The sequence below is a fragment of the Heterodontus francisci genome, chromosome 27 (assembly GCF_036365525.1).
Source record: "Heterodontus francisci isolate sHetFra1 chromosome 27, sHetFra1.hap1, whole genome shotgun sequence".
Classification (NCBI taxonomy): domain Eukaryota; kingdom Metazoa; phylum Chordata; class Chondrichthyes; order Heterodontiformes; family Heterodontidae; genus Heterodontus; species Heterodontus francisci.
Genome location: NC_090397.1, coordinates 5,245,135 through 5,304,800, shown reverse-complemented (window position 1 = coordinate 5,304,800; position 59,666 = coordinate 5,245,135). Strand labels below are relative to the sequence as shown.

Below are 59,666 nucleotides of genomic sequence, written 5' to 3'. Positions count from 1 at the left end.
CTGCTATGCTCCAATCCTGGTCTGCCTCGTACTGCTCTGCTCCGATCCCGGTCTGCCTCGTGCTGCTCTGCTCTGCTCCGATCCCGGTCTGCCTCGTGCTGCTCTGCTCTGCTCCGATCCCGGTCTGCCTCGCCCTGCTCTGCTCCGATCCCCGTCTGCCTCGTGCTGCTCTGCTCTGATCCCCGTCTGCCTCGTGCTGCTCTGCTCTGATCCCCGTCTGCCTCACGCTGCTCTGCTATGCTCAGATCCCTGTCTGCCTCGCGCTGCTCTGCTCCGATCCCCGTCTGCCTCGCGCTGCTCTGCTCTGCTCCGATCCCCATCTGCCTCACGCTGCTCTGCTCTGCTCTGATCCCCTTCTGCCTCACGCTGCTCTGCTCTGCTCTGATCCCCGTCTGCTTCACGCTTCTCTGCTCCGATCCCCGTCTGCCTCGTGCTGCTCTGCTGTGCTCCGATCCCCGTCTGCCTCGCGCTGCTCTGCTCCGATCCCGGTCTGCCTCGCGCTGCTCTGCTCTGCTCCGATCCCGGTCTGCCTCGCGCTGCTATGCTTCGATCCCGGTCTGCCTCGTGCTGCTCTGCTCCAATCCCGGTCTGCCTCGTGCTGCTCTGCTCTGCTCCGATCCCGGTCTGCCTTGCGCTGCTCTGCTCCGATCCCCGTCTGCCTTGCGCTGCTCTGCTCTGCTCCGATCCCCGTCCAGCTCACGCTGCTCTGCTCTGCTCCGATCCCCGTCTGCCTCACGCTGCTCTGCTCTCCTCCGATCCCCGTCTGCTTCACGCTTCTCTGCTCCGATCCCCGTCTGTCTCACGCTGCTCTGCTCCGATCCCGGTCTGCCTCGCGCTGCTCTGCTCTGCTCCGATCCCGGTCTGCCTCGCGATGCTATGCTCCAATCCTGGTCTGCCTCGTGCTGCTCTGCTCCGATCCCGGTCTGCCTCGTGCTGCTCTGCTCTGCTCCGATCCCGGTCTGCCTCGTGCTGCTCTGCTCTGCTCCGATCCCGGTCTGCCTCGCCCTGCTCTGCTCCGATCCCCGTCTGCCTCGTGCTGCTGTGCTCTGATCCCCGTCTGCCTCGTGCTGCTCTGCTCTGCTCCGATCCCCGTCTGCCTCACGCTGCTCTGCTCTGCTCCGATCCCCGTCTGCCTCACGCTGCTCTGCTCTGCTCCGATCCCCGTCAGCCTTGCGCTGCTCTGCTCTGCTCCGATCGCCGTTTGCCTCGTGCTGCTCTGCTCTGCTCTGATCCCGGTCTGCCTCACGCTTCTCTGCTCTGCTCTAATCCCCGTCTGCCTCACGCTGCTCTGCTCTGCTCTGCTCCGAACCCGGTCTGCCTCACGCCGCTCTGCTCTGCTCTGATCCCCGTCTGCCTCACGCTGCGCTGCTCTGCTCTGCTCCGATCCCGGTCTGCCTCACGCTGCTCTCCTCTGCACCGATTCTCGTCGTGCTTCGTGCTGCTCTGCTCTGCTCTGCTCCGATCCCTGTCTTCCTCGTGCTGCTCTGCTCTGCTCCGATCCCTGTCTTCCTCGTGCTGCTCTGCTCTGCTCCGATCCCGGTCTGCCTCTAGCTGCTCTGCTCTTCTCCGATCCCGGTCTGCCTCTAGCTGCTCTGCTCTTCTCCGATCCCGGTCTGCCTCGAGCTGCTCTGCTCTGCTCCGATCCCGCTCTGCCACGCGCTGCTCTGCTCTGCTCCGATCCCTGTCTGCCTCACGCTGCTCTGCTCTGCTCCGATCCCGCTCTGCCTCAGGCTGCTCTGCTCTGCTCCGATCCCGGTCTGCCTCGCGCTGCTATGCTCCGATCCCGGTCTGCCTCGTGCTGCTCTGCTCCGATCCCGGTCTGCCTCGTGCTGCTCTGCTCTGCTCCGATCCCGGTCTGCCTCGCCCTGCTCTGCTCCGATCCCCGTCTGCCTTGCGCTGCTCTGCTCTGCTCCGATCCCCGTCTGCCTCACACTGCTCTGCTATGCTCCGATCCCCGTCTGCCTCGCGCTGCTCTGCTCTGCTCCGATCCCCGTCTGCCTCGCGCTGCTCTGCTCTGCTCCGATCACCGTCTGCCTCACGCTGCTCTGCTCTGCTCTGATCCCCTTCTGCCTCACGCTGCTCTGCTCTGCTCTGATCCCCGTCTGCTTCACGCTTCTCTGCTCCGATCCCTGTCTGCCTCGTGCTGCTCTGCTGTGCTCCGATCCCCGTCTGCCTCGCGCTGCTCTGCTCCGATCCCGGTCTGCCTCGTGCTGCTCTGCTCTGCTCCGATCCCGGTCTGCCTCGCGCTGCTATGCTCCAATCCCAGTCTGCCTCGTGCTGCTCTGCTCTGCTCTGCTCCGATCCCGGTCTGCCTTGCGCTGCTCTGCTCCGATTCCCGTCTGCCTTGCGCTGCTCTGCTCTGCTCCGATCCCCGTCTGCCTCGCGCTGCTCTGCTCCGATCCCCTTCTGCCTCGCGCTGCTCTGCTCTGCTCCGATCCCCGTCTGCCTCGCGCTGCTCTGCTCTGCTCCGATCCCCGTCTGCCTCACGCTGCTCTGCTCTGCTCCGATCCCCGTCTACCTCACGCATCTCTGCTCCGATCCCCGTCTGTCTCGCGCTGCTCTGCTCCGATCCCGGTCTGCCTCGCGCTGCTCTGCTCTGCTCCGATCCCGGTCTGTCTCGCGCTGCTATGCTCCAATCCTGGTCTGCCTCGTGCTGCTCTGCTCCGATCCCGGTCTGCCTCGTGCTGCTCTGCTCTGCTCCGATCCCGGTCTGCCTCGTGCTGCTCTGCTCTGCTCCGATCCCGGTCTGCCTCGCCCTGCTCTGCTGCGATCCCCGTCTGCCTCGTGCTGCTCTGCTCTGATCCCCGTCTGCCTCGTGCTGCTCTGCTCTGCTCCGATCCCCGTCTGCCTCACGCTGCTCTGCTATGCTCCGATCCCCGTCTGCCTCGCGCTGCTCTGCTCAGCTCTGCTCCGATCCCCGTCTGCCTCGCGCTGCTCTGCTCTGCTCCGATCCCCGTCTGCCTCACGCTGCTCTGCTCTGCTTTGCTCTGATCCCCTTCTGCCTCACGCTGCTCTGCTCTGCTCTGATCCCCGTCTGCTTCACGCTTCTCTGCTCCGATCCCCGTCTGCCTCGTGCTGCTCTGCTGTGCTCCGATCCCCGTCTGCCTCGCGCTGCTCTGCTCCGATCCCGGTCTGCCTCGCGCTGCTCTGCTCTGCTCCGATCCCGGTCTGCCTCGCGCTGCTTTGCTTCGATCCTGGTCTGCCTCGCGCTGCTCTGCTCTGCTCCGATCCCGGTCTGCCTTGCGCTGCTCTGCTCCGATCCCCGTCTGCCTTACGCTGCTCTGCTCTGCTCCGATCCCCGTCTGCCTCGCGCTGCTCTGCTCCGATCCCCGTCTGCCTCGCGCTGCTCTGCTCTGCTCCGATCCCCGTCTGCCTCACGCGGCTCTGCTCTGCTCTGATCCCCGTCTGCCTCACGCTGCTCTGCTCTGCTCCGATCCCCGTCCAGCTCACGCTGCTCTGCTCTGCTCCGATCCCCGTCTGCCTCACGCTGCTCTGCTCTGCTCCGATCCCCGTCTGCTTCACGCTTCTCTGCTCCGATCCCCGTCTGTCTCGCGCTGCTCTGCTCCGATCCCGGTCTGCCTCACGCTGCTCTGCTCTGCTCCGATCCCGGTCTGCCTCGCGCTGCTATGCTCCAATCCTGGTCTGCCTCGTGCTGCTCTGCTCCGATCCCGGTCTGCCTCGTGCTGCTCTGCTCTGCTACGATCCCCGTCTGCCTTGCGCTGCTCTGCTCTGCTCCGATCCCCGTCTGCCTCACACTGCTCTGCTATGCTCCGATCCCCGTCTGCCTCGCGCTGCTCTGCTCTGCTCCGATCCCCGTCTGCCTCGCGCTGCTCTGCTCTGCTCCTTTCCCCGTCTGCCTCACGCTGCTCTGCTCTGCTCTGATCCCCTTCTGCCTCACGCTGCTCTGCTCTGCTCTGATCCCCGTCTGCTTCACGCTTCTCTGCTCCGATCCCTGTCTGCCTCGTGCTGCTCTGCTGTGCTCCGATCCCGGTCTGCCTCGCGCTGCTATGCTCCAATCCTGGTCTGCCTCGTGCTGCTCTGCTCCGATCCCGGTCTGCCTCGAGCTGCTCTGCTCTGCTATGATCCCCGTCTGCCTTGCGCTGCTCTGCTCTGCTCCGATCCCCGTCTGCCTCACACTGCTCTGCTATGCTCCGATCCCCGTCTGCCTCACACTGCTCTGCTCTGCTCCGATCCCCGTCTGCCTCGCGCTACTCTGCTCTGCTCCTTTCCCCGTCTGCCTCACGCTGCTCTGCTCTGCTCTGATCCCCTTCTGCCTCACGCTGCTCTGCTCTGCTCTGATCCCCGTCTGCTTCACGCTTCTCTGCTCCGATCCCTGTCTGCCTCGTGCTGCTCTGCTGTGCTCCGATCCCCGTCTGCCTCGCGCTGCTCTGCTCCGATCCCTGTCTGCCTCGCGCTGCTCTGCTCTGCTCCGATCCCGGTCTGCCTCGCGCTGCTATGCTCCGATCCCGGTCTGCCTCGTGCTGCTCTGCTCCAATCCCGGTCTGCCTCGTGCTGCTCTGCTCTGCTCTGCTCCGATCCCGGTCTGCCTTGCGCTGCTCTGCTCCGATTCCCGTCTGCCTTGCACTGCTCTGCTCTGCTCCGATCCCCGTCTGCCTCGCACTGCTCTGCTCCGATCCCCGTCTGCCTCGCGCTGCTATGCTCTGCTCCGATCCCCGTCTGCCTCGCGCTGCTCTGCTCTGCTCCGATCCCCGTCTGCCTCACGCTGCTCTGCTCTGCTCCGATCCCCGTCTACCTCACGCTGCTCTGCTCTGCTCCGATCCCCGTCTGCCTCACGCTGCTCTGCTCTGCTCCGATCCCCGTCTGCTTCACGCTTCTCTGCTCCGATCCCCGTCTGTCTCGCGCTGCTCTGCTCCGATCCCGGTCTGCCTCGCGCTGCTCTGCTCTGCTCCGATCCCGGTCTGTCTCGCGCTGCTATGCTCCGATCCCCGTCTGTCTCGTGCTGCTCTGCTCCGATCCCGGTCTGCATCGCGCTGCTCTGCTCTGCTCCGATCCCGGTCTGTCTCGCGCTGCTATGCTCCAATCCTGGTCTGCCTCGTGCTGCTCTGCTCCGATCCCGGACTGCCTCGTGCTGCTCTGCTCTGCTCCGATCCCGGTCTGCCTCGTGCTGCTCTGCTCTGCTCCGATCCCGGTCTGCCTCGCCCTGCTCTGCTCCGATCCCCGTCTGCCTCGTGCTGCTCTGCTCTGATCCCCGTCTGCCTCGTGCTGCTCTGCTCTGATCCCCGTCTGCCTCACGCTGCTCTGCTATGCTCAGATCCCCGTCTGCCTCGCGCTGCTCTGCTCCGATCTCCGTCTGCCTCGCGCTGCTCTGCTCTGCTCCGATCCCCATCTGCCTCACGCTGCTCTGCTCTGCTCTGATCCCCTTCTGCCTCACGCAGCTCTGCTCTGCTCTGATCCCCGTCTGCTTCACGCTTCTCTGCTCCGATCCCCGTCTGCCTCGTGCTGCTCTGCTGTGCTCCGATCCCCGTCTGCCTCGCGCTGCTCTGCTCCGATCCCGGTCTGCCTCGCGCTGCTCTGCTCTGCTCCGATCCCCGTCTGCTTCACGCTTCTCTGCTCCGATCCCCGTCTGTCTCGCGCTGCTCTGCTCCGATCCCGGTCTGCCTCGCGCTGCTCTGCTCTGCTCCGATCCCGGTCTGTCTCGCGCTGCTATGCTCCAATCCTGGTCTGCCTCGTGCTGCTCTGCTCCGATCCCGGACTGCCTCATGCTGCTCTGCTCTGCTCCGATCCCGGTCTGCCTCGTGCTGCTCTGCTCTGCTCCGATCCCGGTCTGCCTCGCCCTGCTCTGCTCCGATCCCCGTCTGCCTCGTGCTGCTCTGCTCTGATCCCCGTCTGCCTCGTGCTGCTCTGCTCTGATCCCCGTCTGCCTCACGCTGCTCTGCTATGCTCAGATCCCCGTCTGCCTCGCGCTGCTCTGCTCCGATCCCCGTCTGCCTCGCGCTGCTCTGCTCTGCTCCGATCCCCATCTGCCTCACGCTGCTCTGCTCTGCTCTGATCCCCTTCTGCCTCACGCTGCTCTGCTCTGCTCTGATCCCCGTCTGCTTCACGCTTCTCTGCTCCGATCCCCGTCTGCCTCGTGCTGCTCTGCTGTGCTCCGATCCCCGTCTGCCTCGCGCTGCTCTGCTCCGATCCCGGTCTGCCTCGCGCTGCTCTGCTCTGCTCCGATCCCGGTCTGCCTCGCGCTGCTATGCTTCGATCCCGGTCTGCCTCGTGCTGCTCTGCTCTGCTCCGATCCCCGTCTGCCTCGCGCTGCTCTGCTCTGCTCCGATCCCCGTCTGCCTCACGCTGCTCTGCTCTGCTCCGATCCCCGTCCAGCTCACGCTGCTCTGCTCTGCTCCGATCCCCGTCTGCCTCACGCTGCTCTGCTCTGCTCCGATCCCCGTCTGCTTCACGCTTCTCTGCTCCGATCCCCGTCTGTCTCGCGCTGCTCTGCTCCGATCCCTGTCTGCCTCGCGCTGCTCTGCTCCGATCCCGGTCTGCCTCGTGCTGCTCTGCTCTGCTCCGATCCCGGTCTGCCTCGTGCTGCTCTGCTCTGCTCCGATCCCGGTCTGCCTCGCCCTGCTCTGCTCCGATCCCCGTCTGCCTCGTGCTGCTGTGCTCTGATCCCCGTCTGCCTCGTGCTGCTCTGCTCTGCTCCGATCCCCGTCTGCCTTGCGCTGCTCTGCTCTGCTCCGATCCCCGTCTGCCTCGTGCTGCTCTGCTCTGCTCCGATCCCCGTCTGCCTCGCGCTGCTCTGCTCTGCTCCGATCCCGGTCTGCCTCACGCTGCTCTGCTCTGCTCTGATCCCCGTCTGCTTCACACTTCTCTGCTGCAATCCCTGTCTGCCTCGCGCTGCTCTGCTCTGCTCCGATCCCCGTCTGCCTCACGCTGGTCTGCTCTGCTCCGATCCCGGTCAGCCTTGCGCTGCTCTGCTCTGCCACGAACCCGGTCTGCCTCACGCCGCTCTGCTCTGCTCTGATCCCCGTCTGCCTCACGCTGCTCTGCTCTGCTCTGCTCCGATCCCAGGCTGCCTCACGCTGCTCTCCTCTGCACCGATCCCCGTCGTGCTTCGTGCTGCTCTGCTCTGCTCTGCTCCGATCCCTGTCTTCCTCGTGCTGCTCTGCTCTGCTCCGATCACGGTCTGCCTCTAGCTGCTCTGCTCTGCTCCAATCCCGCTCTGCCTCAGGCTGCTCTGCTCTGCTCCGATCCCGGTCTGCCTCGCGCTGCTATGCTCCGATCCCGGTCTGCCTCGTGCTGCTCTGCTCCGATCCCGGTCTGCCTCGTGCTGCTCTGCTCTGCTCCGATCCCGGTCTGCCTCGCCCTGCTCTGCTCCGAACCCGTCTGCCTCGCGCTGCTCTGCTCTGCTCCGATCCCCGTCTGCTTCACACTTCTCTGCTCCGATCCCTGTCTGCCTCGCGCTGCTCTGCTCTGCTCCGATCCCCGTCTGCCTCGTGCTGCTCTGCTCTGCTCCGATCCCGGTCTGCCTCGCGCTGCTCTGTTCTGCTTCGATCCTGGTCAGCCTCGCGCTGCTCTGCTCCGATCCCGGTCTGCCTCGCGCTGCTCTGTTCTGCTCCGATCCCCGTCTGCCTCACGCTGCTCTGCTCTGCTCCGATCCCCGTCTGCCTCACGCTGCTCTGCTCTGCTCCGATCCCCGTCTGCCTCACGCTGCTCTGCTCTGCTCCGATCCTTGTCTGCCTCACGCTGCTCTGTTCTGCTCCGATCCCGGTCTGCCTCGCGCTGCTCTGCTCTGCTCCGATCCCTGTCTGCCTCACGCTGCTCTACTCTGCTCCGATCCCTGTTTGCCTCACGCTGCTCTGCTCTGCTCCGATCCCTGTCTGCCTCACGCTGGTCCACTCTAATCCCGGCCTGCTTCGCACTGCTCCACTTTAAACCTAGCGTGCTTCGCACTGCTGCGTTCCGAACCGATCCTGGCCTGCTTCACACTGATACATTCTCACATTGAACTCCACTTGCTTCAGTTTTTCCTGTTCATCAGACTACCATCTACACTATTTACTGTGCCACCTAACATGCTGTTGTCAGCAAACCTGGATATACAGCTCTCTATTATTTCATCTAAGTCATTGATAAATCTAGTGAAAAGTGACTGCCCAGTACGGATCCCTGGGGACACCATTTGTCACATCAGCCAATTTGAGTGCATATCCATTATCCCTACTCTTGTGTTTCCTATCTTTTATTCATTTCCATATGCTTCCTATATTGCTAATGGTCCCTTGTGTGGAAACTTGCTGAATGCCTTCACGAAGTTCATACTCCCTTATCTACCATGTTAGTGACCTCAGAAAACGTCAACTAGATTAGTTAGACATGATTTGCCATTTTAAATCCATGCTGCCTCTCAGATCATATTTGTCCAAGTGCTCAGTCACTCTGTCCCGAACAGCAAATTCCCGTAACTTTCCCACAGCTGAGTGTAGACTAATTAGCCTATAATTTCCTGATTCAATTCTCCTATCCTTCTTAAATAATAGAGTTAACATTGGCAATTTCTCAAACCAAGGGGCCAACTCCTAAATTGACAGTCTTGTGGAAAATCATGACTAAAGCACTTGCAATTCCCTTACTTTTTAGTATCCTGAGGTGGAATCCATTAGGTCCCGGAGATTTGTCTATCTTCAGTCGTGTTATTTTCCCCATCACTATATTTTTTACTTGGACTGAACCTAGTTAGTTCCGCCCCTTGACTAATTTTTATTTTTCCTTGTATCTCTGGCACTTTATCCTTTTCCTCTACTGTGAAGACTCATACAAAGTAATTATTTAGCAAGAGTGTCATTTCCTTATTTACATTTATATTTCATTTACAATATTGCCTGCTTCTGTCTTTAAGGAGTCCAAATTAGCCTCCCTCTTTTCCTCAAAATACATGTGAAAACTTTTTGCAGCCCTTTGTCTCCCTTTGCTGTTCTTTATTTCTGTCCCTGTCCTAATGGTCATTTTTTGCTTCCTGCCTTCAAAATCAGCATTATGTAAATTTTTAAACCTTGGTTTGTGGCCTGCCCTTCTTCCTCTCGGATCCAATATTGAATTCTGCAGTATTATCACTGTTAACTAGGTGTTTCCTTAACATTAGATTATTGATTAATTCTAGCTCTTTATTCATCATTAAATCTAACATGGTCTGTTCTCCTGTTGGGTCAAGAACATTGTGCCAGAAATCAGTCTAAATACACTCAAGAAATTCACAGCCTTTGAGACGCAAGTTATTGTGCTTGCCCCAGTCTGTGAAAATTAGTCTTCTATTAATGCCACACTGCTTTTGCAACAAGCTTGTCTGATCTCTGCATCCCACTACTTTATCACTCCTATCAGGAGCTTTGAACACAACTCTCACTCAGCTCTTGTATCTTATCTATTCCTCACTTCTAGCCAGAAAGTTCCTACTGCCTGTTAAACCATACGGATACACGCTCTTCCTTAAACAGCACGATATCTGCAGCAGTAAAACAAATGCAAGGAAAAATCTGGAGGTGGAGGGGGTGGGTAACATCACAACCTGAAAAAGTGACATCAGAACCGCAAGAGGAACATTGGAACCTGAGGACTGGCATTTGTGTTTGATTTTATTATATAATCGCAGACTTTGTTCCCAATTACATATCCTCTTGATAACTAAGACCGCCTACTTCCATCTCTGTAACATCACCCGGCTCCGCCACTGCCTCAGCTGCTCCGCTGCTGAAGCCCTCATCCATGCTTTTCTTGCCTCTAGACTCAACTATTCCAGTTCTTTCCTGGCTGGACTCCCATATTCTACCTGCATAAATTTGAGCAAATCCAAAACTCTGTGGCCTGTATCTGAACTCGCACCAAGATCCGTTCAGCCACCACTCCGCTGGCTGACTCACATTGGCTCTTGGTTAAGCCACACCTTGTTTTTTAAATTCTTATCCTTGATTTTAAATCCCTCCATGGCCTCGCCACTCCATATCTCTGTAATCTCCAGCCCTACAACCCTCAAGGTATCCGAGCTCCTCTAAGTCTAGCCTTTCGAGAAACCCATTTTAATTGCTCCACCTTTGGTAGTCATACCTTCAGCTGCCTAGGCCCTAAGCTCTGGAATTCCCACCATAAACCCCTCCATCTCTTTCTTTTTAGTCTAGAGTGTTACGACCGTGGCAGGAACAATGCACAATCAGTTCAATCCTGTCACTCCACAGCTCGCAGCATATTATTTAAAGTTTTCCACCCAACCGGAAAACAGCCAAATTAAACCCTCTAGTAACCCCTGGTATAAAGCAGACCAAACCAGGTATTTTTAGACAATAACAAATTAACTATTTCTTTTTTTAAAAAACTAAATCTTAACACTATTAGGATAAACCTATCCTAAGGGCTACCATTGACCAGAAACTGAACTGGAATAGCCATATAAATACTGTGGCTACAAGAGCAGGTCAGAGGCTAGGAATCCTGAGGCGAGTAACTCACCTCCTGACTCCCCAAAGCCTGTCCACCATTTACAAGGCACAAGTCAGGAGTGTGATGGAATACTCTCCACTTGCCTGGATGGGTGCAGCTCCAACAACGCTCAAGAAGCTCGACACCATCCAGGACAAAGCGGCCCGCTTGATTGGCACCCCATCCACCACCTTCAACATTCACTCCCTCCACCACCGATGCACAGTGGCAGCAGTGTGTACCATCTACAAGATGCACTGCAGCAATGCACCAAGGCTCCTTAGACAGCACTTTCCAAACCCGTGACCTTTACCAACTAGAAGGACAAGGGCAGCAAATACATGGGAATACCACCACCTGCAAGTTCCCCTCCAAGTCACACACCATCCTGACTTGGAACTATATCGCCGTTCCTTCACTGTCGCTGGGTCAAAATCCTGGAACTCCCTTCCTCACAGCACTGTGGGTATACCTACCCCAAATGGACTGCAGCGGTTCAAGAAGGCAGCTCACCACCACCTTCTCAAGGGCAATTAGGGATGGGCAATAAATGCTGGCATAGCCAGTGACGCCCACATCCCATGAATGAATTTTAAAAAACCTATGTCGAAAGACCTTATAACTTCTTGTTTTAATCTAACTTCCCCATTCACATACACACACACACACTCAAAAACTAACAAGAGGAAACCAGTTTTAAAAAGTGGTGTTTTTTAAAAATTAGTTGTTTCTTAATAATAAATAAATAAGTGAATCTTTGTGGGTTATGTTAGAAGCCTGCTTTAGGTCGGGAAAAAGAACAAGACCAATGAAATATCTTTAGCAAACAGGGTTAAGGAAAATCCCAAAGCCTTTTATTCATATATAAGGAGCAAGAGGGTAACCAGAGAAAGGATTGGCCCACTCAAGGACAAAGGAGGAAAGTTATGCGTGGAGTCAGAGAAAATGGGTGAGATTCTAAACGAGTACTTTGCATCGGTATTCACCGAGGAGAGGAACATGACGGATGTTGAGGTTAGGGACAGATGTTTGATTACTCTAGGTCAAGTCGGCATAAGGAGGGAGGAAGTGTTGGGTGTTCTAAAAGGCATTAAGGTGGACAAGTCCCCAGGTCCGGATGGGATCTATCCCAGGTTACTGAGGGAAGCGAGAGAGGAAATAGCTGAGGCCTTAACAGATATCTTTGCAGCATCCTTAAACACGGGTGAGGTCCCGGAGGACTGGAGAATTGCTAATGTTGTCCCCTTGTCTAAGAAGGGTAGCAGGGATAATCCAGGTAATTATAGACCGGTGAGCCTGACGTCAGTGGTAGGGAAGCTGCTGGAGAAGATACTGAGGGATAGGATCTATTCCCATTTGGAAGAAAATGGGCTTATCAGTGATAGGCAACATGGTTTTGTGCAGGGAAGGTCATGTCTTACCAACTTAATAGAATTCTTTGAGGAAGTGACAAAGTTGATTGATGAGGGAAGGGCTGCAGATGTCATATACATGGACTTCAGTAAGGCGTTTGATAAGGTTCCCCATGGTAGGCTGATGGAGAAAGTGAAGTCGCATGGGATCCAGGGTGTACTAGCTAGATGGATAAAGAACTGGCTGGGCAACAGGAGACAGAGAGTAGCAGTGGAAGGGAGTTTCTCAAAATGGAGACGTGTGACCAGTGGTGTTCCACAGGGATCCGTGCTGGGACCACTGTTGTTTGTGATATACAGAAATGATTTGGAGGAAAGTATAGGTGGTCTGATTAGCAAGTTTGCAGACGACACTAAGATTGGTGGAGTAGCAGATAGTGAAGGGGACTGTCAGAGAATACAGCAGAATATAGATAGATTGGAGAGTTGGGCAGAGAAATGGCAGATGGAGTTCAATCAGGGCAAATGCGAGGTGATGCATTTTGGAAGATCCAATTCAAGAGTGAACTATACAGTAAATGGAAAAGTCCTGGGGAAAATTGATGTACAGAGAGATTTGGGTGTTCAGGTCCATTGTTCCTTGAAGGTGGCAACGCAGGTAAATAGAGTGGTCAAGAAGGCATACGGCATGCTTTCCTTCATCAGACGGGGTATTGAGTACAAGAGTTGGCAGGTCATGTTACAGTTGTATAGGACTTTGGTTCGGCCACATTTGGAATACTGCGTGCAGTTCTGGTCGCCACATTACCAAAAGGATGTAGATGCTTTGGAGAGGGTGCAGAGGAGGTTCACCAGGATGTTGCCTGGTATGGAGGGCGCTAGCTATGAAGAGAGGTTGAGTAGATTAGGATTATTTTCATTAGAAAGGCAGAGGTTAAGGGGGGACCTGATTGAGGTGTACAAAATCATGAGAGGTATAGACAGGGTGGATAGCAAGAAGCTTTTCCCCCCCCCAGAGTGGGGGATTCAAATACTAGGGGTCACGAGTTCAAAGTGAGAGGGGAAAAGTTTAGGGGGGATATGCGTGGAAAGTTCTTTACGCAGAGGGTGGTGGGTGCCTGGAACGCGTTGCCAGCGGAGGTGGTAGACGCGAACACGATAGCGTCTTTTAAGATGTATCTAGACAGATACATGAATGGGCAGGAAGCAAAGAGATACAGACCCTTAGAAAATAGGCGACATGTTTAGGTAGAGGATCTGGATCGGCGCAGGCTTGGAGGGCCGAAGGGCCTTTTCCTGTGCTGTAATTTTCTTTGTTCTTTGTTCTTTCTTTAAGACCCGAACCCAATCGAACCACAGCGGGTCCGGGCCTGACCCGGCCAGAACCAGCCACTACTCAGCCCGACCCGACCATCCGTTTACTTACCTTCCTGACATCAAACCTGCAAGAAGCTGCAGCACATGCGCAAGACGTCATAGTAATGTCACTCGCTCACTGCGCAGACTCAGTTTCGTCCCGGACTCCTAGCTCAGGTAAGTTTTTTTTCATTTTTAATACTTACACACTTACCGTGTGTGTCCGGCCCAGCCCGACCCGACCCGAACCCGAGACGTCGTCGGTTTCCATCGGGTTCGGGTTGGGTAGCAGACCTCTAGGTTACGTTCCTGATGGATCAGGCATTCTAATGTGAAAATAATCAAAGGCTACTGGAAGTCTTCACTTGGATTTGATGAAGCAGTCTGTGTTTGATAGGGTCATGCAGGCCCCCACCTGCCAAGAATGAGGCATCTTAATTTCGTTGCATGGACATTCAATTTCAAATTGTCGCTGGGAAGAAGAGAAGTCCTGTGACAAGGGGTTGCCAGGCTCCTAGCTGGAAAGACATATTTACATATTAACAGACAGTGCTTGTAGAGAAAAGAGCTACTCCGTGCTCCAATTCAATCCACAAACAGACGTGGTTAGACCAGTTAGTCACATGACTAACTGGCTGTTGCAGTTTGACTGAGAGCCTGAAGAAAGCTGTTTGCTCCTGGATTGAAAAGACCTCTCCTGGCTGGCTCACCACAGCCTCTCCTGTCTGCTCCCATCTCTTTCTCACGCAACTCCAAAACCCACTGAAGACACATGAACCCCAAGAGAGAAAAGTCTCCTACAGTGAACAAGATTTAAGAAGAATACTGGGCCCCAACGAAAAGCAAGACCTACCTCAATCAAGGACTCTGCAACGAGCTTGAAGCACAGTAACAAAAAACCTTCCTCAGAGATTGCCTCAAACTTTTCCACTTTATTTTTCTTCTCTTTCTGTCCCTGTCTGCATGTGTGTATTGTGTATGCATGCTAGCATGGGTGCATCTTGTATCCTTGGGCGTTAACTGAATTAGAGTTTAAGTTTAATAAATTTAAACTTTTCTTCTTTAAACCTGAGAAAGCCTGTTTGTGCTGGTTTCTTTGCCTTGTAATTGGAAAGTGGTGAACAAGGATTCACCAAGGGGGAGCTAAAAACACAGTCTTTAAAATTAAACCCTGTTACAGTAAGACCAGGTGAAGGTTGAAAGGGAACCCTAGACCTCTTTCTCACCTGGTCCTAACAGAAATTTGGGTGCTAGCGTCCAGAATTGACCCACAGCCAAACGAGAGAAATTGGAAGTGGGAAGCCAAATTGTTCCCAAGCAAAAAAAAAGAAGATTTTAATACAGGTTTCCTTGTCGTTGTGTGTGGTTGAATACTAACATGTCTGCAACTGAAGCTAGTAGTTCTCCAGCAAACCGGGGTGAAGTAACTTGGGATAAGTTAAAAGCACTGTCTATGGAGGAGTTGAGGAAAATGGCTGAGCAGTGTGGGATCACTGTACAGGGCAAGGCTAGGAAGTCTGAACTGCTAAGGCTAGTGGCCAACCATTTTTCCCTTGAATCTGAAGAGGCATAAACAGGGTTAGAAGCAGACCAAGATAGGGTATTGTTAGCAAAGATACAATTGGAACGGAGGGAACTTGAATTTGAGGAGAGGGAAAGAGAGAGAGAGTCAGGAGAGGGAGCCTTCCAGAAGGAACATGAAGAAAATGAAAGACAGGAGAAGGAAAAAGAGAGGAGAGAGAAAGGATATTCCAGAAGGAGTGCAAAGAAAGAGAGCTGAAACGGCTTGAGTTAACTAGGGGGAGACAGAGTAACCCTAGTGAAAGAATGGCCAATATGAAGGAGCATAATTCAGGGCTGAGTACAAAATTGTTAAAACTAGCTTAATTAATTCCAAAATTCAATGAGGAAGATGTGGAGGAATCTTTGGTGTCCTTTGAGAAACTGGCAAGGCAGCTAAAATGGCCAGCTGAGACCTGGTCTCTTTTACTACAAAGCAAGCTAACTGGAAAAGCCCATGAGGTTTATTCCCTGTTGCCCGTTGAGAGTTCATCAAATTATGAACAGACAAAAAATGCTATCCTTGGGGCATATGAATTAGTACCCGAAGCCTATTGCCAAAAGTTTGGAACCCTCAAGAAGCAAGCTAATCAAACTTATCTGGAGTTTGAAAGAAGTAAGCAGTGGCTGAGGGCTCTTAAAGTACTGCTCAGCTGTGAGAATCTCAGAGAAGTAATTCTGTTAGAGGAATTTAAACACTCTCTCCCACTCTCCATAAAGAAACATGTAGAGGAGCAGCGGGTCCAGAGAGCCTGGCAAACGGCCATTCTGGACGATGAGTTTGCTTTAATTTATAAGTCAGTTTCCCAGGGGAGAACTTTTCCTCGTCACCACCACAAATCTGAAAAGGACATAGGGTGGGAAGGTGATAGAAGCCCAGGTAGTCCTGGGAGAAAAAGGAAAGTCGGAGACACAGGGGGCCCTCCTCCCGCCAAAAAGGAAGGTGCTGTGAGCAAGAGTGAGACCCGGAGACCTGTGTGCTTCTATTGTAATAAAGCAGGGCATTTAAAAGCTGACTGCTGGAAACTAAAGGGAAAACCTGTAGGGTTAATCAAGGCACACCCGCTCAGTGAAGAAGGGAACTTGATGGAAAGCACAGCAGAACAAGCTATGGCTTTAACCGCAGTAGCAGTAAGACCCAGGGAAACTGCTACTGTGAGTATGGGCAAAAGTACTAAAATCCCTGAAGGTTATCAGGGTTTTGTGTCTCAAGGGAGGGTAACCCCATACCCCTCGAGTTGGGCCAGCAAAACCATAATTATACTCTGGAACACAGTACCACGCAATTCCTTCTATGGGGAAAAGGCTGACCTTTCCCTCTGAGAGTGCTGTGAAGGCCAGGGTGTTAGTGAACAATATCGGAGGGCAATGTCAGCCCGTACCTTTACACCGGGTGCACCTGGAATGCGATCTAAGTTTGGGACTAGTGGCCATAGGTATTGTCCCTAGTTTGCCTGTGGACGGGGTGGACCTGTTCCTGGGTAATGATCTGGCAGGGGTGAAGGTAGTAGCTTCCCCAGTAGTGTTAGAAAGACCGAAAGAAGTCGGGGAGACCGAACAATTACAGGAGAAGCTCCCAGGCATCTTCCCTGATTGTGAGGTAACTCGGTCCATAGACAAATCAGCTCCCCCAGGAGAGACTGAACCTACAGACAGATGACCCTCCCGTCTGGTTGTCTGAAACATTTTTTGGGGAATTAGATAACCCAAAGGATGGACGAGACATGTCCACCCTAGTTGAGGCTCAGCAAGCCGACCCTGTATTAAGGAAATTAACACAAACTGCCCTAACCGAAAAAGCAGCAGAGGGAGTCCCTGAGGGCTACGATATGAGGAATGAGATTCTGATGAGGAAATGGAGACGCCCTCATAGACCAGCCAACAAGGAGTGGGCAGTCGTTCATCAAATAGTGGTGCCCCCAAGGTACCGAAATGAAATACTAAGACTGGCTCACGAGCTTCCCATGGCAGAACATGTCGGGCTACGGAAAACCCAAGCCCGCATTAGGCAGCATTTTGACTGGCCAAAGCTCCACAAAGACGTGGTGGAATTCTGTAAAAACTGCCACGTGGTGGGGAAACCCCAATCTGCAATAAAACCTGCCCCCTAATTCCCATCCCTACTTTTGGGGAACTCTTCAGCTGATTGCTGGTGGACTGTGTGCGACCCCTCCCGAAAATCAAAGGGGGGCCACCAGTATCTTCTCTCCATCATGGAGATCCCTACCCGATTCCCAGAGGCCATTGCCCTATCTCTGCAAAGGTGATGGTTGATGGGCTAACCCAATTCTTCACTCGCTATGGCCTACCGGTCGAAATCCAGACAGATCAGGGCACGAATTTCATGTCTGGAGTCTTTCAAAAAGTCATGGGCAACCTGGGCATAACCCAACTAAAGGCCTAAGCCTACCACCCCCAGTCCCAAGGGGCATTAGAATGGTACCACCAGACCCTAAAGACAATGATCAGGGCCTACTGCTATGAGTACCCCCATGACTGGGACAAAAGGCTGGGACTCCTCCTGTTTGCCACTAGGGATTCGCCAAATGAGTCCACCGGTTTTAGCCCCTTTGAACTAGTTTATGGACAAGAGGTGAAAGGCCCCCTGAAACTAGTCAAAGAGAGGTTTTTTGGGGCACAGGGGCAAGTTGCTTATGTTGGACTACATTTCCACGTTCCGGGAGCGGCTTACGAGGGCCTGCGCAGTGACTCAGGAGCACCTCAAGGCCTCCCAGGCAGCTATGAAAAGGCAAGCCGATAAACATGCCAAAGACCATGACCCTTCAGCCTGGGAACCACGTACTGTTATTACTCCCGATTCAGGGTGAACCCCTGAAAGCCCGGTTCAGTGGCCCATACCAAGTGGCAAAAAGAATTATCCAGATAAATTATTTAATCGACACTCCAGATCAAAGGAAAAAACAGAGGCTGTGCCACATTAACATGTTAAAGTAATATCACAGCCGGGTATGGAACAGACGGGCACAGTTCTGTCAGATAGAAGAAGGGAACGATCAGAGCCATGAGGGCGAGCTTGCAGAAGGCTTGGAGAACCCCCCCTCCTGCCCAGTTGACCAATACCGAAGTGTTAAATAACCTGGACACCACACTCTCCTATTTAGAGGTATAACAGAGAGGAGCTCTGGCCAGGCTGCTCACTGCCTATAAGGAAGCCTGCAAGGACACACCAGGGTGTACAACTTTAGCCCTACATGATGTGGAGGTGGGAGAGACCCTCCCCACCCCCCCACCCCCCCCATTTAAACAGAACCCTAACCGCATGGGCCCCCAGAAACTGGCCCAAGTTCAGGAGGAAATCAGATACATGCTAGACAACAACCTGATTGAGCCCAGCCAGAGCAGCTGGAGTTCTCCAGTGGTGCCAACGCCCAAGCCCGATGGCTTTACCCAGCTTGGATTGATTACAGGAAAGTCAATGCAGTGACCAGAGCGGACTCTTATCCCATTCCCCACCTGGAGGACTGCATTGATAGAGTGGGGAATGCCACCTACATCACAAAACTAGATTTACTGAGGGGGTATTGACAAATTCCCTTAACCCCCGAGCCAAGGAAATATCCGCGTTTATCACCCCAGACACCAATTTCAGTGCCGACTAATGCCTTTTGGGCTAAAGAATGCCCCAGCCACCTTCCAAAGACTGATGACCCCTCTACATTGGGGAGACCAAACGTAGATTGGATGACTGCTTTGTGGAACAGCTTCGCTCAATTCGATAACATGACCCTGAGCTTCCTGTCGCTTGCCATTTCAACACATCCCCCTGCTCTCATGCCCACATCTCTGTCCTGGGATTGCTGCAGTTTTCTAGTGAACATCAATGCAAGCTCGGGGAACAGCACCTCATTTTCCGATTAGGCATGCTACAGCCAACCAGACTGAACATTGAGTTTAATAATTTCAGAACATGACTGGCCGCCCCTTTTTATTTTTTATTTTTATTTTATTTCAGTTTGTTTCATCATTTTTTTACCAGAGTGCCTGCCCACTGTTTTTTTTTCATGTTTGTGCTTTTGGCCAGGGCTGTTCATTATTCTGACATTTAACACCCTCTCTGCACTAACACTTTGTATTTCACCATTAATACACCCTTAGCCTTTGCTCCATGGCCTTCTCGTCAGTTATTCTCTGTGGCCGTGTCCTATCAACACCTTCCCTTTAGTTATCTTCTGTTCCATCCCCGCTTTATTTGCTTAAAACCTATTACATTTTTAACCTTTGCCAGCTCTAATGAAAGGTCACTGACCTGATACATTAACTCTGCTTCTCTCTCCACAGATGCTGCCAGACCTGCTGAATATTTACAGCACTTTTTGTTTTTATCGTAAAGGTTCTTAAAAAAAAACAGCATTTTAATCCGAGGAGAAAAATAATACAAGTCCGTGACAAGAGATAAATACTATATTAATGTAAATACAAGTTGTATTTCCTGTAGAAATAAAAGCAAAATACTGCGGATGCTGGAAATCTGAAATAAAAACAGGAAGTGCTGGAAATACTCAGCCGGTCTGGCAGCATCGGTGGAGCGAGAAACAGAGTTAACGTTTCAGATCTGTGACCTTTCATCCTTTGTATTTCCTATACTTTTTTTCTGAACTCAAGTATTTATATTACCTTTAATACTATTGATGATCTGGTCTTTACTCTCATCCCTTTTTAGGCAATGTTTGGTTTTATCAGTCTGCCTGAGCCCTCTCCTCTTTATTAGTTTAAAGTCCTTTCTACGCCCTATTTATCCTTGGTCCTTTCTACGCCCTATTTATCCTTGGTCCTTTCTATGCCCTATTTATCCTAGGTCCTTTCTACGCCCTATTTATCCTAGGTCCTTTCTACGCCCTATTTATCCTAGGTCCTTTCTACGCCCTATTTATCCTTGGTCCTTTCTATGCCCTATTTATCCTAGGTCCTTTCTACACGCTATTTATCCTTGGTCCTTTCTACGCCCTATTTATCCTAAGTCCTTTCTACGCCCTATTTATCCTTGGTCCCAGTCGCATTAAGGTGCAGCCAGTCCCAGCGGTACAGCAGTATAATACTGCAGTTTCTGGAATTTCTCTTTCAGGAATGCCCAGCCTGAAGAAGTTCTGCTCTTTGACAGTATTTCCATTTGTCTCTTCCAACATGTTCACCTTCACTGCTTTCTATTTCCCTTCGTAGGATCAGATGCCTACCAAAACTAGCTTTCACAGTCACATCTCCTTCCTTAGCAACCGTCTCTGGCTCAGACTTATTCCACATGGATTCCAACTGAAATTCCACCCTTCATGATTCGCATCCAACCACGATGACAGATATCTCCAAAACATTCAGCATTCCCTGAACCTCTGTTCTCTCCACATTGTAAGATCCACTCTCAACGTCATGGGCTGCCACTTAGACACTTTTAACCTCTCTCTTAAGCAGCACCAACTCACTATATCTCAAAGCTGTCCTGGTCTGCAGTTTCATTTCATCCTCCATCTCATCAGACGCTTTAACAAAACACTTTTTAATCTTCCTTTCAGGTGTGAAGGATTGCAAGTTTCAGCAACTCATGGATACTAACACCCCTCTGGATCCTTCTTCCCCTTCCCTTCCCTCTGATCTTCCCATCTCAGACCCTGAATGATCTGTTCTTAGTAAAGGCCTCAGCTTCATCCCCTTATGCCACCGCCTCAAGTGTGACTCTTCCGATGCCCTCCGTCACTTTAACAGTTTCCAGTTTCCTGTCCCTAATCGTCTCTTCTTCGCCATGGATGTCCAATTCCTCTAAATCTCCATCCCCCACCAAGATGGCCTGAGGGCTCTCCTCCTCTTTCTTGAATAGAGGCCCAACCAGTCTCCATCCACCACCACCACCCTCCTCCGCCTGGCTGAACTTGTTCGCACATTGATCAATTTCTCCTTCAACTGCACTCACTTCCTCCAGGTGTTTTGATGAAAGCTCACAGACCTGAAAAATTAACTTTGTTTCTCTCTCTACAGATACTGCCAGACCTGCTCAGTATACCCAATGGTTCAGCTCTGTCCTATCCCAGTACTGCTGCTAGAGTTCCATGAAATATTCCCCCAGAATACTGAGGGAGGCAAGGGAGGAAATTGCTGGGGCCTTGACAGAAATCTTTGTATCCTCATTGGCTATAGGTGAGGTCACAGAGGACTGGAGAATAGCCAATGTTGTTCCTTTGTTTAAGAAGGGTAGCAAGGATAATCCAGGAAATTATAGGCCGGTGAGCCTTACATCAGTGGTAGGGAAATTATTAGAGAGGATTCTTTGGGACAGAATTTACTCCCATTTGGAAACAAATGAACTTATTAGCGAGAGGCAGCATGGTTTTGTGAAGGGGAGGTCGTGTCTCACTAACTTGATAGAGTTTTTTGAGGAGTGACGACGATAATTGACAAAGGAAGGGCAGTGGATGTTGTCTACATGGACTTCAGTAAAGCCTTTGACAAGGTCCCTCATGGCAGACTGGTACAAAAGGTGAAGTCACACGGGATCAGAGGTGAGCTGGCAAGTTGGATACAGAACTGGCTCAGTCATAGAAGGCAGAGGGTAGCAGTGGAAGGGTGCTTTTCTGTATGGAGGGCTGTGACTAGTGGTGTTCTGCCGGGATCAGTGCTGGGACCTTTGCTGTTTGTATTATATATAAATGATCTGGAGGAAAATGTAGCTGGTCTGATTAGTAAGTTTGCGGATGACACAAAGGTTGGTGGAGTTGCGGATAGTGATGAGGATTGTCAGAGGATGCAGCAGGATATAGATCGGTTGGAGACTTGAGTGGAGAAATGGCAGATGGAGTTTAATCCAGACAAATGTGAGGTAATGCATTTTGGAAGATCTAATACAGGTGGGAAGTATACAGTAAATGGCAGAAGCCTTAGGAGTATTGACAGGCAGAGAGATCTGGGCATACAGGTCCACAGATCACTGAAAGTGGCAACGCAGGTGGATAAGGTAGTCAAGAAGGCATACGGCATGCTTGCCTTCATCGGTCGGGGCATAGAGTATAAAAATTGGCAAGTCATGCTGCAGCTGTACAGAACTTTAGTTAGGCCACACTTGGACTATTGCGTGCAATTCTGGTCTTTCCAGCACCTGTCTCGCCCAAACTGCTATGACCATGACTATTGTGCATATCCATCCTCATCCTCCTCAACCTCTGTGCAGCTTGTGTCAGTGGGTCAGCAGTGACTGAGTTGGTCGCACGCTTGCCTCTGAGTCTGAAGGTTCTGGGCTCCAAGTCCCACTGCAGGACTTGAACACAAAAATCAAGGCTGACACTCCAGTGCAGTACTGAGGGTGTGCTGCATTGCTGGATTGCACTGCTGCCTTTCTGATAAGACTTTAATTCGAGACTCTGTCTGCACTCACAAATGGATGGAAAAGAGCCCATGACACTATTTCGAGGAAGAGCAGGGTTATTAACCCTCAATCAACATCACAAAACTGATTATCTGGTCATTATTTCATTGCTGTTTGTGGTGTGCAAATTGGCTGCCATGTTTCCTACATTACAACAGTGGCTACACTTCCAAAGTACTTCATTGGCTGTAAAGCTTTTTGAGATGTCTGATGGTCATGAAAAGCTGTATAAATGCAATTTTTTTTCTTTTTTGATTTGTTCATCATAGAATCATATAAATTTACAGCATAAAAGGAGGACATATGGCTCATCATGTCCACAGCTGAATCCCACTTTCCAGCTCTTGGTCCGTAGCCTCCTAGGTTACAGCACTTCGAGTACTTTTTAAATGCTGTGAGGGTTTCTGCCTTTCTTTTCTCCCCCCAACTTTTTCAGATCCTAGTGTTTCCCCTCCCCACGCCCCCCCCCCACCAACACTTCAGACCCCAGCGTTCCTTCCCCCCGCACTCTTTTCGGACCCTGGTGTCCACCTCCCTTTCAGGCAGTGAAGTCCAGTTCCCCACCACCCTCTGGGTGAAAAAAAATCCCCTCAAAGCCTCCTACCTCTTACCCTAAATCTATTCCTCCTGCTTATGGACCCCTCAACCAAGGGGAATAGAGCCTTCCTATCCACTCTATCTAGACCCCTCATAACCGAGACACTTCAATTCGGTCTCCCCTCAGTCTCCTCTGTTCCAAAGAAAACAACCCTAGCCTATCCAATCTTTCCTCATAACTAAAATTCTCCAGTCCAGGTAATGTTCTTGTAAATTTACTCTGTACCCTCATGTAGTGCAGTGACCAGAACTGCACAGCATACTCCAGCTGTGGCCGAACTAGTGTTTTATACAGTTCCGGGATAACCTTCCAGCTCTTGTATTTTATTCCTTAGCTAATAAAGGTAAGTTAACCCATATGCTTTCTTGACCATCTTATCGACCTGTCCAGTCACCTTCAGGGATCTGTGGACTTGATTGAAACATATAAGATCCTGAGGGGTCTTGACAGGGTGGATGTGGAAAGGATGTTTCCCCTTGTGGGAGAATCTCAAACTAGGGGTCACTGTCTAAAAATAAGGGGTTGCCCATTTAAGACCGAGATGAGGAGAAATCTTTTCTCTCAGAGGGTCGTGAGTCTTTGGAATTCTCTTCCTCAAAAGGCGGTGGAAGCAGAGTCTTTGAACATTTTAGATAGATTCTTGATAAGCAAGGGGGTGGAAGGTTATCGGGGTAGGTGGAAATGTGGAGTAATTAGTTCAGCCATGAACTTATTGAATGGCGGTGCAGGCTCAAAGGTATGAGTGGCCTACTCCTGCTCCTAATTCGTATGTTCCTGCACTCCAAGGTCCTTCTTACACCTCTCAGTATCCTACCATTTAATGTGTATTTCACTGCCTTGTCAGCCTTCCCCGAATGCATTACCTTCAGTTCCTGGCAGAATACAAAGCTCTCAAAGAAAGACTGTTCAAAGTGACCTTTCTGGCTAAAAGAGTGAAACAAAGACTGAAACATAAGTGGAGTTTTTTAAAGTGAGATGATACATAAGAATGTCAGTTTAATGCAGCTGCAAAATCAATCTGTTGCAAAAAGACCAGGGCCAGAAGCGTGCCCTCAGTGGAAACCTCCTTCAGCCATTGGTCTCTGGCTCTGCTGTCACCCTGTTAAAGAACATCAGCCTACGGCAAACTGCTGCTGCAGCAAAACCCGACCACCACCTCTCCCCAACTGCGGTTGCGCCAAGGACACGCACCGCGCTTCCGCCTCTTGGGCACGTGCTCTCCTACCAGCCAATCACAGACGGCCCTGGAGCCGGTGACGTGCTGAAGGACGCATTAAATAGCGGGAGGTCGCGCGCCGCGCGGAGCGGCCGCCATTTTGCAGCGAGAGAATCGAGTGCGAGGAAGGTATTCCTGCTCCGCCATGTACTCCTCCGTGCTGCATCTGGCCGGGGCCAATCCCTTCAGCTCGCCTCGCTTCCAGCTCATCGCAGACAACGGCCCGACTCACACTCACAGGACCGAGGCCTCAGGACCGAGCGACCTCCAAGCGGCTCCCGCTCGCCGGCTCCTGGCCGCCGCCGCCGCTTCAGGTAAGGCTGGGAGTGGGGTGACGGGGACTGGGCCTCAGGGTAAGGCCAGCGGGAGTAGGTGACCTGGCCCACGGTGTGAGTTGATGGCCGCGACCTTAGACGCAGGCCGCCCTTGGCCTTGTGACCCGGTGACCCCTGGCTCCGGCAGCCGCTCTCAGGCCCGGCTTTCCCCGCAATCCGCCGGCCTGTAACTATCGGCTCAGGGCTCCGCCTCACCGGAGATAAGGAGCTTGATTCCTCCCCTCGGACCCCGGCGTGTCTCTTACCCCCCACCCCCACCCCGTGCGCCCTCCTTCTCAGACCTTGGGATATTCTCTCTCCCGCCACCCTTTTCTCGGATCCGGGTTCTGTTTCTTCATACACCCTTTTCTCCCATTGTTACTCCTTTTGGCCCAGCATTTTGTTTGCCATACATTCACGTTTTCCTTTCCTGCACAGAGGGGGAAGAGTATAGTTGCGAGTACGGCTCTGCTCAGTTCTATGCCCTGTGCGGCCTGGGCGGAATCCTCAGCTGCGGTACGACGCACACAGCGGTGGTGCCCTTGGATCTGGTTAAATGCAGGATTCAGGTTTGTCGTGTGGAGCATGGTTCACCCCCACATGCACGGAGAGTTGGGAGTAACTGCATGTACCAGCTTGGTAACATCTGAACAATAGAGCAGGGGGTTCAGTCCCAGAGCCTCGCCTGTTGCAGAGGCTGTGGCCTTGCTGTATTTGGTGAGCAACTTTGCGTTGCAATTGTAGGGACTGAGCCCTTCTCTTTGTTGCATGTACATCCAACTAATTGCATGGTGTCTTTTTTTTTTGCCTCTACTGCAGAGGAATACAGCTGCGCGTATGGCTCCGCAAAGTTTTATGCTTTGTGTGGATTTGGAGGTATCCTGAGTTGTGGTTTAACACATACTGCTGTTGTGCCATTGGATCTAGTGAAGTGTCGCATCCAGGTGTGTATTTCACTCGTAACATGAGCTGTACCCGAGTTCCACTGGTGCCCAAACATGAGGTCTCATATCAGAAAACCCTTCTTTCGAGGGAAAAGCATGAAGGTATCCTGCATTTTGTTTTTGTGACCATTTTGTTCCCAGCATAACATTGCCTAAAGTACTGGTGGTTGGATTTTTGGAAGAATTGGAATGTTTAATTTTGAAAATGATTATGAATTGCTGGTATTTTTAACAGCAAGTTTATCACCATCACTTATCCTTGATTTTTATTTTCCCCAGTGGCTCAGCTACCCACTGGGATTTGCCTTAAAGTTTATAAGTTGTAAAGGAGAGTGCCACTAATGTGCCACACTATTGCTGCTGAGCCTCATGCTGTCATTTTATTCTGCTGCCCCTCTTGTGACTCTGGAGTTACATCTGTGGTTTGTCAAGCTTTTCTTGAGCTCCACCTATGATATCCCAAAAGGTAGTATTTGGTACCCCAAAAAAAGCAAAACCAGAAACTAATAGAATCCTGAGTGCAAGTGGAGGCTTCACTTATGAGTCAGATTATATCAGTACCTCACAATACTCCATTAGTTTTTCATGGGTGGTGATATACAGTTCATGAACCTTGCATAGAATTTAACAACGAGCTAGTTTGCATTTGCACTGTGCTTTTGATGTCTTGGTATGTTCCAAAGTCCTTTGAAGGCCAATAAATTTTCTAAAATGTGTTCAGATGAATTTTATTTTTTTTTATTTAGAGATACAGCACTGAAACAGGCCCTTCGGCCCACCGAGTCTGTGCTGACCAACAACCACCCATTTATACTAACCCTACAGTAATCCCATATTCCCTATCACCTACCTACACTAGGGGCAATTTACAATGGCCAATTTACCTATCACCTGCAAGTCTTTGGCTGTGGGAGGAAACCGGAGCACCAGGGGAAAACCCACGCAGACACAGGGAGAACTTGCAAACTCCACACAGGCAGTACCCAGAATCGAACCCAGGTTCCTGGAGCTGTGAGGCTGCGGTGCTAACTACTGTGCCGCCAATTTTGTGCACATCAAGGTCCCATAGAAAGCAAATGAGGTGAATGACTTGTTGATTTTAAATGATTGTCTGCCTGAGATGCCCCCACTCTTTGAAACGGCACATAACATCTTTTACGTCCACCTAAATGTGCAAACTCTTTAGCATCTCATCTCAACCATCTAATCCACCAGTTACCGCAGGAGTGGTGAGGAATGTCCAGTTCTCCATGTGGGATGGGGAGTGTGAACTTTTTCTTTCATTATGTAAAATAACCTTTCTACATTATTGTGACCCAGGTGGATCCTGGCAAATACCAGAGCATCTTCAAAGGCTTTTCTATCACAGTTAAAGAGGATGGTGTTCGTGGCCTGGCAAAGGGATGGGCTCCAACTTTCATTGGCTATTCAATGCAAGGGCTGTGCAAGTTTGGTTTCTATGAAGTCTTCAAGAACGTGTATGGTCAAATGTTGGGTGAAGTAAGTGTTTTTAAAACTTTCTATCTAGGAGTTGTAAGCTGCTGGTGAACATTTAGTGTGCTTGGTTGTATTTTCCTGCTATGAATAAATTATAGGTTGTACTGCACAGGTAAGATCGAGCATGTCACATGCAGATATGGGCAGCATTGAGGTAAAGGAGTATTTAGAGGAGAGGGATCCTAAGCAGAGGGATGAGTTATTTGTTTTCCTAAAAGTAGAGGGATGAAGTGCTCTTTGGAAGCATGTTACCATGGGACTTGGGCAATAATGACTGGCCTCTTGTTGATGGGAGTGTTGGGGGCATGTAGTAACCACAAGCTGAGCAGAGTAGGGGGGCAAACAGTAACAATGAATTGGAGAATAGCGATAGGGTGCAGTAACCATGAGAATAGAAATGTGAGCTGATAGATATGGAACATAGGCGCAGGAGGAGGCCATTCAGCCCGTCGGGCCTGCTCCACCATTCAGTACAATCATGGCTGATCATCCACTTCAATGCCTTTTTCCCACACTATCCCCATATCCCTTTGTCATTTGTATTTAGGAATCTGTCCATCTCTGCTTTAAACATAATGACTGAGCTTCCACAGCCATCGTGTAGAGAATTCTAAAGATTCACAACCCTCTGAGTAAAGACATTTACCCTCTTATTTTGAAATTGTCACCTTCTGGACTCACCAACTAGGGGAAACATTTTGGCTGCATCTATCCTGTTTATCCCTTTAAGTATTTTGTAGGTTTCAATGAGATCACCTCTCATTCTTCAAAACTCTGGAAAATCCAGGCCTAATTTCCCCAATCTCTCTCTTCGTGGGATAGTCCCACCATTCTGGGAATGAGTCTGGTGAACCTTCGTTGCGTTCCCTCTATGGCAATAATATCCTTCCAAAGTGGGTAAGGGGATCAAAACTACACAGTACTCTAGGTGCAATCTAACCAAGGTTCTATCAATTGAAGTAAGACTGTACTCAAATCCTCTTGCGATAAAGGCTAACATACCATTAGCCTTCCTAATTACTTGCTGCACCTGCATGTTGGCTTTCAGTGACTTGTTGACAAGCGCACCCAGGTCCCTTTGTACATCTACACTTTCTAATCTCTTGCCATTTAAGAAATACTCTGCACCAAAATGGATAACTTCACATTTTTCCACATTATATTCCATCTGCCATGTTCTTGCCCACTCACTCAGCCTGTCCAAAACCTCTTGAAGCCGCTTTGCATTTTCCTCAACGCACATTCCCACCTATTTATTTTTATTTTGTTTGGAGATGCAGCACTGAAACAGGCCCTTTGGCCTGCCGAGTCTGTGCTGACCAACAACCACCCATTTATACTAATCCTACACTAATCCCATATTCCCCACCATCCTCCTACCACCTGCCTACACTAGGGGCAATTTACAATGGCCAATTTATCTATCAACTTGCAAGTCTTTGGCTGTGGGAGGAAACCGGAGCACCCGGTGGAAACCCATGTGGTCACGGAGAATGTGCAAACTCCGCACAGGCAGTACCCAGAACCGAACCCAGGTCTCTGGAGCTGTGAGGCTGCGGTGCTAACCACTGTGCCACCCTGTCGCTGGTCTTGGTTTAGGCAGTGTGGTTTCTACAATTGGCTCTGGTGCCCACTGGCTGGAGAAGGTAGGATTAGTCTGAGTTCTCATTTCTGAACAGTGTGCAATCCTTTAAGCTGATCCTGCAACGTACCCCTGCTTCAACCCGCGTACCCCTGTTTAGGAATGCCCAAGCTGTTGTCTGATTTGCAGTCCCATGCCCATTGCGTGCATTATAATCAAGTTTAAATCCACATTCCATTAGCTTGCATATATCACAAGCTGGTATGCAGATTTTGTTCTGATTTAAGCTTCATTTACCTGCAGGGAATAGCACTAAGCAACTGGCTTCCAAATATTCAGACCCACAAAATTCAAACAGGCCAGTTAGAAACATGAGCCTGAGTTTTGAAGGTCAGATTACCAAGGCTTGGCTATGATTTGAGCACTGATTGATACATTGGCATCTATCTAAGCTCTCGTGCAGAAATGTTCCGGAGGTCCGCTAATGAGGAGTTGCCCCTACTTGTGTAGTGCTGCTTCATCCTTTGCAGGATGGGAGGGATAACTTGAATGCTTTGTGCTTTTTGGTGAACCATTCTATAGTATTAGTGTAATGAATAATTTCCAAGCAATATTTTCCCTATAACATTTTATTTGTTTATAGTATTGCAGCTTTCAGGAGATTTGTATTCATTAATTGAGCAACTTTGATAAATGCACTAGCAAAATGCTCTTTAAGAAATTCCCAGAATTCTGGCCTGTTTTTCTCATCTCTCCTCCTGATATACAAAGAACAAAGAAAATTTACAGCACAGGAACAGGCCCTTCGGCCCTCCTAGCCTGCGCCGATCCAGATCCTCTATCTAAACATGTCGCCTATTTTCGAAGGGTCTGTATCTCTTTGCTTCCTGCCCATTCATGTATCTGTCTAGATACATCTTAAAAGACGCTATCGTGCCCGCGTCTACCACCTCCGCTGGCAACGCGTTCCAGGCACCCACCACCCTCTGCGTAAAGAACTTTCCACGCATATCCCCCCTAAACTTTTCCCCTCTCACTTTGAACTCGTGACCCCTAGTAATTGAATCCCCCACTCTGGGGGGGGGGGGGGAAAAAGCTTCTTGCTATCCACCCTATCTATACCTCTCATGATTTTGAACACCTCAATCAGGTCCCCCCTCAACCTCCGTCTTTCTAATGAAAATAATCCTAATCTACTCAACCTCTCTTCATAGCTAGCGCCCTCCATACCAGGCAACATCCTGGTGAACCTCCTCTGCACCCTCTCCAAAGCATCTACATACTTTTGGTAATGTGGCGACCAGAACTTCACGCAGTATTCCAAATGTGGCCGAACCAAAGTCCTATACAACTGTAACATGACCTGCCAACCCTTGTACTCAATACCCCGTCCGATGAAGGAAAGCATGCCGTATGCCTTCTTGACCACTCTATTGACCTGCGTTGCCACCTTCAGGGAACAATGGACCTGAACACCCAAATCTCTCTATACATCAATTTTCCCCAGGACTTTTCCATTTACTGTATAGTTCACTCTTGAATTGGATCTTCCAAAATGCATCACCTCGCATTTGCCCTGATTGAACTCCATCTGCCATTTCTCTGCCCAACTCTCCAATCTATCTATATTCTGCTGTATTCTCTGACAGTCTCCTTCACTATCTGCTACTCCACCAATCTTAGTGTCGTCTGCAAACTTGCTAATCAGACCACCTATACTTTCCTCCAAATCATTTATGTATATCACAAACAACAGTGGTCCCAGCACGGATCCCTGTGGAACACCACTGGTCACACGTCTCCATTTTGAGAAACTCCCTTCCACTGCTACTCTCTGTCTCCTGTTGCCCAGCCAGTTCTTTATCCATCTAGCTAGTACACCCTGGACCCCATGTGACTTCACTTTCTCCATCAGCCTACCATGGGGAACCTTATCGAACGCCTTACTGAAGTCCATATAGATATAGATCATAAAATCATAGTTTAAGGCACAGAAAGACCCATCGTGTCTGTGCCGGCCAAAATTTTGATCCTACCTTCTAAAATTTAGTCTGTAGCCCTGCAGCTTACGGCAATTGGGGTGCATATCTAGACTCCTTTTGAATGAGTTGAGGGTCTCTGCCACAACTACCCTTTCAGGCAGTGAATTCCAGACCATCACCACCTTCTGGGTGAAAAAGTTTTGCTCGTCTCCCCTCTAATTTTTCTACCAATCACTATAATTTTATGCCCCCTCGTCACTGACCCCTCTGCTAAGGTGAATAGACCCTTCATCTCCACTCTATCCAGGCCCCTTGAAATGTACAAAATTTCGATCAAACCTCCCTTCAGCCTTCTCTATTCCAAGGAAAACAACACCAGCCTATCCAATCTTTCCTCATAGCTGCATTTTTTCCAGTCCTGGCAACATCCTCGTAACTCTCCTCCGTACCCTCTCTAGTGCAGTTACATCCTTTCTGTAATGAGGTGACCAGAACTGCACACAGTACTCACGTTGTGGCCTAACCAATGAGTTATACATCTCCAGCAAAACCTTCCTGCTCTTGTATTCTATACCTCAGCTAATAAAGGAAAGGATTCCATATGCCGCCTTAACCACCTTATTGACCTGACCTGCTACCTTCAGGGATCTGTGGACATTCACTCCAACGTCCCTTATTTCCTCTACATTTCTCAGTATTTTCCCATTAATCATGTATTCCTTTGCCTTGTTTGACCTCCCCAAATGTATCACCTCACACTTCTCCAGGTTGAATTCCATTTGCCACTGTTCTGCCCGTCTGATCAGACCATCAATATCTTCCTACAGCTATCCACCACACGGCCGATCTTTGTGTCATCCTCAAACCTCTTGATTGTGCCCCCTACATTTACATCCAAATCGTTAATATACACCACAAAAAGCAGGGGGCCCAGTACTGAGCCCTGCAGAACGCCACTGGAAACAGCCCTCCAGTTGCTAAAACTGCCGTCAACAATTACCCTTTATTTCCTGCCACTGAGCCAATTTTGTATCCACCTTGCTGCATTTCCCTGGATCCCATGGGATTTTATCTTTTCAACCAGTCTGCCATGTGGGTCCTTGTCAAAAACCTTGCTAAAATCCATGTAAACCACATCAACTGCACGACCCTCATCTATCTTGTTACTTCAAAAAAAAAAAATTCAAACAAGTTGGTCAAACAGGATCTTCCCATAACAAATCCATGCTGACTATCCTTGATTAACCTGTGCCTTTCTCAGAATAGATTCCAATAATTTGCCCACTACTGAGGTTTGACTGACTAGCCTGTAATTATTCGGTCTATCTTTCGCCCCCTTTTTAATTTTCCAATCCTCCGGCACCACACCTGTATCCAGCGAGGACTGGAAAATTGATGGTCAGATATAGGGGATGAAAGTGGGCAGGGTGGTGATCAATCTTTTCAAGTACTTGGGTAGTGCAGTTTGAAAATGAAATGACTTCTCTTTGAGAACTAGGAACCAGTGATTAAGTGTTCAGCAAGAAAGGTATAATCTCTCTCTCATTATAGGAAAATTCATATCAGTGGCGTACATCTCTGTATCTTGCTGCATCTGCCAGTGCTGAATTCTTTGCGGATATTGCACTTGCTCCAATGGAGGCTTGTAAGGTCCGTATTCAGACCCAACCTGGTTATGCAAACACTCTGAGAGAAGCTTTTCCCAAAATGTATGCTGAAGAAGGCCTTTGGGCGTAAGTATGAGCCATTTTCATTGTTTACAATATTAGCAACACATTTCCTTAGATCCACCTTTGGGGTGTATCTGTTTTGCTGTGCTGGCAGCCATCATTGTACTATGGTGGGTGCTCTAGTATGGTTACCAGATAATCCGCAACTTCTGTGGTTGTACAGTCAAAGGTGCTTGAGTCATTGATGTGTGAGAATAATATACCTGCATATTAGCCTCGCCTGTTCCAATGTGAACTGCCTGTGTTCTACATGCTGTTTTCTCCCATTGGGACTCGGCTGGTTTGCGGACATCAAAACTAATTTTTACTTATTAGGTGTTTGAGTCATTTGTCTTGCAAGAAATGACTCCTAGTATGGGAACTGGAATTTCTATATCATTTACAGTAGGTGGACAAGAGGAAAAAATTCTGAATTGAAACACGAATGGAATGCAGGTACGATTCGCAGGCCTTCCAGGAGCATTGTCATTTCTGAGAGAAAATGCTAGTTAGAGGTACCATGTTTCTGATCAATGGTGATTCAGTATTCAGGTGCCTATGCCTGCTCTTTTAAGGCAGTGTGGTTAGTTTCTCATCTGCTAACCCCTGTGATACTACCTTCAGCCATCAGTGATGGCAGCAGCAAAAGAAACATTGGTTTTAAAACAAAAATGCATGTTTGTGTGAACCCAGTGCTGTTGAATCAGCCCTGTTCAGGTTCCAGCCAGCCTTATTTTGCTTCCAACATCATCCAGTTTTCAGGTTTTGATTTGCATGTCAGAATATTGCAAATAAAGAGCTTTGAAAGACATTGTTTCAACATCCAGCAGAATGGCTTGTGAAGCAATGTGACAAAACTTTCCTATTCTGTTTTGCCTTGGCTTTTGTAGAAGTATCTCTGGTTGGTATGAGGAGTGTTAGAAAAAACAATCTTGCCCCAAGCTTAACTTGATCCAGCTTGTGCAAGTTTCCTCTATTTTTATCTGCAAAACTAGAGGAGGTGCTGAGATAGCATTGTGCAAGCACAGACTGTGGAACTTGTTCTAGCAAATGTCATTAACTAGGCACATTTAAGGGGCTGTAGCTGTTTAAACTTTAAGATATAGTTCAGGCTAGTCCAGAAATGTTGTACTTGTGAAGGCTATTTGAAGAATAGGTTAGCATTTGGATTCAAACCTTTGTTCCAATTGATGTAGTTTTTCCCATTCCCTTAATCTATCGGTATCTTGGTGTAATTTTACGCTTCCATCTACACTTCTTATACTGCCTATCTGTGTGTCATAGGCAAATTTGGATATGTGGCTTTCTATCCCATCATCCAAGTCATATGAATACAGTGCAAAATTGGAGGCCCAACACAGATCCTTGCAGGACGCTACTAGATATATCCTGCCAATTAGAGTACCTGCCCACTATCTCAACTCTGTCTCCTGCTGCTTGTCATTATTTTAGTGTGATATGCACTGTTACCTATTGAAGGTGGGAGACAGCAGATGAAGGATAATTGCAAAGCATATAATAAAGTAAAGTTCTGTTTGTTATTCACAGCTTAAATAGATTAGTAAAGCTACTCAGACACATAATTGGGGCTCAAGAGACCTAAAATACAGGAGCTGAAAAATGTAGAGGAAGGTTGACTGAAAAACCCAGTCCCAAAAGTATAATGCTGAAAAAGTAAGTGGGTCTTACTTTAAATTCTTGACTTTGTTTTATGCCCTTTTTGATTTTGTCCTTTCAGTTATGAGGCAGATTTAGTTGAGTGTGGGCTTTACAAAACAATATTTGAATTGCGTGATTCTGTCTTCCACAGATTCTAAACTCAAATCTCATTGTCATGCGAGATTCAGAAAGTTAAATGTTTCATGTGTATTGTCATTACTTTTGTTCAACAGATTCTACAAAGGTGTTGCTCCTCTGTGGATGAGACAGATACCCTATACAATGATGAAGTTTGCATGCTTTGAGCGTACGGTTGAAGCACTGTACAGATACGTGGTACCCAAACCTCGTGCCGATTGTACCAAATCTGAGCAGCTGGTGGTGACTTTTATTGCTGGTTATATTGGTAAGAAAATCATTTGAAAACATCTCCGGTATGAATGTTTGTTTTAACCACTCTTGATTTGATTTATATATGCAGTTGGTACATTTGTGACTTTGTAGGTAAGGTAATGTCTGGTGCATGGTTGCCCCCTTATGGTCACTCTGCCCACATCACTGTGTAAATGTTCTCAAACAATTTGAGCCTCCTTTGCATATTAATTTATAACATGCAGAGCCGTTCATCTCCCATTTCCTCATGTTGCAGAAGTCAGTTAGCAATTGTTGACTCAATGTAGAAACGTCAGCTCCTTGATTCATTCCACCATTCAGTTTGATCATGGCTGATCTGTACCTTATCTCCATTCCTTAATATCCTTGCCGAACAAAACTCAACCAGTCTCAATTTTAAAGTTTACAAATAACCTCGCATTAATTGCCATTTGTGGAAGAGTTCCATACTTCCACTGTTTGCGTAAAGAAGTGTTTTGTAATTTCACTCCTGAAAGGTCTGGCTCTAATGTTTCTATTTGAGATAATATGTGGTACTTCCAGCATAGAGGACAGGTCATTTGGCCAAACAGTTCTGTCAGTATTTGTGTTGCACACAGCTGCCTTCAACCCTGTGGGGTTCGCTACCACAGAAAGCAGCTGAGGCCAAAACGTTATATGTTTTCAAGGAGTTAAATACAGCTCTTGGGTCTAAAGGAATCAAAGGGTATGGGGCGAAAGCGGGAACAGGTTACTGAGTTGGATGATCAGCCATGATCATAATGAATGGTGGAGCAGGCTCGAAGGGCCGAATGGCCTACTCTTCTATATTTCGTCTATCCCAATTAACATATCCTTCTATTCCTTTCTCCCTCGTGTTCATCTAGCTTGCCCTTAAATGCGTTTGTTATTTGCCTTAACTACATCTTGTGGTAGAAAGTTCCACATTCTAACCACTCGCAAATTCTCTATTGGGTTTATTAGTGGCTCTTCTATTTATGGCTTCTAGTTATGGACTTGCCCACAAGTGGAAAGACCTGCTCTACATCTACCTATCAAATTCCACATCAGGTCACCCCTCAGCCTTCTCTTTCCTGGCTCACGATAACTATAACCTCCCATTCTAACATTTTTAGTTGTCAAAAAGCATGGACATACAGCTCTATTACTTCATCCAAGTCATCAACCTCTATTTGTGGTGTCCTTAATGTAACAATGTAATAAAAGTGCTTCGCAAGAGTCTTATAAAACAAAATTTGACATTGAGCTGCATGAGATATTAAGGCAAATAGTCAAAAACTTGGTCAGAGGTAGGTTTTAAGGAGTGTCTTAAATGAGGAAAGTACAATAGAGATGAAGAGGTTTAAGGAGGGAATTAGAGCTAGGGGCCATGGTGCTGCTTTTACTAGTGGAGCAATTAAACTCTGGCTCACAAATCCAGAATTGGAGTGCAGATAGCTTGGAGGGTTGTGGAGCTAGAGGAGGTTGGAGATGGAGAGGAATTTGAAAACAAGAATTTTAAAATTAACACTGGCTTCCGATTAAGCAATGTAGGACAGTGAGTGTTGATGGGTGATTTTTTTTTATTTGTTCACGAATGTGTATCACTGGCAAAGCCAGCATTTATTGCCCTCGAGAAGCTGTCACCTTGATGGTAAAGGTCGAGGGTTTGGAAGGTGCTGTTGAAGGAGCCTTAGTGAGTTGCTGCAGTGCATCTTGCAGATGGTACACGTTGCAGCCACTGTGTGCTGGCGGTGGAGGAAGTGGTGGGATGCTGATCAAACAGGCTGCTTTGTCTTGAATGGTGTTGAGCTTCTTGAGTGTTGTTGGAACTACACTCATCCAGGCAAGAGTATTCCATTATACTCCTGACCTGTGTCTTGTAGATGGTGGACAGGCTTTGGGGAGCCAAGGTGAGTTACTTACAGAATTCGCAGCCTCTGACCTGCTTTTGTAGCCATAGTATTTGCATTAAAAGCTTTATTATCTGGCACTTTACCAATTGGCAAGCTCTATTGTCCAGGATTGCTAAAATCTCCCAATGCTCTCCTGGGCAGAGTTTTCCCTGAGTGCAGTTGATTTGTTCTCAGCATTAGTTAGTGATGCTCGTTGGAAAGGGCTGACTCGAGCATACTACAGGTTAAAGGTCTGCAAAGGAAACCCGACCGAGCCCGAATGCCAGCCCCGGAAGTTTGACTCGACCTGACCCGAACCCGACACGTTGTCGGGTCCCTTTGGGGGTGGGTAGCAGGCCTTTACATCAGTACATGGGTACAGGCCTACTACCCGACAGGACCCGATGACGTGTCTGGTTTGGGTCGGATCGCACTTCTGGGTCCGGCATTCGGGCTCAGTCGGGTTTCCTAGACCTTTACTACAGGTATATTTGTGCATTGACCCCAAGAGATTAAAGGAAAGTAAAAAATTTGACTTTCCCGATGCCAGGCCCTGGGTACTTTTTGGTCCTCCCGCAATCCCTTTGTGAGGGACGGTCTGGTCGCCATGGGGGCAACAGCCGGTGATGGGTTTTGGTGAGGTGCAGCAGGCAGCCCTGTGGCTGCACCTCTGCCTGGCCGAGTGACAATGGAAAAGGCAGAAACCACTTTCCATCTCTTGAATCCGTGAGGCTGACCTTCTCTGTGCATCAGTTGGTAGCAGTGCTCGACATTACAACTTGGACATTGGGAAGCCGGTTAGGAGACTTCTCAACCTATCAGGTTAGACCACCAAAAATCATGAGAGTTTTCCTCTTGGTTCCCATTGACTTCAGTTTTGCTTGCTCTCCTTGATGTCAAGGGCAGTCACTCTTCACCTCCGGAGTTTAGCTCTTTTGTCCATGTTTGGACCAAGGCTGTAATGAGATCTGGAGCCAAACACCCCTGGCACAACCCAAACTGAGCATCAGTGAGTGAAGTAAGTGTTGTTTAATAGCACTGTTGATGACACATTGCATCATTTGCAGATTATTTAAGAGCAGACTGATGGAGCAATAATTGGCCAGATTAGATTTTTCCTACCTTTTGTGGACAGGATTTAACTGAGCAATTTTCTATAAAAGCAAAATACTACGGATGCTGGAAATCTGAAATAAAAACAAGAAATGCTGGAACCACTCACTCAGAAGAAGGGTCACTGACCCGAACGTTAACTCTGCTTCTCTTTCCACAGATGCTGCCAGACCTGCTGAGTGGTTCCAGCATTTCTTGTTTTTATTATGAGCAATTTTCTGCGTTGTCCAATAGATGCCTCTAGCATCTAGTATTGAAACAGCTTGACTAGGGTCGCGGCTAGTTGAAGCCTTCAGTGTTACAGCCGGGTACAGTCAGGGCCCATCGTCTTTGCTGGATCTGATGCCATCAGCCATTTTCTGTTAACACATGGAGTGAATCAAGTTGGCTAAAAACTGGTATCAGCAATGCTGAGGGGACCTCAAATGCGGAGGTAGATTATCCGCTTGCTACTTCTGGCTGAAGATTAAGAATGACTGTCACGCTTTTCTTTGCCTCATCTGTGGGACAGATCTCCCAATTTTGGCACAAAAGAACAAAGAACAGCACAGGAACAGGCCATTTGGTGGACTTCACAGGGTTAACTAGGCACTGTTTTTCATTTGCAGTTTCCAGTGGTTTGGTGGATTCTAGGTGGTTGTGATTTTTTTTTTTTCTTTGGCTTTCCTGTAGTGGTTTGGTACAACTGAGCAGCTTGTTAGGCCATCTCAGAGGGCAGTCAAGAGTGAAAGATCGCTCTGGGTCTGGAGTCACTTGTAGGCCAGATGGGATAAGGATGGCAGATTTCCTTGTCGGATGAGTTTTCACAACAATTTGGTAATTTCACGGTCACCATTACTGAAACTAGTTTTTATTCCAGATTTTTAATTTAAATTCCACCAGCTGCTGTGGTGGGATTTGAACTCTTGTTTCCAGAGCATTAGACTAGGTCTTGCAATTACTAGTCCAGTAACAGTACCACTACACTACCATTCCCATAGCTTGAACAGGACTTGGTGCAAGTAAGGACACAAACAGCAGAATTTTGAATGACCTCAAGTTTGGGAGGGTATAATGTAGGGGGCCAGCCAGGAGGAGGAGTGCATTGGAATAGTCAAATTTGGAGTTAACAAAGGGATGGATGAGGATTTCAGCAACAGATGAGCTGAGGCAGGATTGGAGTCTTGTGATGTTACCAAGGTGGAAGTAGGCTCGGATATATGGTAGTTCGGGGTCAGATATGACACCAAGGTTGAGAACAGACTGGTGTCAGGGAGAGACGTGAGGAATGTTGTGAGGAAGCTGTGGTCCTAGTAAAGATCCCTAGGGAGTATCACTAGTCACTTCCTGCCAATCTGCATACATACCTATTATCCCTATTCTTTTGCTTAAATTCTGACCAATTCCCTACTCATCTCTAGGTTGCCTCTCAATTGCATGTGCTTCTAAGTCTCTTGTGTTGAAATTTATCGAATGCCTTCTTGCCCTTTATAACACCATGCTGGCTGTCATCTCATTTTCATAACAGTTCACGTGAACTGTTTCTGCTGGCAGGTGTCAGTAACCTGAGTAGGCACATTTAAAATGATTGGCAAAAAATACCAGAGGGGATATGAGGAAGACTTTTTATACAGTGAGTTATGATCTGGAATGTACTACCTGAGAGGGCAGTAGAACATAGAACATAGAAAATACAGCACAGAACAGGCCCTTCGGCCCACGACGTTGTGCCGATCCTTTGTCCTCTGTCAAGGACAATTTAATCTATACCCCATCATTCTCCTTTATCCATATACCTATCTAAAAGCCGTTTGATAGTAGAAGCAGGTTCAGTAATTCTTTTCAAAAGGGAATTGGATAAATACTCGAGGGGAGAAATTTGTATGGCTATGGGGAAAGAGCAGAGGAATGGGATAAATTGGGTAGCTCGTTCAAAGATCTGGCAGACACAATGGGCCGAATGGGCTCCTGGATTGTGTCATTCTGTTTCAGCCGTTAGTGTAGTCGGTCTTATGTTTGACTTTTTGGGTATTGGCATTTACTGTAATTTTGGATTAAATGTCTTGATTTTGAAATTCATGCTTTGAAGCATTGTATAATCTTTGCTTAGAATCCTGATATTGGATAATTAATTGGCTGCTCAATTGGTTCAACTAGTGTTGTGCTATTTCATAGCATGGCTTGGTACTATAGGTTTTATTGGAGGCTTCTGACAGAACATTTAAGTTCAAATGTATTGGAATATTTTAATACAGAAAATAGCTTGTTCATGTTCTTTGGCTCTTGGACCATTACAGATGGGACAATTGTTATAACTGCTGCACTTGTTCTAATTTGTACAGTTGACCAATTTTTTTTTGGTTTCTTTCAGCTGGTGTGTTTTGTGCTATTGTGTCTCATCCTGCTGACTCTGTAGTGTCGGTGCTGAACAAGGAAAAGGGTAGCTCTGCGCTACAGGTTCTGAAAAGACTTGGACCTCTAGGTAGGCCAAATTCTGCTTTTCCAGATGTACAACAGTTCCAGTTTAAACAATCTGTGATGGCTCTTTAACGTATTTTGTTTTGCAGGAGTGTGGAAGGGGCTGATTGCTCGTATTATCATGATTGGCACTCTGACTGCCTTGCAGTGGTTTATCTATGATTCAGTTAAGGTCTACTTCAGGCTTCCTCGCCCACCTCCCCCTGAGATGCCAGAGTCACTGAAGAAGAAGCTTGGATTAAAGTAAAAATACATGGACTTGAATTGTTGCTCTGGCTAAGCCAGATGTGTTGCATCATAAGACATGCAAAGAAGAGCTATTTAATACCAGCAGTATCATGTCGAGAAATGTTGGTGAACCCTGGCAAAGGGTATGTGCAGAATATTCTTCAACTCCAATTCTGAATAAAGAACAATTACCCAAGTTTTAGATGTGTAATTTATAATTGGTTTATTTGCAGGTCTATTTTGCAACAATCTACTTTAAAACTAGTTTAGATTAAAACTCAGTTTTGGTAGACAGCTGAATATATCTTTGCTGTACATTTGTTTCACCACAGCTTTTCACTGATCAAATACAAAATGTTTAAAGCTTCTCAGCTGTTAGTACTTGTGCCTAAATTATTTGAGTTTGTAAATTTGAATGCTCTTAGTTGGACAGTTGGTTGGGACAGTTTTCTTTTAAACACGCTGCTTAGATCCACCTTTTGGGATGTATCTGTTCTGCATTGCTGATAGATCTCTTTGCACTGTGGTGTTGAGTTCTCCAGTCTGCTGGCAGATAATGTTCATCAACTTTAGTGGTTGTACAGTCCAAGGTGCTGAAGTCATTGGTGTGTAAGAGTAATATACCTACATAGTAGCGCCCCTGTTCTGATGAGACCTGTTATACCAGGCTGTTTTTCTACCATCAGGACTTTGATGCTCTGTGGACATGTTTATTAAAATCAGTCTGGTTTAAATGTTGCAATAAAACGTGAGATGTTAGCAAGCTATTCTAGCTGCTTAGTGACCCAATGCAAAATTGACGGTTGTGATTAATTACCATTTTGATAATGGAAATGCCTGCATAAGATCTTGATTGATAAAATGGCAATTATCTGTAATGTTTTTACATTTGACATTTCAAACTGTGAAATGTTTTAACCTGGCTGACATTAAAATGGAACCAAGGCACTCATTTTGTATATGTTGGTATTGTAGTTTTTCACTCTGGTTTTTGGTTATTTGGGTCAATAAGCATTAAAGAATATTTGCAACAATCAATTTCTCTCATTTAATTGTGTTCATTTCCTTACTGAGATGTTCCATCTGGCAATGGTTTTGTTCCTGTACCATGTCCAGTTATGTTTATCACATAACTGGATGTCAGCATGCTACCATAAGCCAGGCTGTAGAGGTTACTGGAGTGGGTACAGGAACAGGCCTATAATTTCTCTTTCCCCACCCCCCCCCCCCCCACTTCCTATGCATTCCTTTGCCCAGGACAATAAATTGTAGCATCTTGAGATTGGCCAACTCTAACTCCTGAAATGGTCAGGGATGGAACTTTGAACTCTCCTGGTATTTATATTTCTCACTGGTAGCTTTCTTTTCATCTGCCTGTTGTAAGGGGTTTGTTAGATTCACCAGACTGATTCCTGGGATGGCAGGACTGATGTATGAAGATTAGTGAAGACAAAAGCGGGTGCCTTACTGTCAAACGGGGGAATATATAATGGAGAACAAAGAAATGGCAAACATCAACCACCCATTTATACTAATCCTCCACTAATCCCATATTCCTACCACATCCCCACCTGTCCCTATATTTCCCTACCACCTACCTATACTAGGGGCAATTTATAATGGCCAATTTACCTACCAACCTGCAAGTCTTTTGGCTTGTGGGAGGAAACCGGCGCACCCGGAGAAAACCCACGCAGACATAGGGAGAACTTGCAAACTCCACACAGGCAGTGCCCAGAATTGAACCCGGGTCGCTGGAGCTGTGAGGCTGCGGTGCTAACCACTGCGCCACTGCTGCCCTATTTGGACTTTCAGAAGGCTTTCGATAAGGTCCCCATATAAGAGATTAGTGTGCAAAATTAAAGCACTTGGGGTTAAGGTACTGATAGGGAGAGAGAACTGGTTGGCAGACAGGAAACAGTAGGAATAAATGGGTCTATTGCCGAGTGGCAGACAGTGACTATTGGGGTACTGTAGGGATCAGTGCTAGGACCCTAGCTATTCACTATATCAAATACATGGTAGAAGCAGTAAAATGTGGATAAATGTGAGGTTATCCACTTTGGCAAAAACAGGAAGGCAGATTATTATCTGAATGGTGATAGATTGGGAAAGGGGGAGGTACAGCAAAACCTGGGTGTTATGCACCAGTTGCTGAAAGTAAGCATGTAGGTGCAGTAGGCAGTTAAGGCAAATGGTACGTTGGCCTTCATAGCGAGTGGATTCGAGGACAGGAGCAAGGTTGTCTTGCTGCAATTTTACAAGGCCTTGGTGAGACCACATCTGGAGTATTGTCTGCAGTTTTGGCCTCCTTATCTGAGGAAGGATGTTCTTACTATGGAGGGAGTGCAGCGAAGGTTCACCAGACTGATTCCTGGAGTGGCAAGACTGACGTATGAAGAGAAATTGGCTCGTTTAGGCTTGTATTCGCTAGAGTTTAGAAGAATGAGAGGGGATCTTATAGAAACCTGCAAAATACTAACTGGGCAGATTAGATGCAGGAAGGATGTTCTGGATTGGCAGGGGAATCCAGGACCAGGGGTCACAGCCTAAGGATAAGGCGTAAGCCATTTAGGACTGAGATGAGCAATTTCTTCACCCAGAGAGTGGTGAACCTGTGGAATTCTCTACCACGGAAAGCAGTTGAGGCCAAATCATTAAATATATTCAAGAAAGAGTTAGATATAGTTCTTAGGGCTAAAGGGATATGGGGAGAAATTGGGAACAGGTGACTGAGTTTGGCTGATCAACCATGATTGTATTGAATGGCGGAGCAGACTTGAAGGGCCGAATGGCCTACTATTTTTCGATGTTGGGCTGGAAAGTCAGACATCAAGTAAAAAACATTTATGTGAGAGGAAGGTTATAGCAGTAGGAGTTATCCAGAGCAAAGCTTTTGTTTTTGGTAATGCGCCCAATATCCTGGATGCTTTTCTCAGCACAGCTGAGGTACTTGAGATAATAAACTACCGCTGGCACAAATGCCAGAATTTTGAAAAACTAAAGGAGATTTGCAGGGTACTGAGTTACTGAGTGAAACTACTGAGATTCTGCAGGACTGGAACAAGCTGAGTGAAATCATGGCTCAGGTGCATTGGCTGAATTACATAGAACTCACCACTGAATCAGGCCATTTGGTACAACAGGCCTGTGCTGGTCATGCTCCACATCAGCTGCCCGTTTTTATGTAAATATAACTCACTCTCCGTCATATCACAATGTGTTGTTACAGCACAGAAGGAGGCCATTCGGCCCATTGTGTTTGCACCGACTCTCCTAATGAGCATTTCACCTAATGCCACTCCCCTGCCTTCTCATAACCCTGTACATTCTTGCTTTTCATATAACTCTAATCAGACCCACCGGCCGTCCATGTCTCCGTTATAAAGACGTCTGCAAACGCGACATGAAATCGTGTGACATTGATCACAAGTCGTGGGAGTCAGTTGCCAGCATTCGCCAGAGCTGGCGGGCAGCCATAAAGACAGGGCTAAATTGTGGCGAGTCGAAGAGACTTAGTAGTTGGCAGGAAAAAAGACAGAGGCGCAAGGGGAGAGCCAACTGTGCAACAGCCCCAACAAACAAATTTCTCTGCAGCACCTGTGGAAGAGCCTGTCACTCCAGAATTGGCCTTTATAGCCACTCCAGGCGCTGCTTCACAAACCACTGACCACCTCCAGGCGCGTATCCATTGTCTCTCGAGATAAGGAGGCCCAAAAGAAGAAATTCCCTTTTGAATGTTTCAATTGAACCTGCTTCCACCACACTCTCAGGCTGTGTGAAAAAGCTGTTCCTCGTGCCGCTTTTGCTTTTACCAATTACTTTAAATCTGAGGTCACTGACCTGAAACATTAACTCTGCTTCTATCTCCACAGATGCTGCCAGACCTGCTGAATATTTTCAGCATTTCTTGTTTTTACTTTAAATCTGTGCCTTCTCATTCTCCCCTTTCACGAGTGGGAGCAGTTTCACTTGTTGTAGCCCCCCTCATAATTTTGCATACCTCTATCAAATCTCCTCAACCTTTTTCTTCAAAGAAAACAGCCAACTTCTCCAATCTATCTTCATAACTGAAGTTCCTCATCCCTGGAATCATTCTCATGAATCTTCTCTGCACCCTGTCTAATGCCTTCACATTATGTACTTATCTAGCTACCCCTTAAATGTGTCTGTACAACGTGCCTCAACTGCTCCCATGTGATAGATTCACAATCTTATGGGTAAAATAGTTTCTCATTTTGTATTGGATTTATTAGTGACCATCTTGTAACCCTTAGTTTTGGATTCCCCACAAGCAGAAAAAATCAAAAAGAAACGAGACAGCAGAGATGTAGGGTAGTGAAGAGGCGAATGGTAATCAAAGTGTGACAGGAAGGGGTGGAAAATATAAGCAGAAGAGTGCAGCAGAAATTAGAACCAGAATGAGTAATGGTAGAAAGTCAAAGGTTAAGGCTCTTTATCTGAATGCATGAGGCATTTGTAACAATTTAGATGAGTTGACAGCACAAATAGAAATAAATGAATATGGCTTGATAGTTATTACAGAGGTTGCAGGGTGACCAAAACTGGGAACTCAATATTCAAGGGTATTCGACATTGTGGCAAAATAGGCAAAAAGGAAGTGGGGTAGGTTTGTTATTTATTTATTTAGAGCTACAGCGCTGAAACAGGCCCTTCGGCCCACCGAGTCTGTGCCGACCAACAACCACCCATTTACATGAATCCTACACTAATCCCATATTCCTACCACATCCCCACCTTCCCTCAATTCCCCTACCACCTACCTATACGAGGGGCAATTTATAATGGCCAATTTACCTATCAACCTGCAAGTCTTTGGCTGTGGGAGGAAACCGGAGCACCCGGTGGAAACCCACGCGGTCACAGGGAGAACTTGCAAATTCCGCACAGGTTAGTAAAGGAAGGTATCAGTGCGGTGGTGAGCAGTGATATAGGTGCAATAGATCATGATGTGGAATCAGTTTGGGTGGAAATAAGGAATAGCAAGGGGAAGAAGTCATGGGTGGGAGTCGTCTATAGGCCCTCGAAGAGTTGCCTCACTGTAGGAATCAGGAAATAATGGGGCGTGTAAGAAGGGCGCTAGAATTATCATGCGTGATTTTAATCTGCATATAGACTGGACAAATCAGATTGGCAGAGGTAACATGGAAGACGAATTTGTAGAGTACATCAGGGATTGTTACTTAGAGCAATACGTTGCAGAACCTACCCGGGAACAGGCTATTTTAGAGCTTGTAATGAGTTAGGTTTAATAATCGTAGTTAAGGATCCTGTAGGAGGTAGCGATCACAACATGGTGGAATTTCAAATTCAGTTTGAGGGCGAGCAATTCGGGTCTCAAACCGGTCTGAAACAAGGGCAATTATGGAGGTATAAAGAAAAGAGTTGTCTAAAGCAGGCTGGGAAAATAGACTAAGGGGAAAGTCAGTGGATGAGCAGTGGCAAGACATTTAAGCAGATATTTCATATGTAGGGCGGCGCAGTGGTTATCACCGCAGCTTCACAGCTCCAGGGATCCGGGTTCAATTCTGGGTACTGCCTGTGCGGAGTTTGCAAGTTCTCCCTGTGACCGCGTGGGTTTTCGGCGGGTGCTTCAGTTTCCTCCCACTGCCAAAGACTTGCAGGTGATAGGTAAATTAGCCATTGTAAATTGCCCCTAGTGTAGGTAGTCTAGGGAATATGGGATTACTGTAGGATTAGTATAAATGGGTGGTTCTTGGTCGGCACAGACTCGGTGGGCTGAAGGGCATGTTTCAGTGCTGTATCTCTAAATAAATAAAATAAATATTTATCCCGGTCAAAAAGAAGGGCTCGGTGAGAAGGATGAATCACCCGTGGTTAACAAAGGAGAGTATCCAATCAAAAACTAAGGCATAAAAAGTGGTGAAAATTAGTTGTATAGGCCAGAAGATTGGGAATTTGTTAGGAACCAGCAGCGGATGACTAAAAAGCTAATAAAGAGGGAGAAAGTTGATTGTGAAAGTAAATTGTCAAGAAATATAAAAACAAACAGCAAGAGCTTCCACGGGTTATATAAAAAGAAAGTAGCTAAAGTGGGACCCTTGGAGGATGCGACTGGAGAATTGATAACCAGGAACAGGGAAATGGCAGATAATTTAAACCAATATTTTGCATCGGTCTTCACAGTGGAGGACGCTATAAACATCCCACAGATATCAGATAAGCAAGGCGCTAATGCGAGGAAACATCTTGTAACAGTCTCTATCTTGAGGGACAAAGCATTTGACAAACTAATTTATTTATTTAGAGATACAGCACTGAAACAGGCCCTTCGGCCCACCGAGTCTGCGCCGACCAACAACCACCCATTTATACTAATCCTATATTAACCCTATATTTCCTACCACATCCCCACCATTCTCCTACCACCTACCTACACTAGGGGCAATTTACAATGGCCAATTTACCTATCAACCTGCAAGTCTTCGGCTGTGGGAGGAAACCGGAGCACCTGGCGGAAACCCACGCAGTCACAGGGAGAACTTGCAAATTCTGCACAGGCAGTACCCAGAACTGAACCCAGGTCGCTGGAGCTGTGAGGCTGCGGTGCTAACCAATGTGCCGCCACTAATGGCAGACAAGTTGCCAGGACTTGATGACCTGCATCCAAGAGTTTTAAAGGAAGTGGCTGCAGAGATGGTGGAAGCATTGGTCGAAATGTTCCAGAACTCACTGGATTCCAGGAGGGTCCCAGTGGATTGGAAAACTGCTAATCTGACACCCCTGTTCAAGAAGGGAGGGAGACAAAAAACAGGAAACTATAGGCCAGACTGCTTAACATCGGTTGTTTGGAAAATGCTAGAATCCATTAGTAAGGAAGAAATAGCAGGGCATTTAGAAAAGCTTAACGCAATCAAACAGAGTCAACATGGTTTTGCGAAAGGGAAATTATGTTTGACAAATTTGCTAGAGTTCTTTGAGGATATAACAAGCAGAGTTGATAAAGGGGAACTGGTAGATGTAGTGTATTTAGATTTCCAGAAGGCATTCGATAAGATGCCACATAAAAGATTATTGCACAAGATAGGAGCTCACAGTATTGGGGGTAATGTATTAGCATGGATTGAGGATTGGTTAACTCACAGAAGACAGAGAGTCGGGATTAATGGGTCTTTTTCAGGTTGGAAAGATGTAATTAGTGGGGTTCCACAAGGATCAGTCCTAGGGCCTCAATTATTTACTATCTATATTAATGACTTGGAGGAAGGGGCAGAGTGCAATATATCTGAATTTGCTGACTATACAAAAATAGGTGGGAGAGCAGGTTGTGATGAGGACATAAGAGATCTGCAAGGGGATATAGATAAGTTGAGTGAGTGAGCAAAAACTTGGCAGATGGAGTTTAATATAGGAAAGTGTGAGGTCATGCACTTTGGTAGGAAGAATCAAAAGGCAGACTATTATTTAAATAGAAGAGACTCCAAAGAAGTGCAGCACAGAGGGATCTGGGTGTTCTTGTGCATGAAACTCAAAAAGTTAGTATGCGGGCGCAGCAAGTAATTAAGAAGGCAAATGGAATGTTGGCCTTTATTGCTAGGGGGTTGGAGTTTAAAAATAGGGAAGTCTTGTTACAACCGTACAGGGTGTTGGTGAGGCTGCACCTGGAGTACTGTGTACAGTTTTGGTCCCCGTATTTAAAAGATATACTGGAATTGGAGGCAGTTCAAAAGAGATTCATTAGACTGATTCCTGGGGTGAAGGGGTTGACTTATCAAGAATGGCTAAACAGGTTCGGCCTTTATTCATTCGAGTTTAGAATGAGAGGTGATCATATTGAAATGTACAGAATTCTGAGGGGGCTTGACAGGGTAGATGTTGAGAAGATGTTTCCACTGGTGGGGAAATCTCAAACTAGGGGACATAGTTACAGAATAAGAGGACACTCATTTAAAACTGAGATGCAAAGGAATTTCTTCTCTCAGAGGGTAGTGAATGTCTGGAATTCACTCCCCAGAGAGTTGTGGAGGCTAGGTCACTGAAAGTATTTAAAGAGGAGGTAGATAGGTTTTTGAAATATCGGGGTGTTGAGGGCTATGAGGAGCTGGCACGAAAGAGGAGTTGAGGTCTGGGACAGATCAGCCATGATCTTATTGAATGGTGGGGCAGGCTTGAAGGGCTAAATGGCCTACTCTTGCTCCTATTTCTTATGTTCTTATGAATCATTTCCCCTACATCTACCCTAAAATATGCATCCATACTTTTAAAGACCTTTAGCTGATAACCCCTCGGCCTTCTGCTCCAGCAAAAAGCCCCAGCAGTCTTTCCTGATAGTTATAACCTCTCAGTTGTGGCATCATTTTGTAAATTTTTTTATGATATGGAGACCAGAGGTGTGCATTGTGGTCTAAGCTGTGAATAAAGTTTAACGTAACTTCTCTGCTTTTCAATTCTGTTACTCTGGAAATGAATCACACTGCTTTGTTTACAATTTTTAATGTCCTAATTAGCCTGTGTCGCTATTACTGATCTGTATTTTTCTTTTAAAAAAGCCTTTGCTGTCTACTCCATATAGTCTCCCGCTTTCTAAGGAACATCTGGTCTCCTTATTTTTCCTACCACGAGGCACTATGCCTCATTTATTTATATTGAAATTCATTTGTCATTTACATGCCCATCCTACAAATTTATTAATGTCTTGAATTTTGTCAGAGGCTTCCTCTGTGTTATCCCACCCCCTTCCTCAATTTGGTGTCGCCTGCAAATGTTGATTCCTATACCTATCAGAAATGACTGCTGGGGCCCAAAGGGCATGCACATAAATAAATCACCCATACACTCCCTTAACAATTCCATGCTGACTATCCTTTTTAAGTGACAGTTTATCCTGTGTCTCAGAATAAATTCCAAAAATTTGCCCACTCCTGAGGTTAGACTGACTGGCCTTTAATTATTCGGTCTATCCTTCACCCTCTTTTTAAACAGGTACAACGTTAGCAGTCATCCAACCCTCCGGCACCACACCTGTATCCAGTGAGGACTGGAAAATGATGGTCAGACCCTCTGCTATTTCCTCTCTTGCTTCTTTTAACAGCCTAGGGTACATTTTATCTGACCCTGTTGATTTATCATTTTCAAAGATGCTAATCCCATTAATACTTCCTCTCTCCCTATGTTTATCATATCCAATACTTCACACTTCTCCTTAACTACAACATCTGCATCGTCCCCCTCTTTTGAGAAGACAGACACAAAGTATTCATTAAGAACTATACCAATATCTTCCACTCCTACACATAGGTTACCTTTTTAGTCTTTTATGGGCCCTACTCTCCTTAGTTATCCTCTTACTCTTAATGTATTGATAAAACATCTTTGGGTTCACCTTGATTTTGCTTGCCAATATTTTTTCATGCCCTCTCTTTGCTTTCCTAATTTCCTTTTTGATTTCACCCCTCCACTTTCTATACTCCTCTCGGCTTTCTGTAGTGAGTTCTCTGTGTCGGTCATAAGCTTTCCTTTTCTGCCTTATCTTACCCTGTAGGCACCTTGATATCTATGGGGCTCTGGATTTGACCATTTCACCCTTTTTCTTTGTGAGAACATGTTTACTCTGAACCCCTTGAATCTCCCCTTTTAATGCCTCCCACTGTACTGACACTGATTTACCTTCAAGTAGCTGTTTCCAGTCCACTTTCGCTAAATCTTTCCTCAGTTTTAAAATTGGCCTTGTCCCAATTGAGAACTCAAACTCCTGTTCTATCTCTGTTCTTTTCCATAATTATGTTAAAACTGACTGAATTATGATCACGACCACCAAAATGCTCTCCCACTGCCACTCCTTCCACCTGCCCATCTTCATTTCCTAAAACTAAGTCTAAAACTGCACCCTCTCTTGTTGGACTTGCTACATATTGGGCAAAATAGTTCTCCTGAATGCACATCAAGAATTCTGCTCCCTCAATTCCTTTCACACTAAAACTATCTTAGTTAATATTGGGGTAAATAAAATCCCCTACTATTACTGCCCTATTGTTCTTCATCAGCAAACGGAGATACATTACTCTCTGTGTCTTCATCCAAGTCATTAATATAGATTGTAAATAGCTGAGGCCCCAGCACTGATCCTTGCGGCACCCCACTATTCATTGCCTGCCAACTTGAAAATGTCCCATTTATGCCCACTCTGTGCTTCCTGTCTGTTAACCAATCCTCTATCCATGCTAATATATTACCCCCAAAACCATGAGCCCTGATCTTGCCTATTAATATTTTATGTGGCACCTTATCGAATGCCTTTTGGAAATCCAGGTATACTACATTTACTGGTTCCCTTTTGTCTATCCTACTAGTTACATCCTCAAAAAACTCTAATAAATTTGTCTGACAGAATTTCCCTTTAGTAAAACCATGCTGACTTGTTCTAATCATACTATGCTTTTCCAAGTGCAATGTTAAGATTTTTTTAATAAGTATCCAGCATCTTCCCAATGACTGATGTTAGGCTAACTGGCCTGTAGTTCCCTGTTTTCTCTCGACCTCCTTTCTTGAAAAGTGGTGTAACATTTGCCAACTTCCAATCTGATGGGACCATTCCTGAATTTAAGGAATTCTGGAAAATCATAGCCAGCACATCCACTATCTCTTTTAGAACCCTAGGATGTAGGCCATCTGGTCCCAGGGATTTGTCAGATTTTAGTCCCTCAAGTTTCTCCAATACTTTTTTCCGGCTGATATCAATTTCCTTAATTTCCTCACTCTTTTTAGCCCCCTGGTTACTGTCTATTTCTGGTATGGAACTAAAGTCTTTTACTGTGAAGGCAGACATAAAATATTTGTTCAATGCCTCTGCTATTTCCTCATTCCCTGTGATAATTTCTCCTGTCTCTGCCTCTAAGGGACCAGCACCTACTTTAGCTACTCTCTTCCTTTTTATGTATTTATAAGAGCTCTTAGTCATAGTTATAGAGTCGTACAGCATAGAAACAGGCTCTTCGGCCCACCGCGTCCATGCCGACCATAATGCATATCGATACTAATCCCACCTGCCTGCATTAATTCCATGTCCCTCTATGCCTTGCTCATTCAAGTACCTGTCCAGATGCCTCTTAAATGTCGCTACTGTTCCTGCCTCCACCACCTCCTCAGGCAGCTCATTCCAGATACTCACTATTCTTTGTGTGAAAAATTTACCCCTTTGATCCCCTTTAAACCTCCTCCCTCTCACCTTAAATCTATGCCCTCTAGTTTTAGTCACCCCTACCATGGGAAACAGACTCTGGCTATCTACCCTATCTATGCCTCTCATAATTTTGTATACCTCTATCATGTCCCCTCTCAGCCTCCTTCGCTCCAGGGAAAACAGACCCAGCCTATCCAATCTCTCTTTATAACTCAAGCCCTCCAAACCAGGCAACATCATTGTGAATCTTTTCTGCACCCTCTCTAGCTTAATCACATCTTTCCTGTAGTGCGGCGACCAGAACTGCACGTAGTATTCCAAATGCGGCCTAACCAACATCATGTACAACTGTAACATGACGTCCCAACTCTTGTACTCAATGCCTCGGCCGATGAAGGCAAGCATGCCGTACTCCTTCTTCTTACAATCTGTTTTTATATTGCTGGCTAGTTTATTCTCATATTCTATTTTTTCCCTTTTTATCAACTTTTTGTTGGTCCTTTGCTGGATACTAAAACACCCCCAATCCTCAATTTGCTACTTTTTTTTTTGCAACATTGTCAACCACTTCTTTTAGTCTAATACTGTCCTTAACTTCCTGAGTGAGCCACGGATGGGTCTTTCTTGATGAGTTTTTGAATGGAATGTACTTTTGTTGAACCCTTTGAATTGTGGGGAGTTATGCTGAACCTTTATAAATCTCTGGTCAGGCCCCAACTACAGTATTGCTTCCACCACACCAGGGTGTAGAGGGGATTTACCAGAATGGTTCCAGGGATGGAGGATCTTCGAGTCATAGAGTCATTTACAGCACAGAAAGAAAGCATTCGGCCCATTGAATCCATGCCAGCTCTGCACAGAGCTATGCAGTCAGTCCCACTCCCTGGCTCGATCCCTGAAGCGCTGCAAGTCTATTTCTCTCAGGTGGCCATCCAATTTCCTCTTGAAGTCATTGATCATCTCCGCGTCCACCACCTTTGTGGGCAGCGTGTTCCAGGCCATTACCACCCGCTGCATAAAATAGTGCTTCCTCATATCCCCCTGTATCTTTTCCCCAAAAATTTCAATCTGTATCCCCTAGTCCCAGTATTATTTGTTCATGGGAAGTTTTTCCTTGTCTAACTCATCTAAGCCTGTCATAATTTGTACACTCCCCTCAGTGTCCTTTGTTCTAAGGAGAACAAGTGCAGCTTTTCCAACCTAACCTTGTAACTAAAATCCTCCATCCCTGGAACCATTCTGGTAAATCTCCTCTACACCCCCTCAAGGACCCTCACATATTTCTTGAAGTGTGGTATCAGAACTGGAGGCATCACTCCAGTTGGGGTCTAACCAGAGCTTTACAAAGTTTCAGCATAACCTCCCTGCTTTTGTACTCAGTTGCCTCCATCCATAAAGACCAAGATCCCATTAGCTTTGCTAACCACTCTCTGCCACCTTCAAAGATCACTGCACATGCACTCCCTCCATTCCTGCACACTCTTTAGAACTGTGCCATTAAGTATATATTGCTCTCCTTATTCCTTCGGCCAAAATTAGTTACGAGGTTAGGTTGGAAACGGCAAGATTGTTCTTCTTGGAGCAAAGGAGATTGAAGGGAGATATGATAAAAGTGTACAAGATTACAACAGACTTAGATAAGTTAGTCAAGGAAAAGCTGTTCCCATTAACAGATGGTACAAGGAGTAGGGGACACAGATTGAAATCATGGGACCCCTTTTCACCTTCGCTAGACCTGGATTTGGAAGAGTCATAGAGTCGTACAGCATAGAAACAGGCCCTTTGGTCCACCGCGTCCATGCCAACCATCATGCTTATTTATACTAATCCCATTTGCCTGCATTAATTTCATATCCCTCTATGCCTTGCTCATTCAAGTACCTGTCCAGATGCCTCTTAAATGTTGCTACTGTTCCTGCCTCCACCACCTCCTCAGGCAGCTCATTCCAGATACCCACTATTCTTTGTGTGAAAAATTTACCCCTTTGATCCTCTTTAAACATCCTCCCTCTCACCTTAAATCTATGCCCTCTAGTTTTAGTCACCCCTACCATGGAAAACAGACTCTGGCTATCTACCTTATCTATGCCTCTCATAATTTTATATGCCTCTATCATGTCCCCTCTCAGCCTCCTTCGCTCCAGGGAAAACAGACCCAGCCTATCCAATCTCTCTTTATAACTCAAGCCCTCCAAACCAGGCAACATCCTTGTTAATCTTTTCTGCACCCTCTCTAGCTTAATCACATCTTTCATGTAGTGCGGCGACCAGAACTGCACACAGTACTCCAAATGCGGCCTAACCAGCTCTTGTACGCAATGCCTTGGCCAATGAAGGCAAGCATGCCATACGCCTTCTTCACCACCCTGTCTACCTGTGTTGCCACTTTCAGGGAACTATGTACTTGCACCCCAAGGTCTCTCTGCTCAACAACACTCCGCAGGGCCCTGCCATTCACTGTATATGTCGTGCCCTGGTTTAACTTCCCAAAATGCATCACTTCACACTTGTCTGCGTTAAATTCCATTTGTCAATCCCTTGCCCACTTTCCCAGTTTATCTATATCCTGTTGTAACCTACGGCACACCACTGGTCACTGGCCGCCAATCTGAAAAACAACCCTCCACTACCACCCTCTGCCTCCTATCACCGAGCCAATTTTGTATCCAATTTGCTAGCTATCCCATGTGTTCGAACCTTCTGGACCAGCCTACCATGCGGGACCTTGTCAAAGGCCTTGCTAAAGTCCATGTAGACAATGTCCATCACCCTGCCCTCATCAATCCTCTTGGTCACCTCCTCAAAAAACTCAATCAAATTCGTGAGACATGATTTCCCACGCACAAAGCCATGCTGACTATCCCTAATCAGACCATGCCTTTCCAGATGCATATAAATCCTGTCTCTCAGAATCCCTTTCATAACTTTCCCACCACTGATGTAAGGCTCACCAGCCTGTAGTTCCCTGGCTTATCCCTGCTGGCCGTCTTAAATAAAGGCACAACATTAGCTATCCTTCAGTCTTCCGGTACCTCACCCGTGGCTAACGATGATACAAAAATCTCTGCCAGGGCCCCAGCAATCTCCTCCCTTGCTTCCCATAGCATCCTAGGATACAGCTGGTCAGGCCCTGGGGATTTATCCACCTGAATGCGCTTCAAAACCTCCAACACCTCCTCCTTTGTAATGTTGATATGCTCCAGGATATCGCTGTTCCCTCCCTTGAACTCACTAGCTTCCATGACCTTCTCCACGGTAAATATGGACAAGAAATATTCATTTAAGACCTCGCCCATTTCCCGTGGCTCCACACATAGGTTGCCACACTGATCTTAAGGGGACCTACTCTCTCCCTAGCTACCCTTTTAATATACTTATAGAATCTTTTAGGATTCTCCATTATCTTATCTGCCAGGGAAATCTCATGGCCCCTTTTTGCCCTCCTAATTTCCTTCAGAAGTGTACTCCTACATCCCCTGTACTCCTCGAGGGACTCGCTCGATCCCAGCTGCCTATACCTGACATATGCCTCCTTTGTTGTCCTGACCAGACCCTCAATATCCCTCGTCAACCAAGGTTCCCTAAACTTGCCAGCCTTGCCCTTCCATCTAACAGGAACATGCCGGCCCTGAACTCTTCCCATCTCACTTTTAAAAGCCTCCCACTTGCCAGACGTCCCTTTACCTGTAAACAGCCTCTCCCATTCAACCTTTGAGAGTTCCTGTCTGATGCCATCGAAATTAGCCTTCCCCCAATTTAGGACTTCAACCTGAGGACCAGTCCTATCCTTTTCCATAACTATCTTGAAGCTAATAGAGTTATGGTCACTGGTCCCAAAGTGCTCCCCCACTGACACATCAACCACCTGCCCGTCCTCACTTCCTAAGAGGAGGTAGAGTGTAGCCCCTTCTCTAGTAGGGCCATCCACATACTGCTTCAGAAAACTATCCTGGACACACTTAACAAATTCTTCCCCATCTGATCCCTTAGCTCTCAGGCAGTCCCAGTCAATATTAGGGAAGTTAAAATCACCTACTATTACAACCCTATAATTCCTACACCTATCTGTGATTTCCCTACATATATGCTCCTCCACTTCCCTCTGACTATTGGGGGGCCTGTAGTATAACCCCAACAAAGTGATCACCCCTTTCTTATTTCTAAGTTCTACCCATATGGCCCCGCTGGACATTCTTTCCGGGAATCCTCTCTAAGTACTGCCGTGATGTCCTCCCTAATCAATAGTGCAACTCCCCCTCCTCTCTTACCTCCACCTCTGTCACGCCAGAAAGATCAGTACGCCAGAAGATTGATCTGCCAGTCCTGCCCATCCCTCAACCACGTTTCCGTAATAGCTATAATATCACAATTCCATGTACCGATCCATGCTCTGAGTTCATCTGCCTTATCTGTAAGGCTTCTTGCATTAAAGTAAATGCAGTTTAGCCTACCAGACCTTCCACACTCCCTGTCCTGCCCCTGCCCGGCCTGCCTACTGGATTTGCTTGCTTTAACCTCTACATTTGCCTCAACTATCTCATCTGAGAGACTACTACTTTGGATCCCACCCCCCCTGCAAGACTAGTTTAAACCCTCCCGAGTAGTACTAGCAAACCTCCCCACAAGGATATTGGTCCCCTTCCAGTTTCGATGCAACCCGTCCTTCTTGTACAGGTCACCTCTGCACCAGAAGAGATCCCAATGATCCAAGTAGCTGAAGCCTTCCCGCCTACACCAGCTCTTCAGCCACGCATTCATTTGCCTTATCCTCCTATTCCTACCCTCACTAGCATGTGGCACAGGGAGTAATCCTGAGATTACAACCCAAGAGGTCCTGCTTTTTAAACCTTCTGCCTAACTCCCTATATTCACTTTGCAGGACCTCATCTCTCTTCCTGCCTATGTCGTTAGTACCAATATGGACCACGACCTCTGGCTGCTCACCCTCCCCTTTCAGAATGTCCTGCAGCTGCTCCGAGACATCCTTGACCCTAGCACCAGGGAGGCAACATCCCATCCTGAATTCATGTTTGCGGCCACAGAAATGCCTATCTGCACCCCTTACGATAGAATCCTGTATCACTATAGCTCTTCCAACCCTTTTCCTCCCCTGCTGTGCAGCAGAGCCCTCTGTGGTGCCACGAACTTGGCTGTTGCTGCTTTCCCCTGGGAGGTCATGCCCCCCAACAGTATCCAAAGCGGTATATCTGTTTGAGAGGGGGATGACCACAGGGGACTCCTGCACTACCTGCCTGGGCCTACTACTCCGTCTGGTGGTCACCCATCTCTTTTCTGCCTGTGAGGCCATTACCTGCGGTGTGACCACCTCACTAAACGTGCTATCCACGACTTCCTCAGCATCGCGGATGCTCCAGAGTGAATCCACCCACAGCTCCAACTCCAGCTCCGTAATGTGGGTAGTCAGTAGCTGCAGATGGATACACTTCCTGCACACATGGTCGTCAGGGACACTGGGAGTGTCCCTGATTTCCCACATAGCGCAGGAGGAGCATATCAAAGGGCTGAGCTCTCCTGTCATGACTTACCCTTAGGTTAATTAGTTACTCCCTGAATTAAAAAATACTAATTATACTAGGGGCCTTGTTCTACCCACTTGAATCTAAAATTCTTTTAAAAAAACACTTTAGTAGTACTCACCTTATCTCCAGAGGTTTTATTTTCAACAAAAAAAAACTTACCCCTTATTTTTTAAGATATCCTAACAGCTGTTACTCACCAACCAATCACTTTGCAGCTCTCCTGTGATGTCACTGTTGGCTTCCCCTTTCAAAACTCAGGTGAGCTGCCGCTGCTCTTTTTAAACACCGCTGGTCTCACTCAGTCTCCTTCTTTCTCGCTGCCGCTGCTCTTTTTAAACACCTCTGGTCTCACTCAGTCTCCTTCTTTCCCGCTGTCACTGCTCTTTTTAAACACCGCTGGTCTCACTCAGTCTCCTGCTTTCTCGCTTTCGCTGCACTTTTTAAACACCGCTGGTCTCACTCAGTCTCGTTCTTTCTCGCTGCCGCTGCTCTTTTTGAACACTGAGAGGAGGGGAAACCTATGGAAGCATACAGAGTGGATAGTCAGAAGCTTTTTCCCAGGGTGGAAGAGTCAGTTACTCGGGGACATAGGTTTAAGGTGCGAGGGGCAAAGTTTAGAGGGGATGTGCGAGGCAAGTTTTTTACAAAGAGGGTGGTGAGTGCCTGGAACCTGGTGCTGGGGGAGGTGGTGGAAGCAGGTACGATAGCGACGTTTAAGAGGCATTTTGACAAATACATGAATAGGATGGGAATAGAGGGATACGGTCCCCGGAAGTGCAGAAGGTTTTAGTTTAGACAGGCATCAAGATCGGCACAGGCTTGGAGGGCCGAATGGCCTGTTTTTTAGCAGCTACTCCCGGCCCTAAGATCGAGGATTTAGTGGAAGTTCAGAAACAGGATGCCGATCTGAAAAATAAACTAGAAAATAAGCAAGAGTGGTCTGAGGCTTACAAAAACTGGAAAAATAAAATGCAGATCGATAACAGTCTAGTGCTAAAGGAAGGAAAGTATGTAGTTCCCCTACAGGATAGGAACCAGATAATATATCAGTGCCACAATCTAAATGGACATCAGGGAATTGAGGTTACTAACCAGAGGGTCACTGATCTATGTTGGTGGCCCAAGCATGGGGAAGATGTCAAACACTACATGGAAAATGGTTTGATTTGTGCTCAGAGTAAGCCTGAAAGGATAACTCAATGGGTAGAATTACGCCACACTCTTTTTTTTCCCCAAATATACTTTATTCATAAAAATCTGTAAAAAATACATTACAAAACAGTTCCAAACAGCACCAAGTCAAACAATACAAACAGTGCAAAGGAGGTCAGTTTCTTTCAATACAGGAGTGAGTTGCCTCACAACCCTTCCATTTCATTTTTCATGCCATATACATATTACAGCAAACAAAAATTTTCCCCATACAGTTCGAGGGGTTTCCCATGGGTCCAGCCCCTCAGTTCAGCTTGGTGGGGGGATCTTACACAGTGGTCTTTCCCCATTGAGCCTTTGCTGCAACTGCCCCAAGCTTTAGTGCGTCCCTCAGCACGTAGTCCTGGACCTTGGAATGTGTCAGTCTGCAACATTCGGTCGTGGACAACTCTTTGCGCTGGAAGACCAGCAAGTTTCGGGCAGACCAAAGGGCGTCTTTCACCAAATTGATAGTCCTCCAGCAGCAGTTGATATTTATCTCAGTGTGCGTCCCTGGGAACAGCCCAGAGAGCACAGACTCCTGTGTTACAGAGCTGCTTGGGATGAACCTCGACAAAAACCACTGCATCTCTTCCCACACCTGTTTTGCAAAGACACATTCCAGAAGGAGGTGGGCAACCATCTCTTCCCCACCACAGCCACCTCGCGGGCATTGTGTGGAGGGTGTGAGACTCCAAGCGTGCAGGAAGAATCTGATGGGGAGGGCCCTTCCCACTACCAGTGAAGTCTTGGTGCTTGTTTGAAAGTTCTGGTGATGAGGCATTCTGCTAAATGACCTCGGCAGTCTGCTCAGGGAACCATCCAACTGGATCCACCAATCCCCGGGGCCAGACGGGATATACCCAAGGATATTACGGGAAGCGAGCGAAGAGATTGCTGCGCCTTTGGCGATGATCTTTGCATCTTCACTGTCCACTGGAGTAGTACTGGATGATTGGAGGGTGGCAAATGTTGTTCCCTTGTTCAAGAAAGGGAATAGGGATAACCCTGGGAATTATAGACCAGTCAGTCTTACCTCGGTAGTGGGCAAATTATTGGAGAGGATTCTGAGAGACAGGATTTATGATTATTTGGAAAAGCATGGTTTGATTAGAGACAGTCAGCATGGCTTTGTGAGGGGCAGGTCATGCCTCACAAGCCTGATTGAATTCTTTGAAGATGTGACAAAACACATTGATGAAGGAAGAGCAGTGGATGTGGTGCATATGGATTTTAGCAAGGTGTTTGATAAGGTTCCCCATGGTAGGCTCATTCAGAAAGTAAGGAGGCATGGGATTCAGGGAAAGTTGGCTGTCTGGATACAAAATTGGCTGGCCCATAGAAGACAGAGGGTGGTAATAGATGGAAAGTATTCAGCCTGGAGCTCGGTGACCAGTGGTGTTCCACAGGATCTGTTCTGGGACCTCTGCTCTTTGTGATTTTTATAAATGACTTGGGTGAGGAAGTGGAAGGCTGGGTTAGCAAGTTTGCCGATGACACGAAGGTTGCTGGAGTTGTGGATAGTGTGGAAGGCTGTTGTAGGTTGCAACGGGACATTGACAGGATGCAGAGCTGGGCTGAGAAGTGGCAGATGGAGTTCAACCTGGAAAAGTGTGAAGTGATTCATTTTGGAAGGTCGAATTTGAATGCGGAAAACAGGCTTAAAGACAGGATTCTTGGTAGTGTGGAGGAACAGAGGGATCTTGGGGTTCATGTCCATAGATCGCTCAAAGTTGCCACCCAAGTTGATAGGGTTGTTAAGAAGGCATATGGTGTGTTGGCTTTCATTAACAGGGGGATTGAGTTTAAGAGCCGCGAGGTTATGCTGCAGCTCTATAAGGCCCTGGTTCGACCACACTTGGAATATTGTGTTCAGTTCTGGTCGCCTCATTATAGGAAGGATGTGGAAGCTTTAGAGAGGGTGCAGAGGAGATTTACCAGGATGCTGCCTGGACTGGAGGGCATGTCCTACGAAGAAAGATTGAGGGAGCTAGGGCTTTTCTCATTGGAGCGAAGAAGGATGAGAGGTGACTTGATAGAGGGGTACAAGATGATGAGAGGCATAGATAGAGTGGATAGCCAGAGACTTTTTCCCAGGGTGGAAAGGGCTATCACCAGGGGGCATAATTTTAAGGTGATTGGAGGAAGGTTTCGG

At 47.5% G+C, this 59,666-nt stretch overlaps 1 protein-coding gene and 2 non-coding genes across 4 annotated transcripts; all 3 read left to right on the top strand.

The window, feature by feature from the left end:
- Positions 1–23,924: 23,924 nt before the first annotated feature.
- slc25a3b (solute carrier family 25 member 3b) lies at positions 23,925–40,653 on the top strand. 2 transcript variants are annotated; one of them, XM_068058749.1, is made up of 7 exons: positions 23,925–24,181; positions 25,001–25,125; positions 26,446–26,625; positions 31,738–31,919; positions 33,788–33,960; positions 39,285–39,395; positions 39,481–40,653. In XM_068058749.1, the coding sequence occupies exons 1-7, from the start codon at positions 24,013–24,015 to the stop codon at positions 39,636–39,638; spliced, it is 1,098 nt and encodes a 365-aa protein (XP_067914850.1). In that variant the 5' UTR covers positions 23,925–24,012; the 3' UTR covers positions 39,639–40,653. The 2 variants fall into 2 exon arrangements, with proteins under 2 accessions (XP_067914850.1, XP_067914852.1); XM_068058751.1 differs by lacking the exon at positions 25,001–25,125 and adding an exon at positions 24,620–24,750 and having other exon boundaries at positions 23,945–24,181.
- On the top strand, positions 31,957–32,209 carry LOC137385062 (small nucleolar RNA SNORA53). The gene has a single exon (XR_010977728.1). It is a non-coding gene; the product is annotated as a small nucleolar RNA SNORA53 (small nucleolar RNA).
- LOC137385063 (small nucleolar RNA SNORA53) lies at positions 40,076–40,328 on the top strand. The gene has a single exon (XR_010977729.1). It is a non-coding gene; the product is annotated as a small nucleolar RNA SNORA53 (small nucleolar RNA).
- Positions 40,654–59,666: the final 19,013 nt, after the last annotated feature.

Bases quoted from the DNA above. Each gene is read 5' to 3' on its own strand.
- slc25a3b (XM_068058751.1), top strand. From the start codon at position 24,013: ATGTACTCCTCCGTGCTGCATCTGGCCGGGGCCAATCCCTTCAGCTCG. The intron at 26,626-31,737 runs GTAAGTGTTTTT...CTCTCATTATAG, and splicing joins ATGGTCAAATGTTGGGTGAA to GAAAATTCATATCAGTGGCG. The intron at 31,920-33,787 runs GTAAGTATGAGC...TTTGTTCAACAG, and splicing joins GCTGAAGAAGGCCTTTGGGC to ATTCTACAAAGGTGTTGCTC.